This window comes from Chlamydotis macqueenii, chromosome 2 (assembly GCF_036417535.1).
Source record: "Chlamydotis macqueenii isolate bChlMac1 chromosome 2, bChlMac1.mat, whole genome shotgun sequence".
In the NCBI taxonomy this organism is placed as follows: domain Eukaryota; kingdom Metazoa; phylum Chordata; class Aves; order Otidiformes; family Otididae; genus Chlamydotis; species Chlamydotis macqueenii.
This window is the reverse complement of record NC_141557.1, coordinates 32,566,446-32,638,534: the sequence shown is the minus strand read 5'-3', so window position 1 is coordinate 32,638,534 and position 72,089 is coordinate 32,566,446. Positions and strand designations below refer to the sequence as shown.

General features: G+C 39.5%; 1 protein-coding gene and 1 pseudogene across 6 annotated transcripts; both read left to right on the top strand.

The window, feature by feature from the left end:
* Positions 1-27,557: 27,557 nt before the first annotated feature.
* Positions 27,558-28,163, top strand: LOC147601617 (uncharacterized; annotated as a pseudogene).
* A 22,362-nt stretch (positions 28,164-50,525) lies between these two features.
* On the top strand, positions 50,526-69,656 carry TMEM196 (transmembrane protein 196). 6 transcript variants are annotated; one of them, XM_086741739.1, is made up of 5 exons: positions 50,526-50,847; positions 62,380-62,436; positions 64,261-64,515; positions 66,398-66,471; positions 68,785-69,656. In XM_086741739.1, exons 1-5 carry the CDS (start codon positions 50,701-50,703, stop codon positions 68,789-68,791), a joined length of 540 nt encoding a protein of 179 aa, XP_086597865.1. In that variant the 5' UTR covers positions 50,526-50,700; the 3' UTR covers positions 68,792-69,656. The 6 variants fall into 6 exon arrangements, with proteins under 6 accessions (XP_086597865.1, XP_010115333.2, XP_086597864.1 ...); XM_010117031.2 differs by having other exon boundaries at positions 50,526-50,859; XM_086741738.1 differs by having other exon boundaries at positions 50,526-50,865.
* Positions 69,657-72,089: the final 2,433 nt, after the last annotated feature.

Below are 72,089 nucleotides of genomic sequence, written 5' to 3'. Positions count from 1 at the left end.
ACTATGCTTAAAATGTGTTGTTTTCCAAAAAGAAAACAAGATTTTTAATTAATATTCTCGAGTATTAGAAAGTGCTAGTTCAATATAAGATACACAATACTCCAGTTTTTGAGATCATCACCCTGGTATGGATGGAATCCCATTTAATTTGGTAGTTACCAGCATTCACTTTCAAAATCACAAAACTGTCTAATGTAAAATAAATAAATAAATAAATAAATAAATATATTTTTGTAGTCTCAATAGATAACACAGTTACCAAACTTAGAAACAGATAAATTATAAAGGATTACTACCTCTTTTTAACCTCGTGAGTTCTGGATACTGCTCACAGCTAAATTGATTCGGATCTGGAGACTGACTTCTCTTTGGATATTCATGTTTTCCTTCAGATTGCATTACATTCACATCTCCTCTGCAAGATCTCTCATCATTGAAAACTTAATGATGAAGTATCACTGCACATAAGAAATGCTAGTGTCCCTTGGGTATGGCTAGCTGGAGCCATCTCCTGTTCAGTCAGTAAACAGACTGTGTTAACTACCATCCTTGTTAACTTAAACTTGCATTTTATTTACTGCTTTGGAGTTGTTATCTTCTAACTTTACAGGTGGGGATCTAAACCTTTGTGCATAGTCTTTTCTGCATGAAACCTATAATTGCAATGAGTGTATGTCCTGGTTAACAAACTTCATACAAGCTTTGGTCTTTATAGATCAATCTTGCAAATAAATACAGTTTTAAAGCATAAATAACCAATTTCTGTATTCTTCAGATTTAATAAAAGGAGAATTAAAAAAAGGAGCATTTTTGAAACATCAGATTTCTCCATCAGCATTAAATTACCTTGATTGAAGTAGTTAGTTGTCTGTGCAGTTTAATTTGCAACTGTTCTTTGTTCCTTGTGGGAGAAAAAGATATGGTCTGATGCAGATGTTTAGGGTGAACACTGAATACTTTGTATTTGATATCCAATAGAAAGTGTATTGTATTTCATTTATGGACAAGGGCTGTTACTAAATCGGTGAATAAGACCTTTTTTTACACTTATGATCACAGTGAAGGAATATTTCAGAAATCTAAGATAAGTAAATGTTTAGTTAAAGAAAGTGACAGAGAGAACAAGTGTAGATGTTGTCATGAAATATTGATGCAGAAAATGGACTTCAGGTTCATTACTTTGTCATGGAGAATAAGAAAATTCCCTCATGTCCAGAATCCTTGTCCTTCTGGCCTGTTTCTTAACCAAATAACCTTACGCTGGAGTGCAAAGGGGGCTTTTATTGCTTATAAGTGACCACATTTCTTAGGTAGATAAGAAGTGCATGCAAGTCAGAAAATGCACAGTGTACATGAAAATGCAGCAAACCACATATTTTCACAAAGGTGGAGGTAAAATGACTAGAAAGAAAATAGGATGAGCTCACATAGAAAGAAACCTTGACCTTGACAGGCTGGAGAGGTGGGCCCGTGCCAACCTCATGAAGTTCAACCAGGCCAAGTGCAAGGTCCTGCACCTGGGTCATGGCAATCCCAGGCACAAATACAGGCTGGGCGGAGAATGGATTGAGAGCAGCCCTGCGGAGAAGGACTTGGGAATGCTGGTGGATGGGAAGCTTAACATGAGCAGGCAATGCACCCTTGCGGCCCAGAAGGCCAACCACATCCTGGGCTGCATCAAGAGAAGCGTGGCCAGCAGGTCGAGGGAGGTGATTCTCCCCCTCTACTCTGCCCTGGTGAGACCCCACCTGGAGTACTGTGTCCAGTTCTGGAGCCCCCAACACAAGAAGGACATGGACCAGTTGGAGAAGGTCCAGAGGAGGGCCACGAAGATGATAAAAGGGCTGGAGCACCTCTCTTATGAGGACAGGCTGAGGGAGCTGGGGCTGTTCAGCCTGGAGAAGAGGAGGCTGCGGGGAGACCTGATAGCGGTCTTCCAGTACCTCAAGGGGGCCTACAAGAAAGATGGGGAAAGGCTGTTTAGTAGGGCCTGTTGCGATAGGACGAGAGGTAATGGTTTTAAAATAGAGGGGGGTAGATTTAGATTAGAAATTAGGAAAAAAATTTTTACGATGCGAGTTATAGAACACTGGAACAGGTTGCCCAGAAAGGTGGTGGAGGCCCCATCTCTGGAAACGTTCAAGGCCAGGCTGGATGAGGCTCTGAGCAACCTGATCTAGTCAGGGATGTCCCTGCTTCTTGCAGGGGGGTTGGACTAGATGACCTTTGAAGGTCCCTTCCAACCCTAACCATTCTATGATTCTATGATTCTATGATTCTATGAAACCGTAGAATGGGTGCACATTTCCTGTGATTACTGTCTGGAGTTCAGACACAAAGACACAGTCACCACAATTGTACTTTCTTTGACTTATATATCAGGAAATCTTGAAATAATTTGAAAGCTAACTTTATATAGCATTGGTTTAGGTGACTTCAGCTGTATTTTAGGGATCCATTCTGTCATACATCAAATCAGTCTCTAACCCCAGGGAATGGTTTTATGGAATTAGAAGATTTTTATGTTGGCTTTGAATTGCTTATGTTTACCAGACAACAATACAGTGGATATAATGGCAATGCAAAATGTAAGTATGATGGATCTGAGCCTCTTTAAATAATAAAATTTGTAGCAGAAATGTCACATCATCATTCTGACTTAAGACTCAGTAGGAAGCAGTGGTCTTACACTGCACACAGCTAGGGACAACTGAAGGAATACACAAGAATCCTTCTGATTAAATTATTTTTCAGTTGTGCTTATGAATGAATCTTCAACATGGATCAAGACAACTGGAGTTCAGAATTTTAATTTAATAAATTTGCAGTTCTGACTTCCATCCCTTAATGCAAAGAACTTTAAAATTCACATTTTCATCTCCCTCCTTTCATCTCCCTTCTGAGAATTAAGTAATTGTGACTCCACTAGTATATACAGGGAGGCTGTAGTTGACATTTGAGAGGAAAACTACTGTTTAAGGACCAGCCACCTATGAACATCAGGAGTTTCTTATCAGCAGTGGCTCTGTTTGCAGTCTTATAGATCAGTTGCAAAACTCAATTGGTATTTGGAAAAGTCTGCTGAGATTGTTGGGTTCAAGATTATTTAGAAGTACAAAGGAAACCCTGCACATGGAAGATTCTTTTTTTTTTTTTAATTTTGTTTAAATGGTCAGATATCCATTGAAATTTTCATTTAAAAATCCCATTTGGGGGCTGAGCCCACAGGTGTAGTTTAAGATACCAAATATGTTTTTGTTCGTAACGAAATGTGATTAAAATCTGGCACCTCTATAAAGCATCTACTGTCAGAAATAATACATGTGCACATATTTAAAAAATTCACTGCTAGTAATTGACAAAAAAAACTACATGAATTTGTGAGATCATGGGAAAAATTAGTAAACCATTCTTACTATAGATGAAGTGAAGTGTGCCACGTCTGTATCTCTTTCTTGCACTTTTAATATGAGGGAGGTTGAAATTTAGAATGTCTAACTGGGTCAATAGGCTGTGCTTAGATAGGAAATAAGCAGTGCTCCTAACTGATGGGTACAAATGCTGCTCATCAGATGTACCCTCCTGAAATAAATGCCTGGCTGCCTCCCTGGCAGTAGCAAAACCAGGTGCTCCTGGAGGCCCTTGTAGTAGCTCTGTCCATACTGCTGCAGGGATCCAAAATTAGCTATGCAGGATCTCTTTCTGGAAAATTTCTGTCATGTGGACCACTTAAGGAATTTTTCTGCTAATATTCAGGGAACTGGTTCACTAAATGCCTGAAACACCAGATGCCAGTTGGATTTCATCCCAAAATCTTTGTAGAACCTGGTGAGGCTGCATCAAAGCAGCCCAAGCCTTCCACTTCATGATCGGCATTTGAAACACTTTCTCATTTACTCCTTGTATTCCTGTCCTCTCCTTGCATTGTGTAGCATATTTTTTGCTCTGCTTTTAAAAGGCATTATTGATACTGATTTTCATTGTCTCCTCAAGGTGGCTGCAAAATACATGGGTCCATCTGAGGAAAGCGCTCCTGGGTTGAAATGTTGCAAGTTTTATTATTATCCTTTTTGATGAGCACTAGCTTTTTTTTCAAGAGGAGACAAGTAGAGATGAAGATAACATAGAATTTTGTAAACAAGATCCCGTGTCTGGGTTAACTTCTGTTTGGGGGCTGTTGGTGAAAGCATCCCAAGCACTACCTTGCTAACAACTCTGTATTGAAAGCCTGTGCTCAGTGAGGAGAGGAAAAGGAAAATAAATTAAAATAAATTATGTTTAGTATTTCCACAGTATTTTCACAGGAACGTTGCAAGGGAGCACAGCAGCCATGTTGATGCTCTCACAAGGCCAACCCTGCATCTGCTCAGCGATATATTTGCTAGAAAATGAAGTGCAATTAAGAGACTATGGGTGCTTTACAACTATTCTGTGTTGCTCATAGGTTTATGCATTGTTAATTTGGAAACAAAGCTATTATACTTCAGATGGTGTTATGGGTTTGATAAAGGAAGCAGCATGATAGATTAAAATACCCTTCTTTCAGGAGCTGCAAATTGCCAAAGCAGTTGTAGCTAGGCTCAGTGGGTCATTCATCTTCAAACTACACAGCTGACTCGGCACTTGGGTGGGTTGAGAAGTAAGCAGTTTTGACATTTAGCAGCCCAAGGCTTCTTTTCTCCTTGAGAGACTTGCATGTCAGCTCTGTTAGGTTTTGTGTGTTGCTACTCTTTTGAAGCAGATGGTAAAACTTCACCTCAGCTGGGTGGTTGGGACCCTTGCAGCATTTAGCAAGGCTAACCAACTGAATTACAACCAATTGTGCCTGTGGGTATCCAGTAGCATATGATTTATGATTACGGTGCTTTAAATATAGTCTGTGGAAGGTACCAGAACGTAGCACTGAATATATTTTGAAAAATCCAGGGGAAAAACCAATCACTCACAGTACACCAAACAGAATAGTTTAGAATGAGATAAGCTCTCCTCTGTTACAAACAGCTCCATCATAAGCATTTTGTCTCCTGTAGATGTGCTCCTGCATATATTTAGTCTGCATGTTTGGTCTTCATTATGTCTTGAAATTATTTAAACATAAGATTCACGCAGATCGTAGCTCTTTGCTGTAGTACGTGTGGTTTAGGAACTACAGATTTCAAAGCTGGAGTCTGTATAGATGCTGAAGTGATAAGCCTGAAATAGCAAAGTATGTTCAATGAGGTTATTGCATCGGCATCTCAGCAAGCACTTCTGTTCAGTTAAGCATAAAGCCTGAGGGTAAAGTAATGACCATTGCGGGATCAGCAGTTCTATTTTTAGACAGCTCTTTTCCAAACCTCATCCTCATCCAAACCTCATTCCAACAACACAATATTTGCTAAATTGGATATAATACATCCCAAACAATCTGAGTAACTAGAGATCATGAGTATTCATGCTGCAACATAACAGCAATATATATGCATCTTTCTAAAAAGAACATCCCTTAAAATGAAGTGAAAAAGTGTTTATTCAAAATGAATGTCTCCAGATCAATCCCTAGCAAGGAATATCTTATTTGCAGCTGTTTAGTAATCCTGTTTAATTATGCCCCTGCTGAAACTGCGAAAGGTTGTAGAGAAAAGTGATTAGGAGAAATTGAGCATTTGCTGCAAGGTAGTGTTGTGAATACAATAAAAAAGCTGCCAGTCCCTCAATAAAGACTGTTTAGTAATATACAAAATCTAATCCAGGGTGTACCATGCAAACGACATTTTTAGTTGCCTGTTCTACATTTCTTTGCATTGGCAGAAGACAGCTGAGGTGTGCAACCTTACAAGAATATAGTGAATGTTTTACTGAAAATAACATAGAGGACAAGGGTAGCCATTTTTAGTTCACAAATCGTCAGTGAATGTGTTGAAATATGTGTTCAGGTTTTCCGAGCACCCTGATGAAATGTGCTTGTTAGGTAGTGAGCTGCTCAGGAGGGGAGCATGCTGTGTGTGGTTGCATAGCATACGATGGGCATTCACAGAAGAGAAAAATTTGTCTGCAATCCAGTACTACAGTTACTATATGTTATTCATGAGCATTCACTATTGCCACCATGGGTTTAATCATGGATGCTATCTTCTTATTGTTTCTGTTTCCTGCTGGGATAACTGAAGCTTCATAAATCTGAAACTTTTAAGAATGTTTTGGGAACACACAGTTCTCTAACTGCATTTTGTGAAGTTTGCTGTCAGTTCAGATTTATTTGGGAATATTTGCTCACATTTACATTTGTGAGCAAGCATTCAACCAAGTGGTAAGAAAACTGTATGGTTTGCAGGTGTAAGCAAAGCAAACTGAATAAAATGTCAACAGTATTTTTCGCAATACTCTCCCTCATATCCTACATGAATTCTGCTTTGACAACCTGCTCAAATGTGTTTTGTTTTCCTGAGGGTAAAGAAAGTAGGCAAATGCACATACCTTGCTTAGCATGCTGTTCACACTCTCTGAACGCATATACATACCTTATGGGGGCACTTATATTTCTATTCTTGGAACAGGCAGCAAAATTCTCACTTTTGAAAATGAGGTCTCAAAAATTGTAATGTACCACAAGTGGAGCAGAGCAGAGGAGAGAATAGAAAGGCAGCGTTTCCTCCCCCGCCAGCCTCCCCCCAAAATTCGCTGTTAGTCTGACCAGGCAAAAACTCCTTCCTGACCATAGCTTAGCACCCAGTTTGACCCTGAACGTATGAGGAACGTGCTCCACCAGGCAGCTGGTTTCCTGCTACCAGAAGAAGCATAGGTGCCTCTGGCCAAATCCTCATCTGTAGTTACATCCCGCCTGCAATGCTTTGCAGCAGGAGCTGACCTGAGACGCATATACAAAGCTGAAGTTCTCATAACGATGATTGCAGGTCAGTTTTTGGTTTTGATCTTCCAGGAATATTAGAAAAAACTCAGTCAGAAACATTCCCAAAGAATGTGCTGCACTACAGCATCTTGCTAGCTGTGCTAAAGCTTAAATCACATTGTATAAACAGAAGCCAGCTATTTAGAGTGATCAAAGAAACACATTTTGTGGTTGCATCTAACCAAATGTTTTCTCTAAAAGGCACACAATTTGCCTGTTAAAAGACATGAGCAGAGATTGTTTAAATGAAACAGAGCATACTTCATTTTCTTTCTAGAGCAAGAAGCAGCCCTTCCTGTGAAGTGTGAAGTGCCATTTGAGAACTGAGATACTGAACTGTTCTTATTATTCCTCCAAGGTGTTGGTTTCAGAGGAACATTACAAATGCCATTAGAAAGGATAATTAAAAAAAAAATTAGAAATCATGAGGCAGCTCTGCATCAGTATTTTAGAGAAACTGAAATACCACTGAAGCTCAGAAGTTATCTGAATTTTCACTAAGCAGGGACATACAAGACTTCAGAGGTCCTTTTCTAGCATCCAATAGTGACATATCTTTCAAGGGAATAACAGAATATTCTGAATTTAAGAAAGGGTGTTAAAGAGCTTGATTTATACAGGTAACAAATCATGGGTGTTATGGGCCTCTGGGGGACAGAGAATTTGTTATGATGTGCCACTATAGATAACACTATGGATAGAGCTTTTGGGGTTGGTTTTTTTTTTTTTTGGCAGCAATTTAAGGAACTATATATACACACATATACATAAAAAGCTCATTGAGCCATAGATCTTTTCATTCCTTCCTGATTAGTTTCAAGGGATAAACAGCACCATAGTAAAATAATTTTTCCATTTCCTCCAGAAAGTTAAATTTTCATTACCACTTGTTGGCATTCCTGTTTTTGGAGTTTTTGCTTTTTTACTCAATTCAGTAAAGCTGGATCTAGTACAAGCTTCCACAGATAAGAAAAAAACTCTACCCTGAAGGCACAGAGTCTATAGGTACACTGCCCTTGGTAGGGTCTTGTTTGTGATATCAAACTTTCAAGGTTTTTGAGATAGATAACTCATGTTATTCCTGGAGGTGGTGGTACAGGTGGGTGTTGTATGGTATGTCCAATGTCCCATAATTATCTGCACCTTGACCCACAACTATACTATACCCTGCATGCATTCTTTCTGCCTCTCTGGTAACAGGTACCTACCTCAGCGTGCTTTAAGGTCCAAGCCTGAGCTAAGCCCTCTTTGCTGCTCATGGCTGCCCTCGTGCTGCTCATGGCTCTGAGGCAGATTAGATCAAATAAACTCTCTCATGGCCATCATCACCCCACGGGATGGAGCAAGGCTGGGTAGAGCTTGAGCTCTACATCACCCTCAGGAATGGAGAGGGAGGGGATGTCCTGTTGTGACCTGCTGCTTTTAACCTCTTACAAATATAACTGTGAAAATTTGACTCATTCCAGTCTCCACTGAACTGTGGTTTTGGCAGTGTGAGAAAAATACCTACTGCATCCATGGAGAGCAAAGTAGGGTGGCTGTGACACATAGGAGATGTTCAGAAAGGATAATGGACAATGATTGACACCGCTTCTAGTGCTAGATGAGGATCCAGATCCACAGAAAAAAAAAAAAACAAACAACAACGAAAACCTCCTATTCATTTCAGCAGGGAGAGAAACATGTCTCAAGTTAACAGGGAAAATGGTTCTTACAAGCAGAATTTGATCATTGAAACTAAAATCAGACTAATTTTATATTAATCCGACCACTTAGGAAATGATTCCTGCTAACTGTTCTTTCTTATATATGTTACCCCAGAGTACAGTCTACAAGAAAGAAATAACACTGTTATTAATTGCAAGAAATTCTGCAAGCAGACAGTGCATTACGTAATAGTTACAATGTTAAATGCTAAAGCACATAATTTCTTATGGCTTCTATAAATCATCAAGAGATTTACTTTTTTTTTCCTCCTTCAGCTCCTAAAAAAAAACCATTTTAAATTTTCAGTTAAACTATCTTGTTCTGTACCTCTTTCTTTTGTCTTGCTCTCTTCCATCATGTTTTATTTTTCTATATTTTACTGGTGTGTGTTCATGCTATTTACCACTGCTGCTTCAATGCTTGGTTTGACAACACAGACTTGCTTAAGTGTAAGTTAAAGGACTTGATTTGGCTCTGTAAAGTCTTCTGGAGGATACTGTGAGCAAAGCGTCTATTTTAGTATGACAACTGAGTAATAGCAATATTTGTATTTTAATTGAAACATACATTTCTCATTTAAAGAACATGAACAGATAGATGTGAACATCCTTAAGAACAGAAGTGCATCAGAGTTATTTTGCTAGTGAAGGTACAAATGTTGTCCCTTTAAAGTATTTCAAAATTTGAGTCTTACTGGTATCTAATTGATGCAAAGCATAGCCTCAAAATCAAGGTGCAGTGAAAAAATATCAGAACCATGTTGTGCTTGATACTTAAAAAGAAACCAGCTGGATCATTCAGACCTGGAGCCTGTCTGGGACACAGCTCTGTTCACTGCAGGCATCCAGAGATGGTCTGCTTCTCAGCCTCGTGGGCGAAACAGATTTATGTTTAGCTATAGTAGTTCTCTCTGGTATTACCTGATTCTGCCATTTAGATATAAATCACAGAAAACAAAGTTAAGAGGGACAATGAGACCTCCTCTTAATGAGTTAGACAGTGTCTGTTGTTTTCCTGCACAGACTCTTGCCACTTTTTCCCTCCCTCAGAAAAAGAGAGACAACAGCATCATCTCAAGGACCTGTTTTAGTAATTACTTATTCAAACCATGTAAAAGTTTTCTTAGTGTCTAACCTAAATCTTCCTTGCTGCACTTGAATCCAGGGCTTTCTTTTTTTTTTTTTTTTAATTTATTTGTAGCTTATTCCTCTTCTTTTTACAGCTGCCTTTTATTCTTTTGAAAACTGTTGCCTTGCTAACAGAGCCGTGGCAGATAAGGAAGGTACTGTAAGGTATTCACACGCAGACAGGATGACAAAGGAAGAGAGAGAAAGGACAAGCAGATAACAAGGGGGAGCTCCTGTGATACATGTAGCCAGTTTATATCTTTAAATCTTTTTGTGACAGAAGTGGTATGTGCTAGTACATGACAGGTGCTGTAGGTTGGCACTGGGGTTATCTGAAGGGTCTGGACAGGTACTGCTAGGAGCTGGCAGATTACACTTAGTATTCTGCTTGAAGGAATTGTTGGTTAAAAGCAAGCCTCTTCTCTGTTCTTGAGTTTGATGGTAGGGAACAAACACCATAAACATTCATCAGTAGGTCTAGACTTAGGGTTTGGCTTGAAATGCAAGGAAAGATGAACTGCAGTTACTGCTGGGTTTCCATTAGTTTGCTTCTCTAACATTACAGCTGGTTCTGCAATGGGAAAGGCAAACGAGACAGGATTTTTTTGGGCAAGAGCAAGAGCTCTCAATGGTTGGAAATAAAGGGAGAGTTGAACTGTAGTGTAGTGAGGTTTGCTAACCTGTCTTAAAGGACCTAAAAGTTGATGGATTTTATTTATTTATCTAGAATTAAGTCCAATACTATCATTATAATCCTAGACTGGGATATAAAATTCCAGAATACTGCTTTGGAAGTTAATGATGCATGTAGCAGTTTTTTTTTCTCTAAAGTTAATTATTTCCAGTTAAGGCTAAAATAAAGGTACAAAAATCAAGGGGGTCCTGAGCTGCAATTATTGTTCTGTTTGGAAAGTCTTGGAAGGTAGTGACACTCTTTGGCCACTTTTATTTCCAAAAATAAAGCCTGTCTGTGAACATGGCTTCACATGAGAAAAGTCCACTACCAGAGACCACAACATGGTATGTTCCCCAATGTCCAAAGCTTAATTATAATCTCTGGGTTTGCCTCCTTAGGGTTATGGATTGTTCACATAGGATCTTGAGAGTATATGAAGATTCACAGTCCAAAACAGCGGACTTCTACAGTAGAAAATCTAACATAATGTAACATATTTCCAAGGTCCTAATCAGAGAGTTTGTAACACCAGGTTGGCCAGAATTTCCCAAGTTTCTATACTCTAAACTTAACATAAGCTGAAACTCTAAGGCATCAGCCTGTTAGAGACCAAAGTCAATATGTTCATTTAAGCCTCAGTGGAACCATATACAAAGTCAGGTTGCCATAGTCCTTTTATTGCCCACAACTCCTAACTCCCTTTATTTCTAAGCCCCCACCTTAGTCTTAGTTTGCACTTTAGAGAATATGGCATTGTTGGCTAAAACTCAGCATTTTCCCTTAGTTCTCTAAGGAATTATCTCTGACTCTAGACTGGCAAATGTACTTAAAGTTAGTTCCTTTGTTACCTCTAGTTCACAAGCCTGTTTTGTAATTCAAACCTTAACCTTCATATTAACCCCAGCCCAAATCCTATATTTAACTGCAAGGCACTGGCCAAAACTCAGCAGGTTCCTTCAATCCTGTCATAAATTTAGGTCAGTTAACTTTCCCCATATCACTATTAAGCATGAATCACGAGGCTCCTAACTCTAACAATATTTCCAACCCTATCTTCCACTATAGACGCTAGCCAGGAATCTTTCTTTTCTGAAAATGTTAGTTTCAGAACCCAAAAATAAATGCTATGTATTAAACCCTTGTTCTGTTTCCAGTCCTATACAAATGCTCTTCACACCCTTCATGATCAAGATATTCCTCTGGACCCTTGAAAAGCTAGTCTGCACTTTGTGGATCGCTATTTGAACTTGTGCCTATTTGCTGATGATCCCAAGCACCCTTGCAGATCTGAAGTAATTATGTTCCCCATTAAGCAGAGAGGAGGAGCAGCAGTCCCAGCGAGAGCTGCAGAGCTACATACCCTTTGACTGCACGCGATGCTTCAGGTATGCTGCATTGGCCAGTAGTCAAAGTGGACAAAGACGTCAGATTGACATCTTTATTTCTGCTAGTAAATTTGCACCTGAGGGCTTACCCTTAATTGTATGGAGCATTTCTGCATGCATAGCAGGAGAGATAATAATAAGTCTGTGCTAGAAAATAGGGGCATTTTTTATTAACAGGGAGTCCCTTTGAGAATTCTTTCCCTTAATGCTCAAAACAGACCAAGTTCCTCACGCAAAAGACAGTAAGAGATTAAAACATGGTATGGTTGTCTATTCACAACACAATTATCAAACCAGTAAATAAAGAAGGCTTTTTTTTTTTTTACAAAGCAATACTGATTTATCTCTGCTTCTCAAAAAAAAAGTGTAACCTGTAAGTGTATTGGCCAAGATGGAGTTGATTTTCTTCATAGCAACCATGATCGTGTTGTGTTTTGGATTTGTCACTAAAACACTGTTGATAACACAGCAATATTTTGTCTGCTGCTAAACATTTCTTGCACAGCATCAAGGCTTTCTCTTTTTACTACTCTACATTCCTTCTCCTCAGGCAACTAGGCTGGGGGTGGGCAAGAGCCTGAGAGGGCACATAGTGAGGACAGCTTAACCAAATTGGCAAAAGGAATAATCCACGAAGAGCAATAAAACTTAGGTAGAGGAAGAAAGAAGGCAGTTGCCTTCCAACATGGCCATTGCAAATGGCTGGGCATCAGTCTGACTGCAGAAGGTAGTGAGTGATTGCTTTTGCAGACCTCTTTTTTTTTTTTTTTTCCCCTCTCTTTCCTTCACCCATTGAACATTCTTTACCTTGACCCACAAGTTTTTTCACTTTTTGTTTTCCTATTCTCTCCCCTGTCCTGCTGGAGATGGGAGGAGTGAACAAGCAGCTGTGCACGTACTTGGCTGATGGCTGGACCCAACCCACCACAGTATGGTAAGGGGAGGCTGACAATGTGATCAGCTGAGCATTAAATAGTGCCTCTTATATTAGTAAATTGAAAGTATTTTCATTTCAGATTACCCTGGTAGACCTACACTGTGGTTTGCCTATATTTAATAAATCTCTCAATAAATTCATGGGTAGCCTGCCTCTAGCATTATCTTTTGCAAAATATATCTCAGCATGAGTATTTCTATTAAAAGTTATCTGGCAGCTGGATAATTCTTGTGGTCCAGGAGGCTAAGCCATGAAAAGCATAAAGTATAATTGGTTTTCTTAGTAAAACTTGGTATGGATTCTTACTCACTGGGTCTGTTTTTCATATGTATTTAATTATATATGCTTATTTTATGGCTACACATAAAGTTCTACTGGATTAACCTGCAGGGCTATGCAAAAAATAAATGTGTGAATATTATATATGCATCTAGCTCAGGATCTCAGCTGGAAAAATTTAAAATTAGACTAATTCCACAATGTTTCAATGACATTTGTTCCTAATGACAGTGAAACTAAGAAAGAGAAACTGGTTGATAGCAACCATAAGAACAAAAAATATTACTAATACTTTATTATTTTTCATTTCAACATTCAGTGTTTTATCACTAAGCCTCCTTCTTTTCTTCCTTCCTCACTCCACTTAGGTCTATTCGATAAAAAACAAGAAGGAATTTTAGTCGCATCTACCTTGTCTTATTATTCCAGTCAAACTTTGTTTTCTGTTAAGTCATTGAGTCATATGATTGTTTTCATACCTTCTCATAAGAGAAAAATCATAATAACCTAAGAATGATTTTGTAACAAACTCTAGAAAATGAGTTAGTACATTGATGACTCAATCTTGACATTTAACATTATTACTTCTTAAAGAATGAATACTATTGGATAGGTTTTCTAATTTCTCAGGAATAGGTAGATGGCTGGGCTATGTTATAATCTCACACTGAGTTTTATGAAAGTGTTCTGCAATTGTGTTCAAACGATTGTGGCTCTGAAGTCACTTTCTGAATGGTAGTGAATGCTCCATAAAATTTGCAAAATTGCCAAGCTTGTAATTATGAACCTTTCAGCACAGAAACAAAACAAAAGGTAGCATTTACAGATAACCTTACTGCATCACTGAAATGTGCAGGTGGAGTTCCAGCTCTAAAAGCTTTTATTTTACCTTTAAGTTCAACTAATTCATTAAATTATGCCTCCAGGAAAGCAAGTTTGCAAACTGTCAAAGACAGAATAACATCATCATAGATACAATAAGACATAGGTAGTGAGAGGACAGTGCTGTTCCTGAAAATATTAATATTTGCTAATGAAGAGCCTGTTGCATGATTTCAAGCTTGCTAGAAGTAGTGAAAAATTAACTTGCCCTCATATTTAAAGGACTGTGATCATGAAAGTACTGTAGGTGTATCTTTGTATTGTCATTTGCCAGGGTAAACCAACAGATCCTTCCCTGAGTTTTGTCTGGGTAGAACATATTCCTGTGCTGTGACATTGCTATCAATGTCACGACTAAGGACCTGCTACAGTTTTAAGCGTGCAGTCACCATTGAGACATGCTTTTATGTCCCGCTCTTTCCACCTGCATAGTTAGATTGCTTAGATGAGCACTTGCACAAACTAGAAATCGATGTCCTCATTGCTATAAAAGACTTCCCTCATATGTAGCAAAGCATCAACATGCTTTGATTTGAAATACCACTTAGGGAAGGGCCAATTCTGCTCAAAACATAGATTACCAGCAGATTAAATAAAATAAGGTGTGATAACCACAAACAAAGACTTGGTTTGGTGCTGGGTCACTGCCCCAGATACCTACCACACCTGATGTCAGTAAGATGAACAACACAGTTCAAAACGAAGCTGAAGCAGATGCTGTTTCTTTGTGGGTAGTAGCGACCATGACCCTCATCTTCTTGACAGCTCTGTATAGCACATGAGCATGGGCGGGTAACACGTATACAGAATGTATCAACACCTATTTGGCCAAGAGTACAAAAATAGTTCCAGGAACACTGAAGCTAGCACCAAATGTCTGGCTTCCAATCTTCATCACACCATCATCTCTGCTTAGAAAAGCTGCAATGTTGTGAAAATACAACCATGTGGTAATTTCTTGCATGCATCAAGACTTCCAAAATGTGCATACAGCCCAACTCTGAGGCAATACTTTGAACGATTTAGGGAGAGCATGCTAGCTTGAAACATCGTCACAGCCCTGACAAAATAAACCTTGAAAAATTAAGCCACTGTGGTTTACGAATTGCCCTAAATTGCATCAAACCATAGCAGAGGCACTTCAGTCACCTACTATGCAAATGGAACATGAAAGACAAGTTCAAGACAACACTGATGCAAAGGACTGTGTAAGTAAATCAAAGCTCCTAAAACCAGCTATGCTTAATTCTGTCAAACAGTAAACTGCAAAACTGCTTGCTTGCTTGCTGTATTTCTCTTAATAAGCATATTCTTTAATTTGCATTTTCCTTCTACTGTTAGCTCATCTATTAAATGAGGATTAGGAAGAAAATTACAATGTTTCATAGCACTACTGACTCTGTGCTCTCTTCTAGTTCATCTATTCATGCCTGCCTATAAAAGAAAGCAAAACAACAGACAGGTATTAACAAGACCAGAAAAAGGACTCGATAGCTCTTCAAACGTTTGTAAAGAGAAGTTACATGCATGGTAACTTGATGGCTATCTCTTCTAAAAAAGGAAGTGAATTCTGTATTTACAGAAGTGAAAGGCATCCTTTGAAAGGGTGGCTTTGAACTCAATCCAGAGAAAGTGAGTAATGTGTGGGATTCTGTAGGCCTATTGGTGCTGACACCTGCTCTCTAATCTTTTATTTCTGACCTTATCTCATGGAGAAATAATGATCCATGCCAGAATGTCTTATTTCGCAAGTTGCATGCACAGGAACAGGAACACTACCAGCACCTTGCAAGTTTAAAATTTGAAATAGACTTTACAGAATAGGGTGGAAAGTGTACCCAAAGTTGTGACATGCAGGCCATCATGCAAGTTCAAAGCAATTGACTGTGAAGTTTTCTGATATTTTTGCATAGATTAGTGAATTTTTCTGCAGCGTTTTGCTGCAAGTGCATAATTTCTTGGAGGAGAACCTGTTCCAGTCACTCTCAGAAATCTCTATCACCTCTTTCAGCCAATTTACTTATATTTGCCTCTTTTTCTGAGGCAGGCCCATGAGCTTAATGAATTACATGGAGAAGTAACCTCTGCTAATGTTCTTACAGAATGCTAGCAAAAATTTCTAGGAAAGGTTTGTTTTGACGTATGGAAAGAGCTCTTAATTACGTATCTATCATTAATGATCTTCTCTCTTTGTGTGAAACTTCTTGCTCAGCTTAAAGCAAGTATAGATTCAAAACATGTCTGTTGCACTGACTTAATTATTCTGTCTTCTGTAGTAAAGTTCAAGTCCCCAAGATGTGTAGCTTGCTTTTAAATTTTAACAAATGCTTTTTTTATTTGCTTCTTTTTTCCCCTAGCTTTATAGACTTTTGTCACTTTTCTGATACAACTGGCAAATCAAATAAATCATGAAGTTCCTATATTTTTTTAGAAGTCAAACCACTTAGAAAAGCTATGAAGCAAAAATACACTTAAATTTGAATCCTGGCTTCACAAGTGCGACTAGTGAAACTGATACAAACCCAAAACCAGAGGTATTCAAAAATTTTTTTTTTTTCTTTCTGGATCATAGCATTGTAGATGGAATAATTCACAGTGATAGTGTTCCTGTCAGAGCTGTAACCAGTTTGCTAATCCTTATAGTTATGCTGGGCTCATTGTGATGAAATGTCAAACAAATCTCAATGATAGTTCTCACAATGGAGAAACGTCTCTCACCCAAGCTTTTAGGCAAATACTCTTTCAGTCTTTCCTGAATCTTCATTGCTTAAAAGCCTGTGTCATTCCGAAGCTTGCTCTGCAATATGTCAGTTTGTTTTAAGAATTTATTATTTGAATTCTGCATTGGGTGAAAATTTGCTTGCATCTGTGGAAATGTAAAACCAAAGTAACCAACTAACCAACCTTTTTTTTTTCACACAGTTTTCACTGAACTTAATTGGAAAATGCTGTCATTTGCTTAATTGGAAATGGTAAAGTAAAATTTACAAAGGCAATCCAAAGGAATTAAGCACAAAATCACCATATTAAAATGCTAGCTTGTAGGTATATTGCTAGCTGCCCTACTACCATGGAAATTAATGTAGAAGTCATTTTAGATTAAAATAGGGGGAAAATTTAAATTACACAGCACACACTTAATAGGTCAACATTTAGTTCTGTGTTAGTCCCTAAATATCATGCCACAAACATCTTGTTTAAAATTTAGAATATCTTCCACTCTTTTCTCTTTTCCTCCTTTCATGTCCTCTCCATCACTCAGCACAGTGATACATGTTTACCTTTTCTGTGTCTCTCTTCTGAAAGAAGTTCTTTTTCACCACATGCTTCTCACATGACTCTCTTTCCAAACTTAAATTTGCAAATTGCTTCACCAGCCCTCAAAGTCCGTTCAATTTGATTGAATCCAGCATTAGGAGAAAAAAATGAAATACAAAAGGGAAAAGGACTTTCAAAATTTTCAATGTCAGATGCCAACTTGTGCTGCTTCAGAAGTATTTTTTCTGAATGACTAACAGGGATTCTAGTGGAACTGCAGATTAACTTTTGAAGTATTACATCTTTTTTTTTTTTCCCCAACTTCTGTTTTCATAATTTTTATGAAATGCTTGATAGAACTCCTTGAAAGCTAGTTCTTTTGCCACTTGTCTGAAAACCTAGCCATATGTTTTAGTAACTAGTAGTATTTCAATCACAACATGAGACTAATATTAAACCCCATCCTGCATAATTCATATTGTCCTAGGTACATGAAGCAAAAGGTTTTTGGCCAATAATACAGGTGTTGATAGAAAGATTTTGGTTTCCATCCTTTTATATAGAGAGAGAAACAAATTCCACTGGAGTTCATTAGTGAACCATGAATGTAAATGCTTACACAGAGTAACAGAAGAAAAATCTGCTCCTTATTGAACAGAAAGACTAGCACCATCCTAGATAGGAGAGCCAAGTATGCAATTATTTACCACCTCAGTAAGTACATTTGTGAAGAAAATAACAATATAAAATTACTTTTTTTTTTTTTGTGCTATAATGAAGGCCTGGATTACTCACAAATCCTTGCTCAGCAGAAGGTCCTTCTCTAGAGGCCCATATCTGTTGGCTGCAGACAGCAAGATGGCTGCCTCCAAAATTCTGGTAATCTCATATAAAAACATTCAAAGAAACTGTACATTTTGGTTTTTAAATAATTAGAGCCAGGCAGATATCTCAGGATGAAGGTATTAGATGAACAGAAGAAAAATGGGCACATCTACATGACATTGTATACCAAACAACATATTTTTTTTTGTAATTGTCTAACTACAATGCTAGCCAGACCCAAAAGCACAATAGCAAGAGAATATTAGCTGTAGACTATAATTTAACGCAGAAGCTCAGTAATTTTCCAGAAACATTCCACAAATCAGAAGCTGGATTAGATGTTTGTTTACATCATTATAGGACAGTTGCATTTATTTCAAGGATACATTTTTTGATGTAAGAAAGAATGAAATCTAGCCTAATTTCCTTTAATGGTCCAAAGCACTGAGAAATCAAATATTTCCAATGGCAGTCTGAAAATGAAAGTTCCCCATAAGTCTGAAATAATGAATGAGACGATACTGTAATTAGACAATGAGGAGTCTGGAGTAAGGGAACCAGATTACAGTAATCCACATGGCTGATTCTACTGCAGATCTAAAAGATGTAGTGATATTTAAGATATTTAAGAAGAAATACAATGAATTATTCTACTTAAAGGTCTGTTTATCCATAAATACTCATTTCTGTAGCTATTTGTCCCCATGAAGAGGGATTGTCAAATAGAACTTGCAATGACAGAGAACGGCAGATGTTAGTTTAATAATATTTTATACTTACTGTGTATAGGAAACATACATTTACTGACAATTCAGTGCAGTTGCTCTGAAGATCTCTGTCCAAAAAATCAAGACATTATGATGGCAAATTTTTTTTGAGTTTTTGCAGGATTTTATTTCTGACTTTCCCTAGTAAAGGCTGGGGACTGGGTTTTCATTCTGCTTCAGGAGTGAACAAGAAAGTAGAACTCAACTTTTGTCTTAAAATGATTCCCTGCTTTCCTAAGAAGCCAAAACAATTAGGCTCTTTTGAACTGCTTGTCATATTGATTCAGTTATCACTTCCTGGGCCGTGCTGTGGGCTGAGCAATGGAGCTACACAGCTTTGATTTTCACCAGCTCAGCTGGTTGAATGTTTTCAATGATTTTAGCACAGTGATGAACCCAGGTAAACCCCCAGGTAAATGGAAGTGTTGTTCTAGCTCTCCTAGGAATGATCTTCTACCCAGAACTATTGAAGTATGTTGTGCAAAAGCTTTGTCCTTTCTTGTGCCATCTGGGGATTCCCAAATGCTGAGTAAACTGGCAGCTGCCTACATACAGCAGATGTAAAATATTTCCATACCAATCCAGCAGGAAAAGATAATTTAACTGGAAGGAAGAATGTTATGGCTTTTATTTCTTTTTTTCTTGTAAATATTGACTGGATGGTTCAGCTCAGGTGGTGCTTTGGAAAAACAAACCAAACTTCCTGGGTTATATTCAGGTCACATTTGTACTTCAGATTTTTTGAATTGGTGTTTTTCTGTTCCTTGGGGCAGATTATCTGACCACTTTCCAACAAAATAGCCTGGCTGGCTCTGTTGATATGAAGATAAGCCCAGAAAAGTTGTTTGTTTTCTTTCCTCTGGCTGGGTACAACTGGATAAACTATATTTATACCTGATAAAGATGAGAAGCAGAAGGGAGTCTAATATACTATGTTAGGGTAATTAAGAAATCATTCTAAATTAGGGCTATATTCAGGCCAGCTTTAAGCAGCAAACTAAACTACATGCAATATAGCCACAGCACTTCAAGCTCTTTATCTTTTGTATCTTTAATGTCTGACTTTTATACTGAATTGCTGCAATGTCTGTGGGTTGGATTTCCTCACTGATAGATCTGATTCTGTAGTCAAATATTTTGCCCTCATTTCACTACTTTTAAAAATTAAAAACTCTGTTGCTCTTAATTTGTGTACAGTAATCAGCTTCTAAACAGCCCAACCACGCTACAAAAATCTGCTGAGAAACTGGCATCTGGATCAAATGTTAATGAAGATGTAAAATTATCAGATGAGAACTCTGGTAGTAACCATGCTGACCTGCCTCTAACCAACTCGTCCTCTGATCTTTCCCTATATTTTTATTTACTTACTAAACTCATTATGCCACTTCTGCTATATTTCAACTGTCTCCTCTCCACCTCTCTTTTTTTATTCTATAGTTGGAACATCTGTTTTCATGTTTCATGTATTTTCAAATTGTCTTTGGTGTCTTGAGTGTAATGGCAAACAGGTTACTTGCAGGAGGAAAACCCCCAAACCCTGGAACTTACACAACTGTGCACTGCATTTAGGAAAGAACGACTTTGACATTGGTAGTTTAGGCTAACTGAAGCTTTATATTTGGTATGTGAATTTTTTACAACTGTAGCCTTAAATTTCCACTTTGCAATATTCATTGCAATGGATTGCTCTCTTCCATATGAAATTCTCTGGAGTAGCCCTTCACATTTTCAAGTTGTACTTAAATTATACTACTTTGAAATTAGTAATACTTTTATTTCCCTGTAGTAACAGTTTCTAGATATTCAATAACCTCAAAAGGAAATTATGATAGGAAAATTACATAAGCATATAACCTTGAGAGCTTAAAATGATTGGGATTATTAGAATGCAAAGAAAGACCATATAAGAAACGTGCAAAGAATAGCTGATACTGATTAGGGTTTTCTATGTAATTTATTTTAATTGAATCTTATCCACAGATTTCTTTAACAGTTAACATAATTAAAAGACTAAGCCATTCATCATGAGTTTTGTGTTTATTTTTCTTCTGGTTTTATATATATATATGTGATAATAAGGCAAATAAAAGCACCCTACTACTATATTTGTCCTCATTGTTCACTCCTTGTCTGTTCCATGACTTTCTGAGACAGAAAAGCAACGAGCTTTGACTCTTGCCATGTGTACAAGTTAGTAGTCATTGAACAAGAGCTAAAACTTCTGAAATCAGAAATCCTAAATGTGAACATTCTGAGGGACTTTAAGAAACCTTCCAACAACAGTGTTTACATTTGTGTTGCTTTTTTTGCAAATGTTCTGATAAATGAATATAGTTGCAGGAAAATTTACCAGAACAGTGACTTCTAAGGGAGAATTGCAAAACATTTTTTGTAAAGGGAAGTTTATCCTTCATAACAGTAAATATTCATGCTTGACTAAGATTAATATACTCATGCAGGAAAGGAGCAGAATCATACCACGTGATCTATGTGCTGAATCATCTCAGATTTGACTATTCCCTGGTGAATATTTGTATAATTACATAAAATACTGACTCGGGTCTGTTTAAAATACTACATGAATCATTTCTAATGCAATTTGAGGAACCCATGCAGTTTACTTGAGTTTGTTAGTTTTATTACTAAAGTTTGCTTCCTGCATGGCAGTACTTTCTTTAGAAAAAAACATACCAGGATAGACCAGGGACCTTTGTGTTGATAAGCAAGAGTCTGGAATAAGAAATATTTGTCTACTCATATACTCATGAATACATAGTGAATGCTGTCCTAGAATCATAGGGTAATACAAGTGGGAAGAGATGGGAAGAGACTTCAGGAGGTCTCCTGCCCAACCTCCTGCTCAGAGGTGGGCCAGCTGGGAGATCAGATCACGTTGTTCCAGGGCTTTGTCCAGCCTCGTACTGAAAACATCCAGGGGGTTTAGACAGCAATCTCTCTAGGCATTCTGTTCGACTGCTAAATGGTTTTCATGATCAATCTATTTTTTGTGTGTCTGATATCCAGCCTAAATAGCTCTCTGAAGTCTCTTGTCTTATGACCATTGCCTCTCGGCCTCCCACTACATGCAATTGTACGCATAAGTGTGAAGAGCCTGACTCTGTCTTCTCCATGACTTCCCCATAGGTCCCATCAGTCTGCTGCCAGGCCCCCTGGAGCCATCTCTTCTCCAAGTTGTAGAAGACCAGTTCTGTCAGCCTCTCCTTACAGGGAAAATGCTGCATCCCGCAAGCATCTTAGTAAGCTCACTCCAATTTACCAACATCTTTCTTGTAGTGAGGATCCCAACACTGGATGCAATATCTAAATGTGATTTAGCGAATGCCAAGTAAACAGGAATAATGACTTCCCTCCGTCCACTGACTCTGCTCCTGTTAACATAGCCCAGGATGCTGCTGACCTTCTTTGTTGCCAAGGGAACACTTCTGGCTCATGTTCACTGTTTACCAATATCCCCAGAGTTGCTGTGCAGCTGGGCAGTCCCCATCCACAATTGGTGCAAGGGGTTAGTCCAACCCAATGCAAGACTTTGGCATTTGTCCTTGTTGAATTTCATTATATTCATGTTGGCCCATTCCTCCAGCCCATCTAGGTGCCTCTGGATGGCAGTCCTGCCCTCCAGCATGTCAACTGCACCCCCCAACTTGGTCTCACCTGCAAACTTGATGAGCATAGCACTATATCACCTTCTCCAGTTAACTAATAAGGATGCTAAACTGGACTAGTCCGACTACTATGGTTGAAATATTCCACTTGTTACCAGCCTCCAGGCAGTGCGTGGCTCATTAACCACTGCTCTTGGAGCCCAGCTGCCCAACCAGTTTTTCACTTAGTTTCCATTCATCTGTACTGTAGTGTCCCAATTTGGATACAATATTCTTGTGTCCAAGAGACAACATTCTTGTATGGAGAGACAGTGCCAAATGCCTTGCTAAAGTTGAGGTAAGAGAGATCCACTACTCTTCCTTTATCCACAAATACAGTCTTATCTCCTCGAACATGTACATTTCATTGCAGTTCAGTGACATGCCTTAAGAAAGACCAGAGTAGAATCAATCTTATACACTTAACTTAGGAATAAATCTGTTTATATATTGTTGGGCATCAGTGATAAAAATGCAGGTCCTTATGTGGTGTAAATCGATATTTATGCCAGCTCAAGCATGCATTCAAAATATTTAGCATTCCATTGTTAGCTATAAACATTAATAGGCTATTGGTTGCATTGTCCTCTCTCTATTAGTCTTTCAATTAGATACACACAGGTTTAACATATCTGCACATTTGTTTCTTAAGCTCTCAGTGAATTAGACATTGTGTTATATTAATCTCTGCTGTAACTGAATTAAGATAAATATCACAAAGTGCTATGATTTCATAGACAATAATGGAGTTATAGTAACTGTGAATTCGATGCATGTTTTTCTCTCACTTCATTTTACTATGTTAAATATAATTCCTTGTCAATATTTTTATGTGTGTTACATATAAAAGACTTGCTGTGCACTAATATATGTATGTGCATGTACACAGGAGGAACACCTCTCCAGACTCAAGCTATATTATAAAACTCCATCTGGAGTTCAGCCTCGACTCAGATGAAGCTACTACATATACAAGACTGCACTAAAATGTATATGATGGTTTTGGGTTGTGACTTTTGGAGAGATGATACCAGCAATGCTTTCTGAAGTGCGCTCAACTGTAGCTCAGGACTGATGCATTTAAATATTTTATTAGATAGTATTTTATTGGGACACTTGTTCTCCTGTTCAGGCTTTTGCATTCATCAGTAAACTTTGCTACCAGGATTTCTCTTACTGTAGACTACAATATCCTTCTTTTTCCCCACTCTCTTAAAATTAGGAGCCTTCCATCGTTTCATTTTTCTTCTCCAAAATGTAAAATCCTGGGTTTTGTAGCTTTGTTGACAGATTTACTGAGCTGGAGGACATCCTTGGTGATCAAAGTAATTCTGCAAGTTTTTAACTTCAACAATTATTTTGCAGTTTTGGAAAGCATAGCACAGCTCATACTGTACACCCAGGTTATCTATTGATTCTTTTGTAGTACCAAACAAATTAAAAATGAAGATGATATTGAGTGCTCTAGGCTGAACACTTATGTGTTTTATTCACCTTGAAAAGGAGAAATTTCTTGAGTTTCTTTTCTTCTTACATATATTCCTCCTTCTTTTTGAGAGATTATGCTACTAACAAATATTTTGTCCCACATATTTTTTAAACACAATTAGGACTTCTCAAGAGACCTTTAAAAACTGAGGCTGGTGTGTTGCACAACTTGGTCAGTATGGCCTTGTTCACATCATACACAGAATCTTCCTAGTCAGGATGTGTTTGAGAGAGAAGATTTGAGGAGAGTCCCATCAGTCAGCAGTTTATTCTCTCTTCATCAGCAACAAAATGTGCTGACTTTAAAAGATCATTCAAAATCCATCTTTTTGTAAGTTTGTTGTGGTGGATGGAATTGCTTGTCTGGACTGATGTGATAGGATAGTAGGAAAGTAAGTTGAAATATTTTCTTAAGGATTAGATTTTAGGAGGAACTTAATATTAATTTCGGGGAGCTGATGTGACTATTAGAGTTACTTCTTCTGTATAGACAGTGATTAATTTGCAGTGCTACTTGGGCTCATAATACATGACCACTAGTTTGGCCTCTGATTTATTATGACCTCACCGAGGATTTTTGGCAAATCTCACAGTAGATTCTCATTGTGTTTTGCTTAAGCCACACTTCTGCTTTATGTAGTCACTCTCAGGATAATGATAAATACCCTGATGACCCACAGAGAGAGAAGGAGCTAGTGGGGAAGTTCTAAAAAAGTAGCTTTATTTCTCCAGCATTCAAGAGAGCTATCTGCTTCAGAATAAGCAAAGGCTTATGTCGTAGTTCAGCCTCGATCGGGACCAGACTACGCAGTCTCTCTCTCGCTCCCCCCACCCTCCGAGAGAATAGGAGGAGATGATATAAGGAAAAAGGCTCGAGGTTTGAGATAAGGACAGGGAGAAATCCTTAAAGTTACCGTTACGGACAAAACAGACTCGCCTTGGGGAAAGCTATTCATTTATTTCTAAAATTAGCAGGAAAATGAGACAGGGAACAAGATAACCTCCCCCCACCCCTCCCTCTTCCCGGGCTTAACATTACCTATACTACCTCCCCTCCCGAGCGGCACGGGGGGGAAGAGGGAATGGGGGTCACGGTTAGTTCATCACGTGTTGTTTTACGCCGCTATGTCATCGTTGGGGGAAGAGCTCCTCGCATTCCTCCTCTGCTCCAGCGTAGGGTCCCTCCCACGGGCCACAGTCCTTCGTGAAACTGCTCCGGCGTGGGTCATCTCTTCCACGGGGTGCAGTCCCTCTAGAACAGCTGTCCCAGCGGGCCCTCCACGGGCCACAGCCTCCTTCAGGCCTCCACCTGCTCTGGCGTGGGGTCCCCCACAGGCTGCAGGTGGATCTCTGCTCCTCCGTGGACCTCCACAGGCTGCAGGGGGACAACCCACTCCACCATGGTCTTCACCACGAGTTGCAGAGGAGTGTTTGCCAGGAGCCGCGTTACTCCTCCCGCTCCTTCTGAACTGACCTTGGCGTCTGCAGCCGTTCCTCACAACAGGCTGGCAGACGCCTCTTAGGATCCTTTTTACATCTTGTTCACTTCTCATCTCCTCTCCACTTCTTGCAGCCAGGCTGGGCCGAGTTGGGCCCAGTCGGCTGCTTGGCGGGAGGCCAGAGGGTGAGGCCTGCAAGGCCCACGAGGCTCGCGCCTCCCCCTCTCTGCCCCCCGCTCAGCTGCTTCACATCTCTCCTTTTTTTTCCTGTTTTCCGCTACTTAAATACGTTATCGCAGAGGCGTTATCACGGGACATTCTGCTACCAATTGGCTTGGCCTCGGCCAGCAGCGGGTCCGCCCTAGGCCTGGCCGAGTCCACTAAACAAAGGGGAGCGACTTCTAGCAGTTACCTACAGAAGCTACCACCTTAGGCCCCCCCTCACTAACAAAACCAGAACAGCTTATGGAATACATTTTGTTATCTTGCTGTGAACCACACAGATTGTTTCTCAGTCCAGCCTACAATAACCAATCCCTCTGGCTTGTCTCCAGTACTATCTAGAAAGATTTCTTCCTCAAGCAAGAAGACTTCCCAATGTGATTTACAGCCCAATCTGGCTATCCGGACAGATATTCAGTCTCCTGAGTAATACAGAAAATACTCCTTTATTCAACCTAACCTCTTTTTTTTTTTTGCAGAGGGAACTTTTGTAGGATTGCTATTAGGCTCTGTGTAAAACTTTTTATGGCTTCTTCAGCTGGGGATGCCAGATCACTCACCATTGATCAAACAGTTCTCCCACCAAGGCCAACAGGATCGCAGTGAACCTCTAAAGGAAGAGCTCCTGGAAAATCATATATCCTGTTAGCCCTCTGAGAGCTCTGGGCTATAACAGCAGGTACCGTAGACAGCTACCAATGTTTATTATTTGTATTCTGATAGCATTCAAAACACGTCCTGCTGTGTCCACATCCTCATAAAGTCAGGTTGAAGAACTTCTTTCCCATTTTGGCATTATCTTAGCACCATCACAATTTCACACTAAGTGAGTCCTTGACTCAAAGCATTTACTTATGCTACAACAGTGAAGATTTGCCTGTGCTTAGTATGTATGAATAGCCTATCTTGGGTTGACATCTTGTATTGTGAATTTTACTTGTCTTTTTTTAATAATTATTTTATATGCTGACAACGTTGCTAAAGCTCTATTGTTTGTGAATTGTAATGAATGAAAAACTGAAAGTCTGGCAACAAACCTCCATCATCATTAGGATGTAGAGAAATTATCTACCCCCACAACCACATAAGATTAATACTGTGAATGTTTTTCTTCTTGTATAAATGTAAACAGAAGAAAGGTCTACAAAATTATGTGGCCAGACAAACAAAGAAGTGATTTACTGTGTTTGTTCATGCTGATTTCATTAATTTTTAATGTGCATTTTGTAGAAAATGCTCCATGAACAGTTCCAAACTAGAAACGAGAAGGATGATAAAAAATGTGATTAGTTAAGTGGGCTGGTATTTAAATTTAAAATTGACCATAAGAAAATACAGTTTCCTTCTTGTTCTGTCACCTGGCAGAAAAATGAATTGCACCATTGATATGGTTAACTAATCTAGAAAAAATAAGTAGAAAATGGGATGTCAGTGTTTAGCATTTTCATCAAAATAAATAGTGAGAAGATAGTCAAGGTGATTTGCAAGGCTAAGGAAATGTCCAGAGAAGATACGTGCAAAACATTTGACACTGTCTTGCATTACACCCTTGTCTCTAAACTAGAGAGATGTGGATTTGACAGATGGACCACTCAGTGGAGAAGGAATTGGCTGGATGGCTGCACTCAAAGGGTTCTGGTCAACAGCTCAATGTCCAAGTGGAGACTGGTGACGAGTGGCATTCCTCAGGGGTTGGTATTGGGACTGGCCCTGTTTAACATCTTTGTTGACAACATGGACAGTGGGATGGAGTGCACCCTCAGCAAGTTTACCAGTGACACCAAGCTGTGTGCTGCGATCAGCATGCTGGAGGGAAGGTAAAGGTATGCCATCCCGAGACAGGCTGGAGAGGTGGGCCCATGAGAACCTCATGAAGTTCAACAAGGCCAAGTACAAGGTCCTGCACCTGGGTTGGGGCAATCCCAATCACAAATACAGGTTAGGCAGAGAATGGATTGAGAGCAGCCCTGAAGGGAAGGACTTGGGAGTATTGGTGGACGAGAAGTTCAACATGAGCCGGCAATGCACACTTGCAGCCCAGAAATCCAACCGCATCTTGGGCTGCGTCAAAAGAAGTGTGGCCAATAAGTTGAGAGAGGTAATTCTGCCCCTCTAGTCCACTCTCATGAGACCCCACCTGGACTACTGTGTCCAGTTCTGAAGTCCCCAACATAAGAAGTTTGTGGACCTGTTGGAGCAGGTCCAGAGGAGGGCTACAAAAATGATGAGAGGGCTGGAGCACTTCTCCTATGAGGACAGGCTGAAAGAGTTGGGGCTGTTCAGCCTGGAGAAGAGAAGGCTCTGGGGAGATCTTATAGCATCCTTTCATTACATAAAGGGCGCTTATAGGAAAGACGTGGAGAAACTCTTCAGCAGGGCCTGTTAAGATAGGACAAGATGTAATGTTTTTAAAATAGAGGGAGGTAGATTCAGACCAGACATAGGAAAAAAATTGTACAATGAGGGTGATGGAACATTGGAACAGATTGCCTGGAGAGGTGGTAGATGCCCCATCCCTGGAAACACTCAGGGCCAAGTTGGACAGGACCCTGAGCAACCAGATCTCATTGAAGGCGTCCCTGCTCCTTGCAGGGGGATTGGACTAGATGACCTTTAAAGGTCCCTTACAACCCAAACTATTCTATGATTCTAAGAACAGAAGATGAGCTTTACTGGAGAGGAGAGCACGAAAGTGTTCATATCTCAGCATAGCACCAAGTAATCACTATTATTTGACCAGATCAAGACTGAGCATGTTGCACTCTATCTGAATCAGCAGCAATCATCCCACCTTTTCTTCCTGTGCATACTTTGGATGCTTTCAGCTTAGCCACCCTGCCCTAATATACTGAGGAGAAAAACATTATTGGAGTACTCATTCTTGGTGTGCTTAAAACCGCTTTTAACCTTATGAAGTGTATATAGCTTCTAATTCACTTGGAGTTTATTTAAGGTTTTCCAAAAATAACATTGCGAAATATCAGTGGAGGATGTTTCATTACACATATAGCAAACTACTTGCTCATCATCATCATCGCAAGATGCCTAAAGCCCATGTGTACTGAGACATTTAATTACAGAAAGAAAGAACTAGTTACTAACAGAAACAAACAAAAAAGTTTAAGCTCTTCATATACTTTTCCCTTTTTAACAAAAGTAAGGCAAAGTCAGTTCTTACTCCTTTTGTCATGTGCTTTGTAACTTTACCACTCTTTTCAGGAGAGATTTTTACAGTGGGATGCCTCTTCCCTCTTTAGATTTGACACCCACCAGCTCATCTGTATGGGTTCTTGCTTATGTGGAGCATTCTCTGAAATATAGATAGGGCTTTATTTTTAAAGATAATTCTTTGTACTTCAAAACATCTGCACAACAATGTCTCCAGTTGGACAATCGCTCATGGAAGACTCATATTCTAGAGCTCACTCTTGAAAAAAAAGTGAAAATTGAAAACAGAACTGAGTCTTCTCAAACAAGTTGTACACCACATGATGTTTTCAAAGTCTAATAGTAAGTTCCATTATTTTTGCTCAGTACTCCTCTGGTTAGACTTTCTTTTTAGGGAGGTCAGTAACTATTAGAATTGTATTTAGCAAAACATTGTATTCAATAAAAAAAATATTGCCATTATTACCTTCAGAGCACCTCTCCTTAAATAATAAAGATGCTATGAAAAAGTAATTGTCAGAATAAGCAAGGTGGAATTAAAGAGTGAAATAACTAAAAAATGAGGGTAAATAGAGGTAGAGGGCACACTAGAGAGAAAAGAAAAAAAAATAATTCTAATCATAGTTGAAATGGGACAAAGAGGTAGAAAAATATAGAAGCTGTTCTGGATAATTGAACAAATGAGCTGCAGCAGATTTGCCTATACTGAATTTTGCCTGAGCTGAAATAGAAAGAGGCTACCTACTGCATGTACTTGGGCATATGCAGTGCTTAGATAAAAAAAAAAATGAGCAAGATGTCACAACTTGTGGTTGGAGGAATTCAGTTGTTATTTCTTTACAGATAAGAGGAAGGGATGGACACATTTTGAGATGGATTGAAACGTCAATATTTGACCCCCTGGCTTCCTGCATGTAGCCATGTCTAGTCATGTAGTCTTTTTCAAAGAATTAATTTCTGTACACTTAGAAGAAACCAACTCCAGTAGGTAACTTTGAAATGAAATTAAAATTATACGTAACCTGTAAAACCTTAAATATATGAAAACAAACAAATACACATGTGACCACTGGTATTAGGGAAATAATACTTATGCTTCTGTCAATAACCCACATCCATATGGATGTACTTTTAAGTGGTTAGATTTTCTCTTAGAGTTTAAGGACCCCAAATAGGCGTTCTTAGCTTGCATGATGCCTGTCAGTAAGTCCACTCATACACCTGGTGGTATTTAGAGTTAACAAACTATTTTTCCTCTCCCTGTCTTCAGCATTAATTGCTGTCAAGTCTACGTTCTTGTATTTTAAAAGAAACTAAAGTATACACAAAGTATAAGAAATATTTAGGAAAAAAATCATCTTTTGAAGAAATGAGCATTATGGTAGGTTGTCCCTGACTAGCAGCCAAGCACCCACACAGCCACTTGCTCACTCCCTGCCTTCTGTGGAACAGGGGAGAAAATACGAAGAACAAGAGAAAACTCATGGGTCAAAATAAAGACAGAGAAATCACTCAGTAGTTACTGTCATGGGCAAAACAGACTCGCCTTGGGGAATTTAACTTAATTTACAACATTTAATTACTGATTCATGTATTTGCAAACAAAGGTGATAAGCACTTAAATATTAGGGGCTGCAGTCCCTTTGGGGGTGCATCTGCTCGTGACAGACTGTGTCGAATGTTTGTCTCAACATTGTCGAAGCGTCAAACCATCACCTAAACAATGGTACATCAGTCAAACCATAGGTCTGGAGTCTTCCTGTTTTCCTGAAAGATGATTCCCTTATTTTGCAAGCCAGTCAAGCCACAGGACTGGAAGCTTCCTTTTTTTTCCTCCTATTTTCCTACGAACCTGAATGCAGAGCTGATTCTGCAAAATTTAGCCTTACCCCTATGTATGCGCCCAGACCCAGGCCAGAAAAACAGGGGGGCCCAGAGACGGTATTGGACATGCATATCACCGCCAGGTGAGGGGTGCGGCCAAGCAAACCCGCTCTTGGAATATGTGACGTGAATAAGAGGAATGATAAAAGGACAGAAATGACCAACATTGGATGGAACGTTTCCCCCACCGAATCAACTGGACTGTCGGGGAGCTGCAGCTCTGTGGCAGTAGCTATTGCAACTGAAACTCTTTTCCCTCTTTCCTTTCTTTCTCTCCTTTCTCTTGCATTTGCGAACTTCTTGTGGGGTTAATAAAGTTACCTGGCGCTTGACTCCATTTTGAGTCTTAATTCTGTTCCTGAGAATATGAGAAAAACCACGCTCCAGTGTGTGAGAGGTTGGTCTAGCCTCCCCTAGCCTCCCAGACTTGTCTGAGGTCAGCTAGAACACAAGGGGGCCTTTCTCTCATCTGAAATCGGAGCGTGACACTGCTCTGGTGTGGTCTCATCCATTAGCTGGAGGTGTCCCTGCTCCTGCATGGAGTACCTCCTATTCTTCTGGCCTTGTTGTTCCTTTTCTCTAGGCCTTTACTGCCCTTTCTGAAATCTATTTTCACCTCTGACTGGTTCAGAGGTGACGCAAACTATACTGTTGGGCTCAGCTGTGTCCTGCAGTGAGTCCAGGATGTGTCTGGCATAGGACAGTCCCTGACCTCCTCACATAGAAGTCAGCCGTTAGGGTCTCCCCTCTCTGCCCCAACCTTGCCATTTATACCCACACATTGCTAACATTATTGCAGAACATAAATTCAGCTACTGTGAAGTTACGCTTTTGGAAACCTTGTGAAAAGTGCATGGCAGTGGTTTTCTGACTGATGTTCTCCTCATGAATAGAGGACAAACCTACATGGCACAGCTTGCCGGAATGTGAGTCCTGGCTGATTTGGTATGTAACACGGCCTTATGTAGAGTACTAAACTTTAACATTGGCCATGTAGTCCATGAGGGCCTGAATGTGAGCAGAGGAGTTGGGTCTTAATGCAACTGGAGACATAAGATGCTCTGCAGCGCTCAGGAGCCGACTTGACTGCCAGACAGACCCTGTTAGCCTGGCCGGCACCAGCAGTAGATGGCTTTTGTTTCCCTCTGGTATTAAGACAATGTATCTGCCATTGATCTGAAGTTTGCAAAGTCCAGTGCCCAAGCTGCTAGTGGAGCTTGATGAGTATTACTGGCAGGAGAAACTGGTGTAACTAGTCTCATTAGGGTGTGCATATGCATATTTATACAAATGAACTGTGGTTTTGTAACAGTTATGCTATCAAAACTGCCCTAATACCAGCTCATGAGCAGGTACTCATTAATGCTCTGCAAACACAAAGTACCTCCCATTGGCTAAAATGAGTCCCAGTGCAAAAACAGAGTACAAGACCAAGATGTGTTTTTCCATGAAGCTGAGAGACCAGTCTCCACAAGAATAATTAGCAGCTGAAATAATTAGCAGCGTTAGCTTTTTTAGATCACTCAGGCTTCGAGGATCCACTGAGTCAGAGCAGGCAGAGCAGACTGTGTAATAAGCAGTGCATGGGGAATTGGATCAGCTGCCTCTTACTCCTGGACTCAAAAGGATCAGGTGGAGTAATGGTGGACAGTGTTTTTGTATGGGTTCAGACCCATGTGTGCCACTGACAGACACTTTTGCTGCTCTGTCCCCACAGGTTAATGCAAAAAAGACTAAAAAGAAGCTACTTGGAAAATTATCTCCAGAGTAGCTAAATTTAGGGAAAATAATTTCATGCAAGTGATGGGAAGGAAACAACTTGCTGCTTTTTCTTTTCTTTCTTTTTTCATAATAGGTTTCTTTCTCGAGTCACAGCCACTCAACTCATTGGAGAAGATGAGGTCTCACCGTAATAGTCAGTGGTGTGTGGAGCAGCAAAGTGCTGCTGAACTCAGAGGCTTCCATGAGCCAAGGCAGACTGGAGTGACCTTTGTGCATTGCTGTGATGAAGAACAGAACTGGTGTCTGCACTTCCTTTCCTTTTCCAAAAGATGCTTTGTATTCTAAGAGATAAAAAAGAAACCACAGCCAGCAAGAGATCTCCCAGCATCAGGTAGCCCTGTGGTGGCAAAAAAAAAAAAAAAAAAAAAAAAAAGTTAATGTTGAATTAAAGGAACCTTGTTCATGAAAGATTCTTCTTTCCAAAGGCTTATTAAAAATAAGGATTGAAAAGTTGAATTCCATCAAAATATGTATTTATAAGCAGCTGTATGTTTAGGAACTTCACTTTCTGTGAAGCTTTAGATCAAAGGATTCTCCACCTAAAACTTTCCCCTCAAAATAAATAAAACACCTCCTGTACTTTATATATCAACATAAAACATTTTTTTAAAGGGAGGTGGCATGTTGATAAATGTATATGAGTCAAATTCTGCACATACTTAACTGAAGTTTTTCTTAATAAACACTTTTCTATAGAATGGAAACCTTTAGACAAAGACTAACCAGGAAAAGCATGGAATAAAAATTTATTATATTGGTCTAAATCATTTATTACAGTGAGGGAAAACTTGGCTTAAGATTTAGAGGATCAAATACACCTTTATCTTGCCAGTGAAAAGAATAAAAATAAATTAAGGATAACAATACCATGTATCAGAAAGCAGAATTTAGTCCACAGCTCCCCTGCCTGTTACCTTGTTCTGTCCATGACACATATTCTTGAGATGCGATGACTTTATTCCAATTTTGTGACATTTTAGAGTCACTTCATACTTGCTCTGAGCATGAGCTTGGTGGGTGCAAAGCAGAAAAGAATGAGCTCAAAGACCTCTCCTCTGCTGCCAGGCATGAGACTTTACAAGAGACACCAGACTTGGGAATGTCAGATGCCTGTCTAGATAATTGACAACTACAACAAAGTGAGGGCAAAAGTCATTCCCAATCAGACTATATTTAAAGCTGCTAACCTGAATAGTCTTCATATTCTAGGAAAAGTGTCTGAGATTCATCTTAAAAACGCTGCTGGGTGTTTCCAAGTTCAGTCATCAGCTCCAGCACATTTTTAAATGAGAGATTTACTGAGCCAGTAGTAACTGTAGGGAACTGTAGGGAACTGTAGGGAAAGTTACATTGTACTGATGAAAACAAAATATTCCACATTTCATTATAGCAAAGCTAACTTGCAAATCATCTGCTGTCACAAAACTTCCACCTGGGCTTATTCATTGAAAATAATTAGTTTCATTTATGGTCTGAGGTTGTACTTTCCTCAGAGACCTACCAAAAGCTAGATTAGCTGTGGATGTAATGTTAAATTCCAGTCAATGCATGGCCAGAAGGAACAACAGCACTAAACAGCACTATCCCAAGGGTCTGGTAGTTGTGTGCCAAACCATTGTGTGGGCACCAAGCTCAGGGGCCAAATTCGTCACTGCGTGAATATGTCCTGCTCCTGCCCAAGTCAATGGGAGCAGCCTGCCTACACTGCAAGGCAGAGTGTTTAATAAAGAAACAAAGATCTATTTCTGCAGAGAAATCTTTCTGTGTTCTTTACAAGTATTGTTTGTGAGTTTTTTACAAGCTTGCAAAGCTATGGGATATTGAGAAAATAGATATTGGATTAAATCCTGGTTCTAGTCAAATCATTGGAAAAATTCCTATTGACTTCCCCAGGGTCAGCTTCCATCTACAGTACAGTCTCTTGTGTATTCTTTCTTGGTGACACCCAAATAAAATGTGCTTTGCTTACAAATCAAAACATGAGTTTTTTTAAGCTGCTAGCTCTTTCAGCTCAGCATGGTAGCTGAAATACAAGCTGTGCTCTTCTCTGCATATCCTATTATTACCTGTCATAAAGAATCCACAATTAGAGTTTAGTTGGCAGTTTTGTTGCTGATACATGAGGCAGACAAAAATCCAGATTGTTCTTCCAAATCTGTTTTAGCTGTATGTTGCCGATATAATAGCTTTCGTAAGGTGGTGTTGGAATAGTACGCAGATACTTCCATCCACCTTGCCAGATCAGAAGCCCAATAAAATCAGTGGAATGGACTTCCACCTATTAGAAAATTAACATATCCACAATGTTGCTATCATTTAATTTCCACAATCCTGTAGTTGGGTTTACCACAGCAGCTATTCCAGTGTACCTGACCTCTGCAGGAGTTTTTAAATTATTTCAGTGACAGTAGGACCAAGCCTTTAATAGTTGAGAAGAGTAGCTGTAGACACACAGGAAGAAGCTGATAGTTTAAAATATTTTTCAAGCAAATGTGACTCTAAAGAACCCAAAGTAGAAGAGAAATATTCACAGATATTCTAGAGCATTTCTACAATATCAAAGTAATCTGGGGAGAGGCTTCTGTTTTACCTGCTGAGGAGTAAGAAATAGAACACGAGAGAGGATGAGTAGGGAACAAGGTAGGGTGTTCAGAGTATGAAGAGGAACTATTTTTCTTTTACAGATTGACCAGTGGAGCAGGAAATGTCTTGTACCTGGATTAGGAGTTTAAGTCAGGTAACTTCTTTACACATGGAAAACATCAGTTTTCAAGTTGTATGCAGGGCAGACAAACTAGTTGGCCTCTACCTTAATCTCTATAGCTGTTGAAGATGACCAGCACGATAACTTGCAGAGGGTGTTAGAAACCTTATATTTCTTCCTGTGAGAAATGCTTCTAACTTGATTTCTGTCCTGTTGGAACAAAATCAAGTTAAAATATTTCCTTTTGCCACAGAATGTCAACATCAAGTTAATAGTTATTATTATATATAGAATAATTTCACATAAATCCACAAAAATGGAAAACAAAATGACTAAGAGGAAATAAAGCAAATCTTTCACATTTTTTTAATTAAAAATGTTATTGAAATCAAGTTATTCCCATGTAATTTATATTTTCTCAAAAGAACGGTTCTCTTAAAATTGTTTGACCCTATCTATTTATAAATAATGTTTGTTCTGCTCTTCATATTTGTTTCTTTTTGCATTACTGCTCAAAGAATTTCAAATTGTGATTTATGTTTATACGGCAACACAAAGGCCTGAAACCAGTGACATCTATTAAAATAGCCACTGTCAGAGATTGTGCTGTATTTTTCTCATCCTGAGGCATTTTCCTATGATCTCTTTGAATTACTTGTGGTGGAATTGTTGTTGTGAAGTTAAAGTACACTGAATAATAGTCAGTTGTTTTGGAAACTGAATACCAAGAAATAACTTCAAATATTTTTGTCAAGCTACTAATTGTTTTGTTTATTTAAATTAAGAAAACTGTATGCCTACATACATTCATGTTATGAATTCTCAAGACTACACAGCATTCTCTCTGCTCAGTAGCAAAGATTAAAAAAAAATAAAAATCTGTAATTGATGCTTCATTTCACATACATTTGTAGAAGAGTAGAAAAAAAAATAAACCAAAAAACACTTATTTGTTTCAAAAAAAAAAAAAAAAGGAAGCCTGGTTTAGTGGCTTTTCAGCTAATTGGAGGCCTTTATCCTGCCTGAAACAAGAGTGGAAGTCAGGGACACGGTCTGTCCTCAATAGCCAGGGTGGTTAATATGAACTGTCTCACAAGAAAACCTTGAACAGCTGGGGACCTTCCTTTTAACGAGGATACACTCTTGCTGACAGGCTCTGGATCGGACTGTTATGTCTGTCCAAAAACCAGAGAATACTGTGCCTTGAGCATCACAGCATCACAGCAAAACCCTGCTGGTTCAGACCTGGATTGACAACGCTTTCTGCGTCCTTCTACATGAGCAAACGGCACTGGAGCAGGCACAATGCTGGTGTCTAACAAGAACCAGCCTCTGAGAAGGGCATGCTCCAAATGTAATCAGACAAAAAGGAAAGTGCAAGGATTATTCTAGCTTACAAATGGGAAATACAGAAAGCAAAGAAGAGCCTTGTGATATGGCTCACATGATCTCAATGTGCATAAATACCTGAAGGGAGGGTACAAAGAGGACAGAGCCAGGCTTTTGTCAGAGGAGCCCAGTGGCAAGACAAGAGGCAATGGGCACAAACTGAAACACAGGAGGCTCTGTCTGAACATTAGGAAACACTTTTTTATGTTGAGAGTGACTGAGCACTGGCACAGCTTGCCCAGGGAGGTTGTAGACTCTCCATTTTTGGAGATATTCAAAACCTTTTTGGACATAGTCCTGGGCAACTGTCTGTAGGTGCCTCTGCTTGAGCAGGGGGGTTGAACCAGATGACCTCCAGAGGTACCTTCCAACCTGAACCATCCTGTCAAGTGACCCTACCACTACTCACCCTCGATCCAATGGCACAGGAAGCCACCTACTCTGTGCCTCTGAGCTTAAGTTATTTGTGGAATAGTATATTCACTCATTTTTATGTTATTTTCAGGGAACAACAGGTTCTTAATTAACAGACTCCATGACTTAATGAGAAGCAAATACTCTGATTCTTATACATACTTAGATCTCTTTATGCTGCTCTGAAAATTCAGGGGTTGTACATGAGCATGTGGTGTAGAAATGACTTACTGTGTCACAGAAGTGTTTCTTTTTCAGATCTGCTGATGGCACTCTAGTTTCAGTCATGTAAGGGAATACAAAGTATATCTGGATGGGGCTTTTTTAAATTTAACTTTAAGTGTGACTATGAATTTGGCTTAGTATATTTGTGGCATATTTCAGTAGCCTTGCAGATTTTACTCTGGTGACTGGGTTTTTTTCAAGGTGTAATGCCCTATTTTCTTCTTTATCAATATTATATAGATAGGGCCATATACAAATAGCTTATCTGTCTTTGCATGCTAGGAAGATTTTGGAAAACGCTTTATTTAGATCCTAAAGAAGAACATCTTTTGGTTGATATATTTAAACTATTTGAATGTGTAACCGGGGCAATCACATTCTTTTCTGAAAGTGCAAATATTCCTTCTAAATCAGTAACCAGAAGGAGGAACATTAAATAATTTGAAGCAGTGCTAAGCCAGATATAATATAAAAAGACAGTTTCCTGTAAACAACGTGTTTTTTTCTCTATTCTTCAAATTTAATATCTTGGTGTGTAATCTATATCTACAGTGAGATATAGAGGAATATGAACATAAATGGATTATGAACAATAAGACAATCTTCCGGGGTGATGGTTTTCTCTGAGGTACTACAGCTCTGAGAAATAGCTGACGAATAAAAAGGTGTATGTGATATGGCAGGAGTAGGCAAAGTCAAAAACCGTAATTATTCTGTAGTTAAATATGGGTGCAGGAGGCTTTTATTCATATCCATTCCCACAGGGTAGATTCTTGGGTGATAATTTGTTGGTTCAGCTCCACCAGATTTAAAATAGACTCATGCACTCAATGCTTAATTTTAAGTCTATTTAAATCTGTAAATGACTGAAATTTATCTGTTTGATCTATGTTGAGTTGCATTTGGCCACATTAGCTAGGAACCAATTAAAATATGCTTATTTCAATGATATTTTATCTTCCAATTTCCAAATATCATGGAAGATCAAGCAGAAATCTATGCTGTTATTTCTAGAGTGCTATTGAAGGGAGATGAGTTACCATGGCCAGAGGGAAGATATATTTTCTGTTTATTATATTTAAGTAACCTCTCTTTTTTATTATTTTTTTTTTGTAAAAGCATCTATTTCTGAACTGTCACCATTTTTCATGTAGGCATCTTGCAGGCATGACACAATTTACACTATATTTTAATTTCATTTTTAAAATAACATTACAATATTCTTTTTTAAATTATGTGTACATTTAGCATTTCATTTTCAAGAAGAAAATACTGTTTGGGGGGCATTTCATTTAGATTAAAAGTTAATTTTTGAGAAAAATATACAGTTCAACTCATTAGAAATTATTCTTAATACACTTCGGAGAAAAGGCTCGTATTGAATGCACAAAAAGGGAAACATCCTGAAATGGCTGGCAAGTCATAAAAATAGTTTCTGTGGTTTTTTTTTCATGGTAGTGTTAAAGCAGTCAAAAGATGCAAAGTGTAATCAGTGACTCCTATGTGTATGGTTTAAACTGAGCGAGTTTGGAACAACAGTGAGGGAAATCATGCTTTCACAAGAGACAGTCTGTTCAGGCCCAGTGAAATAAGAAATGTGAAAAGCAAATGGGAATGAAGTTTCCTAGAGATGGCTGAGATGGCCTAAGGCAGTGCTCTTCCTCCCCTACCAAAGGTCCAATGGAGGCTCACACTCTCTCTCTCAGAGTAGCACAGTCCCAACTCTGAAAGAAAATGACAGCCCCATGAAGATAACCTGCTCTGTTCCATCAGAGGCTGTAGAGCTCACAGATGCATTTTAAGGAAGGTGTGAGAGAGTCTGTGAAGTTTTTTAAAATACACATTTCTTAGACTACTATTGTTTTATTTTAAGATGCTTTGATTTCTCTCTACATACACACACAAAACCCCCTCAAAAATAATTATGAAGTTATAAGCAGGTTTTAAAGTAGTTTGATGTAGTTATCATATGGAGATACAACACACCCTGTCAAAAATGTATCAGGAACACATGTTGGGGAAGGAGCTTTGAATTAGAAACCAAAACACAGCTCTGTGATCACCTTTTCAAGATGAAGAGCACTAAGCAGAAGTGAAACACTATTCCAATATTAGTGTCAGAAATTATTACAAAATCAGTCTTTACTATTAGCTAGTACTCACTGTTCTGCTAGTTGGGAAGGTATGCTTTTTTTTCTGGATTGCTCAACTACAGTAATTGCTGCCATATGGATGCAATTTTAAGATCATTATTTGTAATCCTTCCTGTGCCCTCAGTGTTTTATCTTGAAACAATTGCAATTAAGATGTTCCTCAGCAGTTTTTTGCTGAGATACATTATTTTCTTGCTCACCTAGGTTAAAACAGTACTAAATTAATCATTGTACAGTTTAGCTAAGGAATATAGCTTTGTTGACGCACTGTTATTTTTAACATTTAATTAGAAGAAGTCAGAGAGCTGATTAGCAGTGCAGTACGATAGCACAGTCGTTAAGACTTAGAGGCAAACCTAAGCGCGCTATCTTGTCTCACCACGTGCAGGTGGCAACTTCCTGAGCAAGCACAGCTCTCCTGGCATGAAGCACGGCAGTACCTAAGCAAGGGGAGATTCTGACGACGGAACCTGGTTTCTTTGTCAGACATGCGTGAACTGATCTGACTGAAACCTGTGGGAACCAAATGCAACCAAAGCAGTCAAGAGGACTCAAGGTGTGCCCCTAGGGATGGTTGTTTCAGATACGCTTGGTTTTCAGAGCTGTAAGGCCAGAATTCTAACTTATAATATTACATCTATAGCATATAGTCATATAAAGCCCAGATATGGTTTTATTAGGTGAATGAAAGAGACAGGGTGCCTCTGGCCTCATCCCACTGTTAACATCGGCCATTTCTTCATCAACTCCCTAATCCCAAGACAATGATGTGACTGGACAACCTTCCCAGCCAGACAGCAGATCTAGCTGCTGCTGCTAAACTGTCATCAATATACAGACATCATTGACCAAAAATGTCTGAGTTTTATAGACAGATGTAGTAGGATTTTAGCCTAGCAATTATCCTGTGTTGTTTCAGCTGTAAAAACTATTTGTACATGTTGACCAACAAATAGCCATTATACAGCAATACCCAATTCAACTTACATTTCATTGAGTAGTAAGATTTCTACCAACTAGACAAGGAATTGGATCAGACTATAGATCTTTAATAAAATCATGTATTACGGAAACTAACAATTTGCTGGATATAGTCCAAGAAAAAATATGATTTCCAGGCATGTTGACAAATCACTCTTTCAACTCTGGGCCTTCTGAGCTTACCATTTTAGGCTCCTTTTTCACTTTTTCTATGCAGTGTGTTTCTTTTAAAAATGGTGATTTCAGTTTGGCAGTGAAAAAGGGTTGATGGATGCATGTATAGTTGAAGGAAAACCTTTCTGTTAACCATTAATTCCTAATTTTGCCTAACACTGAAAGAATGGGAATAATTAAACATTAGTCCCTAAATGCTTTCATTTATGTTTTGGATTTTTAATTTTTTTTTTCTGCACTCTGCCTTGTGCACAAAAATTTAACAATTGTTTTGTAAAAGTTTAACGCAACAAAAGAAAACCTAGTTCCAAATCTTCTCAAGTAACAGCTGAGATGCCCCATGCTGAAGGGCTTTGCTCGACACAATGCATCTCATCAGTGGAAAAAATTACTCAGTGGGAGATAGATTCTGATCTAATTAAAAGAGCTTGTAAAGGGGAAATAACCACGCTCCTTATTCATCTGCAACACTATCCTAACAGGCTTCAGGTTAAGGCTCTTAACAGGATTTGTCCCAGGTGTTATCTCTTTCATGACTCATCCAAAGAATATGAGCAGGCAACAGCTGGAGCCTGGACTCTGTCTTTTTCTACAGTGTATTGGATGCCAAAAATGGGAGCAGATACTGGTCCTGAGGTTCTTGAGTGCTACTTTTTGGGTTGGCACTATTCCTAGTTACTGCAGCAGCACAAATCCCTATCATGCCTGCGTTATACAGTCTCTCAGGCCACTTAACATGTGCAGGTTTGTTCAAGTCCTTGTTCAGGCCGTGCTCCCATTTAGGCAAATGTGAGCTTTGTGAATCTACATGATGGAGGCTGTAATGATTCTGATTCAGCAAAGCCCTTAAGTGCATATTTAGCTGTACATGTGTTAGGTTCATCCTCATTCAGGAGAGTGTTATTCATAAAGTGAATTTTGAATGCACACTTGAGTGCTGTACTCTATGAAGGCTGATATTACTAAAGCACCTTCTAACCTTTATTACTTGAATGCGCTGCAGGATTCTAAAAAATGATGGTAGATCTATAATGTACTGAGGTTCTAGTTAGACGCTTACTTAATGGCATTTTAGGTTTCAGAATGCTTTATTGCAGCCTGCAATGTAAGAAAATATTTTGACTGCATTCAGATTGGAATTTAATGGACTTCTGTGGAATATGAAACCTACCCCACAAAGTGAAGGCCAGAGACTGAAAGATGGCAGAATGTCAGACAGGTTATGTAAGTCATGCAATTCAGAGAGCACATTAATTTACTATCCTGCAGAGACTGTTTATACATTCTGTTTTTATAGCAAGACAGTAATGATGTTATCTCACTTTTGCTTTGTTTTGAACATCCAAGGTTAATGTATTAAAACAAAAAAAAAAAGGTGACTAAGTCAGGATTTTTCCTGGGCATTGCATCAAGTGAATTATTTGGAATAAAGATTTATCTTCCTTTTTTATTTCAGATCAGTATGCTTAGTGTTCATCCCAACCAGCAGAGTAAATTGGTGGAGATTTCTTGCAAGCAGCGACAATATGAATATCATTTGAAAACTGCTCAGTTTAATGCAGAGGACAAGATGAAAATGAGATGTGTTCAGGTGTCAGTGAGATCTTTGTAGCATAGCTGGTGCTAGGAACCATATCTGGTAACTTCTGTGTGCTCACACCTAGTATGGTAGTGCATTACTTCCGAGTGCAATAGCTTCAAGACTGTAGGCAGGTTTCAGAAATGGTCTAAACAAAATCCTCACTGTCTCAGTAGATTAAATGATTACTGAATAGAGTGTAAGCAATGGCTTTTTTTTCTTTTTTTTCTTTTCTGTATGCATGCTATATACCTCTCTAACACCTCTCCATAGCTTCACAGCTTCAAGAGTGGACTACAAGATGTACTATAGAGCTGTGGAATAAATTCTCTAGTGGTTCAAAGTAAAAGTGAGAAATTGAAAGTGCCTCTAGCTACTGTCCTAGTGCAGATCATCTTCTATGCAATCATCTAGGCAAAGGTCTTAAACAGAACCTTTCTTTCCAACTTAGATCCAGAGGTGATGTAAAAATCCTTCTCTCCTGTCCCCATTTTTTCAGAGCATCCTTTCCTACTAAGAAACCTTAAGAAATGCTAAGATATGGATTGTAATATACACGTCAGAGAGAAGCTAGAGAGTTCAACAAGGACTTATTCCTTCACTATAAGACCCTGTTTCTGCCTCAGTTTCTGATAAACAACATACTTAATAGCTTAAATCGTTAGGTTGCTGGGGCGAGCAGATTATTTGATCAGATATATGTCAGATGAAACAGGGACTTAATGGATCTACATGGATCTCTGTTACTGCTGATACACAGGTTAGAGTGTAGGAGCTAGTCTCTGCCCTAACACTTTTTATCTCACAACCCCTTGGCATCAAATCAAAAAGTCCTCAGTAAGGTTCTTCTGAGTTTTCCATCCCACACTGTTTCTTCTTTTCCCTTCTTGTGGAAAGAATGGCATTATGTGGCCCTTCTTTTCCCCTCACATATTCAGAATATTTACGTATAAGGGCTTGGATTTGTAGCAAGTCCATGAATACTGGCAAGGAAAGCAAGAGACAAGAAGACCCTGCATTACTTTGCAAACAATCTCACTTCCCATTTTCTTCGTGCCCCTACTGAACTATGCTATTCTCCCTCACAGCCCCAGCCTACCAAAATAACCTCTGATTCCTCCTGAACTCCTTTATCCCCATGAGCACTGCTGAGACTTCCCAGCCCTGTCAGCCTCCAGCAATCCCTCTCTGATCTTCTCCTCACCCTTTTCCAACAAGCTATGCTGTCATCATCACAAAACTGCATTTGCTCTCTCCAAAAGTGGGTAGAAAAATCTAATGCTTGTCTACACCATTAAGAAGACTAGTATTGGCTTTATTTACCTTTCCCATGGAAACAAACACAACAGGTTCCATTAAAGTGTTCTCCCCATCTGGCTATTAGCATAAAATGCTGTCTCAGCTCAGAATAATAAGTTGCTGACCTCCAGTCTTGTCAGTCCCCAACTCTCTTTGCTCCTGTCCCGCAAAAGATAGCTCCAAGCCTTTCTTCTCTATGGTAGGGATAAATTTTCTTTGTTCTTCTTTAATCCTGAATCTCATGGAAATCCCATGCCAAGATCATTTTTCCTTACATCTAGATCTTACTCAGCAGGGTACAATCTTAGATGACAGATGCTAACTCCAGAAAACTTTCCCTTAACAGCTTAAATGACTTACTCCTCCTAAGCAGAAAGAGCTCCTTCTCAAAGGAAACTGCACTGACAGGCCACCACTGGCCCAAATCACCTTGGAAAGTGGGTACCACTGAACTCTGCTATGCCCCTAGTAAAGAGCCTGTCCATCCTGTGAAAGAACGTAAATATTTTAATGATTGTTTGGTAAACACAAAATTAGTTCATTCACACAGTGTTTGACCATGCCATTTGTTCTGGTTTTGTTTAGTAGGGGGGGCCTAAGGTGGTAGCTTCTGTAGGAAACTGCTAGAAGTCGCTCCCCTTTGTTCAGGGGACTTGGCCAGGCCTAGGGCGGACCCACTGCTGGCCAAGGCCGAGCCGATTGGTAGCAGAATGTCTCGTGATGACGCCTCTGCGATAACGTATTTAAGAATGGGAAAACAGAAAAAAAAGAGAGAGAAGAGAAGATGTGAAGAAGCTGAGCGGGGGCAGAGGCGCAGAGGGGGAGGCGCAGGCCTCATGGGCCTTGCAGGTCTCACCCTCTGGCCTCTCGCCAGGCAGCCGACTGGGCCCGACTCGGTCCAGCCTGGCTGCAAGAAGTGGAGAGGAGATGAGAAGTGAATGAGATGTAAAAAAGATCCTGAGAGACACCTACCAGCCTGTTGTGAGGAACGGCTGCAGACACCAAGGTCAGTTCAGAAGGAGGGGGAGGAGTAATGCGGCTCCTGGCCAAGATTCCCCTGCAGCCTGTGGTGACGACCATGGTGGAGCAGGTTGTCCCCCTGCAGCCCATGGAGGTCCACGGAGGAGCAGAGATCCACTTGGAGCCCGTGAAGGACCCCGCACCGGGGGAGGTGGATGCCTGAAGGCAGCTGTGGCCCGTGGAGGGCCCGCTGGGACAGCTGTTCTGGAGAGACTGCACCCGTGGAAGAGATGACCCACGCCGGAGCAGTTCCACAAAGGACTGTGGCCCGTGGGAGGGACCCCACGCTGGAGCAGGGGAGGAATGTGAGGAGTTCTTCCCCCAACCATGAAGCAGCGGCGTAAAACAACATATGATGAACTGACTGCAACCCCCATTCCCTCTTTCCCCCTGTGCCGCTCCGGGGAGGGAAGGTAGTAGAGATAATGTTAAGCTTGGGAAGAGGGAGGGGTGGATGGAGGTTATCTTGTTCTCTGTCTCATTATCCTGCTGTTTGTAGTAATAAATGAATAGTTTTCCCCAAGTCGAGTCTGTTTTGCCCGTGACGGTAACTTTAAGGATTTCTCCCTGTCCTTATCTCAAACCTCGAGTCGTTTTTCCTTATATTTTCTCTCCCTGTTCTCTCGGAAGGTGGGGGGAGTGAGAGAGAGACTGCGTAGTCTGGTCCAATCGGGGCTGAACTACGACACCATTCAAACCAGTTCTAGAGCAACCAGTTTTCCATTCTGCTCTGGATTCCCCAGTGGGTGACATCTCCTTTTAGTGGATCGGTGGTGGTGGGTTTATAAAGCTCATCTCTCTGGGTTACCCAATGTCATTTAATCTGATTTATTTTCCCCAGATCTCTAGAAGAGGCTATTTAGCATGGCACTACTGCACCAAGAAATGGACAGGAACTGTTTTACAAGTATTAAAATCACATTAGTAACAGAGGAGTACTTATTTTAATTAGGCATTTCAGTGTTGTGTATTATACTCATGAACAGAGCTGCTGGGTCTGCAAATGTGTCCAAGGGTCTTCACTGGCAGGGAATTATCTGCTGCAGAGCCAGGGAATCACAGTTCCTGTGAAAATGTAGTTTTTCCTGATGATTATCCTTTCTTGCAACTTCCACAGAAACCATATTAATGTAGAAAGAGTGTTTATTTATCAGGACATTGTTGTTGAATGAAAGAGACCTTCTCGGCTCAGCTACAGGTTTTATGTACATTGTTAGTCAAGTCACTTTAAAGATCCTGTGACTCATATCCTTGTATGTAACATGAGGGCAAGTAACTTCACATGCACTCTTAATTAATGTTTTGACGAGTAGCCGGAGACTTTGTGCACAGATTTCTGATCTCTTCTACTGCAGGAGGATCCTTCTCCCATTTAATTAAGCTAGTAAAAGGTGCCTTGAGGGGAACAGACTTTCTCACAGTTGCAGACAAAAGATGGTAGTTTAGAATAAATCCAAGAAAAAGTAATTTATACTCATTTTTAACTTGGGCTATATAGAGTCCATCCACTTTTCACTACCCAACCCAAAGGTGAAAACACATGACATTTTTCATCCAACATCAATGACTCTCACAAATCCTCTAACTTCCCTTGGATGAAAAAACATGTGCCAAGTAGTTTTAGAATATATCATCAGATTTTTTCGTGTGTTATAAACCAATACCTTAATGACTTGATCCAAAAAAAAACCAATTGTGACCTAACAACCTTAACAGCCACATAAGTGCCACAGATCCTAGCTTTGCTGGGGCTGAGCTACTTATGCAGCAGAAAGTTTTTCTGAGTGTTGAATTTTAAACAGACAAAATCAATGACAGTTCCTTATCTTCTCCCATATAAGATTCCAATGGGGTTTGCTTCCCGTTTTAGAATATCAGTACATCCTAATTTAGACTATGAACAAACTAAGGAGAAAAACTACTAAGAGTTGATTTTGCACAAAAAAAAAAAAAAAAAAAAAAAAAAAAGAATGTTCTAAAGGCCATTTTCTACATCTTTCTAGATAGGATGCAATTGATACAGCTGGTTTTAGAACGAAATCAATAGGCATCTCTTTGCAGAACTCATGGCACTGCATCACCCCAAACATTTAAAAGGCATTTGTTAGAGTGCTGCTTTCCATTGCTTTTGCTTCAGTCAGCCTTAACTGAAGGGATCCAGGTGACAAAACAGTGTAAAGAGACGGAATGTGCAAAGTATGGTGAAAGCAGATGGTGGCTGTGAAGAGGATTCGCAAGCTGCCCTTGAGCCTGAATTTTTCCATTTCCTAAAGAATGTCCTGGTAGAAGTAATTCAGTCTATGTCAATTATTCCAAGATAGCTCAACTGATATTCCTTGGGACTGGCTAGAAAATAAATCCATAAAGTAAAAGAGTAATCCAGCTTCCAAGATGACTCAAATTTCTGTTTACTTGCCCAAGACTGCTACCTTATACCTGCATATTAGTAACACCAATGTCTAGGGAGCGAGTACCTCCCCTCTTGGAACTGCACCGACTTACTTCTCACCTTCTAAGCAGCCATAGGATGGCTGTACAGTTTCAATTTTATTCACAATTTACTTAGGCTGAGTTGAATTCAATGGCCTGAATTATGAATTAATGCTATGGGCCCAGTTCTCATTCACCATAACGATCTTTACAGTATTGTTTTAGAGTCACATGGAACTAGGGAACAAATACATTCAACCATTTTAACAGGATGTATTCAGCTGTGAATATATGCTTGAAAGGGTTACATAAAACTGGTCATTTCCAATGGAGAGACCTTCCCAGTGTCTCTCCTTTTGGTCATCAGAGCTGTATAAAAGGGACTTGGTATAAATGAATCTTTGTACTCTGACTTCTATCTCTTCATCACTGGTACGATGTCATTCAATTACCCTTCATCCCACTGTGTGACTAGAATTTTTTTGTCATGAACCATTTTTAAAGTCTCCGATGATAAAAAAGAGAAAAAAGTGTTCTTTCAAAGAAGTCAAGAAGAATAAGATTGATGAGTTTTGTTCATGAATCCAACGGTTTAAATTAAAAAATCCAAAGCCCTCATGGCTCTAATTAATTGTACTTCGGAGATAGGTTTTCAGTATTTAACTTTCTGCAGTCATTATGAAAACTTGCCTGCACACTGAACGATTTTTAATTTTTTTTCCCCTAGTATTTCAGCATAATCTTTTTGTTATGAGAATCACAAATACAGGAAACATTTCAAAACCAGTGAGTTGAGACAGCAAGCAGTCAGATAACTCTGGAAAAGAGTGCCTTAATGCTGCAAAGATGTAAGCATGTGCTGAAATGTATGCATGAATAGTCCCATGTGTAAAGTTAATCGCATAGATCAGCACATAATGATGATGCAGCACCATAGCACAAATAAACTAAAGTGATTACATGGACAAAAACTGTATCTCTCCATTTTCAAAAGATAATTATTAGAATATTACATTTCCTTCCTGTCTTTATTTGAAAGGGTGCAAAACAGAGATAACTCACGCAGCTCATCCTGAGCAGTCTTATTAACTTTGACTGAGGTCTTGCTTAGCTTCTCACCTCTCTGCAGCCTGCAGATTAGAAAGAGAGCACTCAGAGCACTTCCTCTTCTGCCATTGGACCCCAGCTTTACATCCCTATTTCAACAACTGTCGCATGGAGTGATCTCCATCTAGGACACACTTTTCACAAGGTCTCTTTCCCCCCATCTTTCTGACAGCTTATTATGACTGAAGTGGAAATGTTACATAAAACAAGCTGTTTATGGAAATCTTATTTCTATCACATGAGCTCTGTCCTGATGTGACAGCACTCTATCTGGCTGCAATTATTAAATATATTAATTATGTCTGTCATTATGCAATTCTCCTCTTACCACCACTGGTTTTTATAGTTCTGATAAAACATACTCTGAGCAGTAAAATCATTGCACCTTAGCACACTTTAACGTTTATAACAATCTGACATAATAAGGATACTGTCATTGCAGAAACACCTTCCTACACCCATGTGGGTACTTGAAAATCTGTGCTTTCTCCATCCTCCTACATAAATATACTAGCTTAAGAACTTTTATGCTGTGCCTTGATTTTCAATGATAAGAGATGTCAGGTACCATTTAAAACGTAAGAGATGAAAAGGGGACAATTCAGCTTTCACTATAATGCAGCTTTCCTTTAGTCACTTGTTCTGCTTCTGTGAGCCAGGAAAAGTGTGGGAAAATACAACACAGCTAAAGTTTTAAACTGGAAAGCATTAAGATCCTACCTTAGGACCCCTTTCTGTCATTATCGGATACCTAAATAACATAAACAGCCCAAGGTGACAGACTTTGGTGTCAGTCTAACTCCACTCACAGCAATTAAGTATGCAAGATTTCTACCCATGAGAACTGAACTCTGGCCTGTAATGGTGGATCTAATCTTCTCAAGTGTTTATAGTACCAATGTATAGCTTGCTCTCCTGCATTTTAGCAAGTGCTCATGACAGTGGTTCAAAGGCTATCTGCTCAGGACACAGGACACAGGTTTTAGAAACCAAAGAAATAAGTTAAATCAGGACCTTGTTAATCTTATGCTCTTGCCTCCAAATTGCACCATCAAATTAATGGATAAGTCTTGACTACCCTTCTGGATTCTGGCACCTGAGTGTAGGATTTCTGTACAGGTTAGGAATTCTAGATTTTTGAATGCAAGGAAAAATTCCATATTCATAGGAAAGGGCTGGAGCACCTCTCCTATGAAAACAGGCTTGAGAGAATTGGGGCTGTTCAGCCTGGAGAAGAGAAGGCTCTATGGAGACATTACAGCAGCCTTCCAATACCTAAAGGGGGCCTACAGGAAAAACAGGGAGAAACTCTTCAGTCGGGCCTGTTGTGACAGGATGAGGGGTAATGGTTTTAAAACAGAGGGAGGTAGATTCAGATTAGACATTAGGAAAAATTTTTTTACAATGAGGGTGGTAAAACGCTGCAACAGGCTGCCGAGAGAGGTGGTTGATGACCCATCCCTGGAAACATTCAAGGCCAGGTTGGATGAGGCTCTAGTTGAAGACATCCCTGCTCCTTGCAATGGGGTTGGACTAGATAACCTTTAATGGGCCCTTCCAACCCAAACCATATGATTCTATGATTCTATACATTCTGTTTAGAATTAAGAAATAGCATGTATATAGAGAAGATCAGCTAAATCCTGCAGGATGCTGATGTTTTTGAATCATGATCTAGATTTTGGGGACATAATTGTTTAAGTAGCGCTGTTGCCCTGTTGTTAAGGTGAATGTTCATCAGTTGGTGATCCATATTGAGGAGAGCCAAGGTGTTTATGTATTACCCTGTTGTGCAGCTCATCTGGACTGTAAAACTGTCATCAGAGTGGCGAAGCACTCCCTGTATCTGAGCCACAGGAGTAAAGACAGGTACCAAGCAATCCAGTACAGCTCAAGTAGAAGCTCTGGATCTCTCATTATGTCTTTGCTTTGTTGTTCATTCGTTTTAGGACTGACACAGTTCTGGCTGTTGTCAGAGTGACAAGAATGGCTACAGCAGTTGCCTGTTTTGGCAACAGGGTTTGGGAGGAGACCAGAGAGTTTTGCAGTGGTCAAGACATGACAGACTCCAGCCCTCTTAGTAATGCAAGAGGAAGGTGGGCTGAATTCCTCCTCAATTTTGACAGCAGCACCTGGGAGGAAAGAGGCCTGCGCGCACCCCACCAAGGGGGCTCAGGGACGGGTTGCAGGGCGGCAGCCGGCTCCCCGCGCCCCGCCAGCCCCATCGCCCGCGGGACGGCGGGGGGGTGAGGGGAGGACCGGAGAAAGGTGCCGAGCCTTGCGGCCCCGGGGCGGGGCTGCCGTAGCGCCTCGCCTGTGCATTGGGTCTGGATTCATGCATAAATATAGCCGGGCTGGGCTCGCCACGCTCCTCTCCCCCCAACCCAGGAAGAGACGCGGGGTGTGGAAAGGGGGAAGAGAAATAAGGAAAAAAAAAAAAAAAAAAAAAGATGCCAGTGAGGTCATTTCAATGAGAGCGCAGGAGGCGATCAGACAAGGTCGGCTTCTCCGGCGGAGGCGCAGCCCCTGAGGCGCACGGTGCCGCTGCGCACCCCCCGCTGCCAGCGCCGCCCCCTCCCCGCCGCCGCCGCTGCCGCCGCCGGGCCGGCACCTTGGAGAGCTCCGCGGCGCCGGGGCCGCCCTCGCTGCCGGCGCGGGGCTGCGCGGCGCTGCCCGGGGCCCGGCGGCGCCCGGCGGCGGCGGATGAGCCGCTCCGCTCCGCCCCGGCTGCTGGCGGAGGAAGAAAAGTTTTGGGGGCGACTTAAGGCCGCGGGAGCGCCGGCGGAGGAGAAGGAGGATGCGCGGTTTCCCCGGCTGATCGGGAAGGAAGGATGACCGAGGGAGGATGTGCACCAGCAGCCAGATCATCGGGAGCCTCCTGGTGCTCTCCGTGCTGGAGATAGGGTTAGGGGTGTCCAGCGTGGCCGTGGGGGCGGTCAGTTTCAGCCTGGTCCTCACAGAGCATAAACCTCAGCTGGGAGACTCTTCTCCGGTATGGAGCGGGGTGTGTGTACGTTAGCCATTTCACTCTCTCTTTAACTCTATGGTGATGATCAGACCGTGCGAAGGCATCCCTCTCCCCTCCTCTCCCCTCCCTTCCTTCCCCTTCCCCTCCGCGTGTGCATGCTGCGCCGAGAGCCTCGCCGGGTCCATTTCCGACGTGCATGGGGTACAGTCTGCACACTCCTGGGGCAGGGAGGTGGGGCACAGGGGGGAGACGGAGTGGGTGTGTGTGTGTTGAGGGTGGGGGGGAGACCCCTTCTTTCGTTTTCATTTTTCAATTTTGCTGTGAACAACTGAACTTTCTGTGAACCCGTTCTCATACCCGGGAAAGCCCGATGCCTCGCGTGGAACACGGGCCATAGCTTGCAATCTTTAGATTGACTCTGAGTTTTGCTTTTTTAAAAAAAAAAAAAAAAAGAACAGCTCCGTCCCTTAGAACGAGACTGTCAAAAGGTCTTTTAAAATAATGTCAAGGGTATGTCAGCTGAGTTTGGAGCTTTTGGAGGAAAAAGAGAAAGAGGAAATGGGAAGGAAAAGGAAAGAGATGTTCTCATGATCTGGGTACCCTGAGCTTCTTGTAAAATGAACAAAAAAAAAAAATCAAACACCAATAATGGGTTAATGGAAGCAGCCTGTTCATGTCACAGAGCATTTCTCACTTTTTAGAAATGTTTCCTTTTTTTTTTTTTTTTCAGTTAGGTATATGCATGTTTCTAGGAAGAATTTTCCTCAGAATGGTTATTTATATTTATGAAACAAAGAGTAGGAAATATTGAATATTCAGCCTAAACATGAGTGGGCATTTTTGAACTCCAAAGCTGGTTTTGGCCAGCTTGGATTGTACAGCAGTATTTCTAAAAGGATTGTTTGCTTTGCTTGAGATAAGATGATAAATGTGAGACACTCTTGGTTATTAATCAGCATAACCTCCTGTAATTTATAGATTCATTCTGACAAAGTGCTTCTTGTAATATTCTCACTGTCAATAATTATTAATTATTGACAACAGTCATAAATATTTTTGGCAGTATATAAACACATACATAATTCTGCACTGCAGAACAGATAGGTGAGAAATGAGAATGAAAAGCAGGTAAGACAGTGGCCAACAGGTAATGATATTATCAAAATCCCTTCAAAGAGGGAGTTTTCTGATCATTGCTAGTGAAGAAAAAGACTACTCAAAAACATGTCTTTGTGAAGATTTAATGATAGAGGGCAATATCCTGGGTTTCACTGGAGTCAAAGAGTTTTGAACAGTCAGATCACTATTTTATGCAGTGATTGCATTTTGTGACAGTGCTATCACAGCTGATACCATTTCATGACGATGCACATTTCCTGCACGACTGCCTTGTTCATTTTCATGGTTTCTGTTAGCCCAGAGTTTGTACTAGCCATAGATTAAGATCCCATTACATTAGACATTGGCTCCAAGGACCTTATAATCAAAGCAAGAAACAGATGTAGGATAAAAGGATGTCAGGGAGTAGAAAGAAACAACGAACCCAAATTGATTGGTATAACAGGTGGTTGCATTTACACACCAGCAGTCTGGCTGATTACAAGCTGTCTGTAGGTAGAGTTTTGAAGAGGAATAAGGCAGAAGACAATGAAGTGATTTTGCAGATATTTATAGGAAATTCTCCCCATATGTGAGTGCAGAGGCATGGAAGGGAACCCAAAGGGACTTGTTTTGAAAATGTAACAAGTGGGTGAAGGATGGCCACAACCAGAGCCAGCAGAGGCAGGCATCAACTGCTAGGAACTGAGCAAACAACTGCAGGCTGGGTAGGCAGAGAGAAGCTGCAAAGAAACTGTAAAGGGAAAGCAAGCAGCTTAAGTAGAGGAAACGAGAAATCCCAGCAGTATGCAGAGTGGGGTGACCTGGTTATAAAGGCTTGCTTACTTTGCCTTCAACTAAAGATCTTTGGTCTAAATTGTCACTGTTATGGCACCCTCTTTGTACCACTCCAGCAGTTCTCAGGTAGAATCCTCTCACTCCATCACTTATCTGTTACGTGGTGTTCTTCTGGCTAGAGGACTAGCAGATGAGACAGGACAAGAAAGGGACCAGAGATCTACCATTCTCCAGAGATGCTTAGGGTGATGGGTAACTAGGACCAAATTAAAACAACTGGAGAAAGGTTTGTTTCCACAATCCTCGGAATTGTCCCATTGCACAAATGGCATAAGGTGCCTTTCTGCTCACTGGATCTTACACTGAGCTCATATTGCCTGTATTAAAGAATATGTCTTGCATAAAATATGGGGTTTTTTTTTCCCCAATTTATGCTCTTGAATCAAGGTTTTCATCTGAGAAATTAAAAATAAGGAAAAGAAAGGGGTATTAAAGGAAAAACTAATATTTTTACATGTTAGGATGAAAAACACTGGAGTTAAGTTGAATTGTGTCATGTCTCTTGTTGTAATTTATCTGGAAATATTGTGAAAACTTTTGACCCTGTTATATCCTTTCCTTATGTGGGTGGAACTCAACAGAAGCCCAGGTTCATAAGGAAGCAGATGAAGATAGCATCACCATGGAAACCTTAACCTGAAATCCTAAAATTTGGGCATCTTAAAATCATGTACATTCTATCTCTTCTACTTGCCTCTCTATGATGCTTTGCATTTGACACACATTATCTTTCTTCTTAAAAGAGTTGTTCTTATAGGTCACTGTCTCTATTCATCCAGAGAATTTACTAACGGATCTATCTTTAAGCACGCGAATCCTACCCACAGGATTAGAGACACCAGTGAAATTAAGCATGGGCTGAAGTGCTCTGGTCATTGCATGCCCTGTGTTATGTATAAGCACGCCAGAGCAAGTGGAGTAGGCAAGAACGAAGAAATGGAAAGACTAGACAATGTCTACATCAAAATGCATGGAAACGGGAAAACAGTTTCCAAATTTGTTCTCATTGGAGCTGAGCTGAATTAAGATAGTAAGAGTTTTTTTAAAAGTAGTCAACAACTGAAGGTGTGACTGACTTCTCAAATTATCTGGAGCATGTGGAGACGACTATCCAATCTACTTGACATCATATCCAATCTGTTCTTTTAAAAATAGGCCACGGCTGCTAAATTGAAAAACAAAAGTACAGTCCCATAAAATCAAAGGTGTACGTGTTGTTGATTGCTGGATGTTCATTCTGTTTGTTATTATTACATTGGTGCAATCTACTCCACAGGCTGTACTCAGTGTCTCCCAAATTTCTTTTTTCCAGAAATTTAGGTTTCTTTCTGAAATCCACCATTCCAAGTCCGTTACACGAGGTACCGTAGAAATGATCCAGCCAATGAGCATGCTGAACCACTAACACTAACATAGAAAGAATGACAGCATTCATAGCAAAGGCTTTTGCACAAACAAATAAATCAGAAGAAAATATTTCAAAAAGTATTCACAGATATTTTTACATGGTCACATACTTTCCCATCTATATTTAGAACAGAATGGTTGCATCACTATCACTATGATTAGTGACTTTATATTCACACATGCACGTATCTATATGGCTCTAATTCTCATCTATTCTGCAGTGGTGAATAAATTCTTGCTATATATGAGATTGTCTCACAGGAAGAGAGAGAAAGAGAGACAAAAGGCACATCTTTACTCAAACGAGAGACAAAAGCCACATCTTTAGTCAAACATGCCATCTATCTTCATATGCAAGAGAGAGATCTAATGATTCACTTCTGGATATGCCCCTCAAGAGTAATAGTTTCTTTCCTTACAAAGAAAAATATCTAACTGTATTTGAGAGATATGCATTCTCTGGATGTTGGTTGGTCTGTCTGTCTGTCTTGCCTATAGGGGCAGAGTTACTGTTTCTATGATTTGTGATTATAGCACAGTGGAAGTCTGCATGCCCATTAAAAATCTGCATTTATAGTTTGGCTGCAGACATTGGCTCCAAGTTGGCACCTGAAATATTTTATTTCAGTGACTTTTTCTTTACCCAGGAATTGAAAGAAAGAAAAAGATTCAGTTCATATGGAACTCTCCCAGAGCAAGAACATAATTTTAGATTGTTAGATCAATGTTGGTGGCCTAAAATTTTAAATTGCATCTAGTTTTTAACTACTGCCAAGTTTCCTTTGGAAAGAACCGTCCAACTTTGTTTTTTTTTTTTTTCAAAAGAACATTAAAATATTCACATTATTGTTTAGCATGCAGACAAAACGCAGATGTGATCCTACTTTATTTTAACATGTGCATTGCATTTTCATCAAATTGACCATATTTCTCACTGGCTCCTGCTCCTGATGAAATGAATCGCAGCACTGTCAGTGAGCTCAGTGGAAGCTGGAGAGAGTTCTGTATCTATAGATGAGGGAGGATGTACCAAGCTTGAGAGCTTCTTGCCTTACGTGGAACCAGAACAATTCACTCCAGCTGAGAAGTCTTTCAGTAGGTTTTCCTTATCATTCAGAGACTCAGAAGCATAAACCAATCTGGTTTGTCCAAGGGGACTTGTAGCTCCTGTGTGGTACTTGAGAGGATCTGTTGAATATAGACCGACTTAAGCATAGGCTTAAATGTTTTGCTGAGATGAGACTTTAGTTGCAGGGAATAGTCTTTACTTTATTACTTTTTGAGACAAAAGCAGCCATACTCTAAACTAAATATTGGATCCAAAACCCAACAAAAAGCATTATTTACTATTTGATATTTTGATAGGCCCTAAACAAGTAAATAAATATTATTATTTTCTGCTGAGAATTTTAAAGTTTTTTCCAGATAACCAGAGGTTTTTTGAATCACTGATGGCAGGCAGACATTCAGGTCCACTTCTAAATTTCCTTGATTGTTTCTAAAAAACATTTCCCATTTTAAAAGCATCTCTGCAGGCCTTAAACTGGATGAAAGGAAACACTAATCGCCCTGAGCTGGGGTGGAATTTAAACTGCCTTAATCTGGCAAATCAGTGGGAACTGTAGCACCACTTGATATGCTGATATGACCAAACAGCACACTGCCAGGTCAAGGCATTAGCTCAGCTTGGACATGTTTTAGCACTATGTCTCACTTCAAACTTTGGGAGTCCCCCTCTCAGCATGACAGATTCAATGAGACACAGGGTTGGGTTGTGGCAATTCTGTTGCTGCTGGATCTGGATGGCTTGTGGCCACCTTAGACATTCCTGTCCCCAGAACAGGGTGGGAGTGAGCCTTTTGCCCATTGCCATTTTTCTCTAGTTTGACACCTTTGTTTTCATGAGTGGATTCCGTGCCCTTTATGCCCGCACTAAGAAAATGTAATCCTTTTTCTAAAATACTGCTTTGAAGAAGAGTTACAATTAGAGATACTTTCTCTGCTCAGTTCCTTCATTCGGGATTTCAGCTTTTTTCTCATTTGTATGGAGTTGAAGCAACAAGATAATTAAATAGAATGGTCCTTTCTAGACATTACTAATTTCAAATTTCTGGGTATTCTCACAGAAGTCACATGTTTGTAGAGTTTTGGTGTAAAACGCAGATTTTCTGGTTTACCACCTGACAAGACCAGATAGAAGCGAAGCTGTTTATTCTGTCTTGATGGTTTATTCTTCCAAGTAGAGGATTATTTGAATTGGTATGATATGCTTACATTTTCACTGTGTTATATTCAAATTTGGAATAATCCCCCTTTCTCTATTTCATCAGATACATATGGATGACCCATAAAGCTGCAGGGCTTTCCACAGAGTGTATGTAGTTTGGGCTTCTTCTTTGTCATGAACAATAACTAGGGATCAGGCAGTCTTTATATTCAACAGATTTTCTCTACTATTTTCTTCAGCCTCTCTCCAGAAAGATTTTCCATAGACAGTTTTGATTTTCTCAAGAGAATTACACTCACCATTGCTTTTGCCACCTCAAAACAGAAGAAAGAAAGGTTTCTTAGCTTCAATATATCAAATAAAAATAGTTCCTTTTCTTCTGCATGATGGAAACCAACAAATCTTTGGCTCTCTGCAGATATAACTAAAACAGAATCTTTTTTTTCAGACTACCAGTAAGAAAGCCCTGTTTTTCCAGGAGAAGGTGAAAGAGGCCAAGTCTTTTCTTCCAGAAAATATTAAATAGGGATGGATCCAAACCACAGAACTTGAATCTAAATTGAGATTTCAGCCCCCTTACTGAAATTTCTGTGTTTGGATATAAGGTTTTCTTTCAAGCCCATATTTAATATAAATTAAATTAAAGCAGGCTCAAAATAAACACTCTCCTTTTCTGGGAGGTCTTTTGTTCTTTATTCCAAAGTTCAACAGACCAAAAGAGAGATTTTCAAATATGCATGTTGAACATAAGCTGGCACAGCTGCAGTGTGAATAGCAAAGACTCCACAGACAAATAGACATGACTGCATCACCTTGCAATCACACTACTGCTATCAGAGGCACTCTGGCTCTGCTAGGTCCCTGGCAAATCTTCACTGAAAGGGGTACTGAGGCACTCAGCCCACTGAGTAAGTAGCTTTTATGGTTTGTAGTATCTTTCTTTGGATTTTTTACCAATCACCCAAGAGTGGTTCTGCCCCTGTCTATTACTGAATGATACATTCAATCCCCCCTGCCTCCTCTGCTAGTCTTGACATGAAACATCATGTATCATAGGAGGTATGAGTAAGTCTGCAACCAAAAGAAACCCCAGAAGCAATGGGAATTGTTTGCAAATAGTGATCTATGTAGGTTTTTAAGTGAGATTTTGGATCTTTTATCCTTTTATGATTTTTTCTGATGAATAATAATTAAAAAAGAAAGTCCAACAGTGTAACACCTGTTTCAACAATTCCCAGCTGAAGGTTCCTCTCTGGCTCCCAGGGAATTTTGAACGGCTTATTAATTTAGCTTATACATCATGAAATGTTTTAGCCTTATTTTCGACATGAATTGTGAACTCATCCACCATTGATCATTCCTTATAAGGAGCTTATCTTTACTGATCTATTTCTTTTCCACTCCTGATTTACTGTATTTTCAGCATAAGTGTGTTTGCTTTAACTTCCTTACAGTTTGACATGGTTAGAAAATGTAACTACATTTAAAGAGCGCAAAAGGTTGGTAAAAGTTGACTGAGGATAATCAATGATCAAGTAGAAAGGAGCAAGTCCTCACCATGACAGTATTAGTTAGTCATGGGTAAATTGTAGTCCAGAGTAGCTCAACAGTTACAAGCTAAGTTTAACTGGTATGACATATTGATATGAAGTCTTTCAGGATAGCCAAGAACAGACAGCAAATGTCAAGACAACAGAGCCCCTGGTGGCTGTGTTCCAGTTGGCAGTATTATAAAATAGAAGAGTTCAAAATTAAAAGATAAACAAGAACAAACATAGGAAATTCCTTTTGAGTCTGATTTGTACTCGCATCCTTTTTCTAATAAAAACAGCTAGTGTAGTTTCTTGCATTTGCTTTTCACACTGAGACATTAAAAATTTTACAGGAAATTACTATAGCACTAACAAAAAAATCCCAAGTTCCTCGCTATTCTCTCCAAAAGCAATGATCAGAGTCAATCACATCACGTCCCACTGACTTCCTAGCCTTTCTAGAGGGCTCTACATTGAGAAGCTTGGCTAAAGCAACTCTGCATGAGCAGTGTTTCTGAGCCCCCGGTATTGCTAATGTTCTCTCTGTAAAGCAGGTTTACACTGCTTCCAGTGAATTAGAATCCTCTGCTGCCTCAGTGTTAACCTTGGCTTATCATTTTCAGTGCTTTGCAAGAGGCTTAATTGCCTGACATTGTGGCTCAAATTCATCCATTGGTTTTAATAGCAAAATGCCTGCTGTCATAAATAAATAACCATATTGGGTTTTGGGTAAGCCCTTTCTCTGTGACTGTAACACAGTGTCATCTAAAAAAAACCCCAGATAATATTAATCCTTTGCTACTGCCCAAGTGTTTGTCTTCCAAGGTTTTTAACATGTTCAGGCATGCTAGTGCGTTCAGTTTCACAACTTGCTTGTCTTGTAGTCATATGCCATGACCTTCTCAAGCTCACACAGAAGAATGTAGAAGAACCAGGAATACCCAACTCTGAGACAGAATAGAACAGAACATATCAGAATAGAATAGAATAGAATAATTTAAGTTAGTTCTCTGTTGAGTTCTTTAACTACAGGACACTTTATTCCTTGTGTATATATATAAATATTGTAGACGTACAGAGAGAGAAAATACATACAGATTATATATACAGACCCTGACACAACAAAATATTATCATAGAATCATAAAATATCTTGAGTTGGAAGGGATCCATAAGGTTTAATGCGTCCAACTCCCTGCTCCATGCAGGACTACTTAAAACTCAATCATATGACTAAGAGTGTCATCCAGATGCTCCTTGAACTGACAGGCTTTGTGCTATGACCACTGTCCTGGGGAGCCTGTCCCAGTGACCGATCACCCTCTCAGTGAAGAACCTTTTCCTAATGTCCAACCTGAATTTCCCTGATGCAGCTTCATACCATTTTCATCTGTCCCGTTGCTGGTCACCAGAGAGAGGAGATCAGCACCTCCTCCTCCACTGCCCTTCTTGAAGTTGTAGACTTCAGTGAAGCTACCCCTCAGCCTTCTCTTCTCCAAGCTGAACAAGCCAAGTGACCTCAGACACTCCCTGTAAGTCTTGCCCTCGAGACCTTTCACCATCTTGGTCCCCCTCCTCTTGGACACACTAATAGTTTGATGTCCTTCTTATACTGGGGCTCCCAAAACTGCACTCAAGGTGTGGCCGCCCAGTGTAGAGTGGGATAAGCACCTCCCTCAGCTGGCCAGCTATGCTGTACTTCATGCAGCCCAGGACACCATTGGCCCTTTTGGCTGCCAGGGCACACTGTTGACTCATATTCAACTTGCCACCAACCCAAACCCCCAGATCTCTTTCCACAGGGCTGCTTTCCAGCCTCTTGTCCTCAAATATTTATGTATAACCAGGATTATCCTGTCCTAGGTGCAGAATGCAGCACTTGCTCTTGTTAAATTTCATATGGTTGGTGATTGCCCAGCTATCCAGATCTCTCTGTAAGGCCTATCTACCCTTGGGGAAGTCCACAGCTCCTCCTAGCTTATTATCATTGGCAAACTTACTTAATGTACACTCAACTCCTACATCCAGATCTTTACTCCAGGTAGTCCCTCAGATACTTTAACAACTATGGAATACAGTAATAGAGGCTTTTTGAGAAGCCATTACCTAAGGGCTTGCAGATTGACTCATTCACTATTCCTTGGATTTCAACTGGGAAATAATTGAGGAAATACATATGTATACGGCACTACATAAAGGTGGTTTGGAATGATGTGTGGTCTGTCCTTCAAAAACAGCCAAGAATAGCAGAGCTGCCCAAGCTGGTGGGTTCTAATGCTGAGCGAATCTGTAATTTGCTTGTTGCTCCTTTGGTCAAATGCAAGGCTAATATAACTTGTTTATTGCATTCCCTGCTGGCTAGCAAAGACTGTACAACAGAAATAGAGTAACTCTATTAGAAGCAGAATGGGAGCATTCTTGAAAGAATGGGTGATCTACTCTCAGCTTTCAAGGTAAATTATCTAACTCCTAGCTTTTTAAACTAGTTAACCTACTCTTGTAAAAAGCTGAAACTATCTTTGATGGTATCTTCTGGATGCTTTCTGTAAGCTTTACAGAACTCATGAATTTTTCTTTATACAAAATTTTCCTTTTCAGTTACTACTGAGAGAAATTATATTATTTATCCTGACTGAATAGAACAGTGATGTCTTCAACTAATTTTTTTTTTTTTAGTTTTCTGCATTAGTGTTGAGAAATACAAAACACTGCATGTGAAAATCTGAAGCATGCCATCAGTTGAAGTCAATCTGCAATGACAGGGCTGGGAGTGAAACTTCAAAACTTCACAGAAAGTTTGAGTGAAAACTTACAAGGAAGGTGTGACAGTTCTCAGCTGAAATCTCCTCTGCCTGTGGGAAAGGAGCAGAGGGAGCCCAACCATTGTTTTTGGTTTTTTTTTTATTGTTATTCCAGTGGGTGAGCTCTAGTAGCAATTACTAGTGTATGTCCTGGTATGTCCTGAGCCATTCAGCATCATGGTCTACATGACACAGCCCTCTCCATAATCAGATTGCTATTAAGTCCACATCCCATGCTTAAAGTAGAGGTAAATAATATACAAAATTTAACCAGATTCATTGTGGGGAACTGATTCAGTGGGTGTAACTTAGAGTAAAAATAAATCTCAAGGCTTATGCTTAGCTATATGCATGAATTACTTTAGTCGGACGAAGATAAATTATGTCTTACAGCACCTCCTCAACTGAGATACTGAAGTTACAAAATTCTGGAGGGTAAATGGGATATACATGCAATATATTACATGGATCCTGAATGCTGTATAGAAACTGCTCCATTTTTTTTTATTTCTTATGTAACAGCCAGATCCGTTCTGTGATTTAATCCTAAATGAAGGTCAAGCAGAGCCTTTTGCTAGAAATGCCATCTCAGTGCAAAAATGATGTGGAAAAATCCAGCTTTAAAACTATAAAATTACTTCCCAGTAGGAGTGTAGGGTTAGCTTTACTGAAAATAAGTAGCACAGATTTCTTAATAAAGGAGTTTACGAGGTATTGAAGAAATATTTTGACAGTATTACAAACATCTGGAGAAGGCCTTATTGCTTTCATGCAACTACGGTAGTTCTTACCGTGACTGCTCCCTCAGGGACTATTCGCTGTTTCACTCATTAAACTTTTTTGTAGGAAGAAAAAGAGGCATCAGAGAACATCATTGGTCTTTGATGCAGGTCACTAAAAAGCATTAACATCTATTCATATCAGCTGGTGGGTGGTTTTTCTGGTTTTGTTAATTAGTTTTTGCCTGATGCTCGATGTGACAATTAGCAGATCACTCTGCGAAAGGGAACTGCATGAAAAAAGTATAGATACCTTCATGCTATCTCTTGCAAAGTGGGCTATCTAGAATCTGACACAGATTCTCCTGCACGGTATGGCCCCACCAACAGATGTACTCATATTTACACCTGCACTGGAGGTCACTGAATTGCATTCTTGCCCAAAGTTCTACTGTCTTGAGGACAACAACTCATGTATGATGAGTGGTTCAGACGGTAGGATCAGGGCATTAAGTACGTCAGCTATGCTTGAAAGTTAAATGATTTAGACCACTGACTACTACCTTGTTAAACTTCTGAGGAAAAATAAAAGAGTAAAAAGGCATCTTTTGCTTGCAACATTGGGGTTTGTTTTTCATGTTTTGTTTACCCAAGCAGCTTAAAATTAGGTGGTTTTTTTTTTCTTTTTTATGAATTATCATCCTCCGTCTGACTTTTCATTCCAGTTTCTTCTTCTCAGATAACTGTGTTTATGGTTGAGTTATAACTTCCTGAAACATAAGGCTTGTGGTAAAAATGCTGACTGTAATCATTGCCTAACCTACTGTTCTGGTCACCACTACAGCAACACAGCAGGATTTAAACTTGAGACCTTAAATGATGAAATAATTGTTTTGTTTTTTTTTTGCTTTGCAGTTTCTGCTTTGTGGCATATGTGGAATATTGTGCGCCAAAAAAAAATCTGGACTTGTTGTAAGTTTTTCTACTGCATATATAACACCTAAGTATTTGAAAGGCATACTTAACTAACTTGAACTCCTTACTGGAGGTTTTCTATGTTCAAATGTTTCTGATAAAAAGACAGTAAAAATTGCAAGTCAGCAGTCCAAAAAAGCAATCAGCATTTTGAGTTAATCAAGGAAAACAAGGCAGTTCTGAAATGGTCTATTTAGGTCATCCCTATTGAAGCCACGCATCCCTATTTATCCCTGTTTGGATAAATATGGATGGAAAACCTGTTGACACAAATTTACACCAAGTCAATAAAAAATTCCCCAATAACTTCACTGAATTGTAAATTCTGTCTTCAAAAACTCATTTCTGTGAAGCGTAGCACGACTGGGTTGCCACCTCAGTGAGGCTGCTGACTAAGTTTGATGCTAGATACTGTAGCTGTTCATGTTTTAGTAAGTTCTTTTTGGAATCAGAGTAATGAATAAGCTAGTTTTGAAGTTATGGTGGATGCTTTCTGTATTTTCCAAGAAACGGAAGTACAGTAATTTTTCTGACTGCAGCAAAATGGTGTAGTTACTACACAAGTCAGAGCAGAACTTTATGTTAAAGACACAATCCTATTGTCAGTTATAATGCCTGACTTAATTTTCTGTCAGCTTGATTATTTTGCCATATACAGATGGAAGTCATGTAAAATCAGCATAAGAGTGAAGGGCATCCAGATCTCTCTCAGGTTATTTTTTAATATCAATGAGTTAAACCCTGTTACAATGATAGTCTCATTTCTTAAAGCATGTGGACCACAACTAGTTTCTAAAAGCTGTCTGTTCTGGTGGTCTCATGGAATAGTCACTTCCCAGTGGACTGCAACATACTGCCTGAATGCCCAATTTGTGATGAAATTCTCATCCCAGTTGTGTACAGGAGTGGTCTGTAAAGCTCCATAAATTGTTCCTGCCACAGTAGATAAGTATGTATACAAAGCCATATTGAGTAACATCAAAAGCCCATCTAGATCAACATCTGACAAGCCAGCAGTATCAAGGCAAGTGAATAAGACAATAATTTAGCAGTGTCTCCATAATAAGGTCTTTGCCTGTGAGTCATTTGTGCCTTAAGGACATCCTGAACCAGGGTGGCATCTTTGTAATTAAAGTGATAGGAGGTCTTTAAACATGTCTCATTAATTGCAGCCCATTTCACATCCTTCTAAAGTTCCCAGAAACATTTTAACTAAGTTAAAAGCAAACAAACAAACACCTACTCACCACACTGACCTTCTGTAGAGCTGCAACACAGATTTCTTCATTGTTTCTGTTGCTCCTTTGTCCAGTACATTCACCTTGAACACTTTTGAAGTTCCCACAACAGCTATAGGAAGCCTTCAGACTGCTCTCTGACTGAAGAAATTAGAATTGAACAAGAGGCAGAGTCAGATGGCACACAAAGCACGAGAGATTCACTGTGAATACATGAGGCAGTGATGGAAACTGCACAATAGAAAAAGTATGACACATTCTGACCGTTTTGAATGAAATGCTGGAAATCAGAAGAGTTGTGTCCTAGTAGTCCTTCCGTTGACTAGCTTTTAACATGAGCAACTAGTTCTACTCAACTTTATCTTACACCCAACATCAATCTTAACTCTTATATACCAGAAGGTATTGTATTCCCTTGGAGGTCTGTGGGAGCAGAGGGAGTTAAACATGAGTGTCTGTGAAGTGTTTTGCAATCCATGATGCTACTGAAGCATTGAGTTATGGTTAGTCTCATTTTTTATATGAATGAATCTGTCTCTGAAAAATGTTACTGTGACATAACCTCTCTTGTCTTTCCTGACAGATGATACTTTTTTCTGCCTGTTGCATCTGTGGACTAATTGGAGGAATCTTAAATTTTCAATTTCTTCGTGCTCTGACAAAGAAGTCGTCTGCTCTCTATTCTTTGCACCTTGCCTCCATGTCTCTTGCATGCATTGGAATTGGTGGTTGCACCCTTTCTTCATGGCTCACTTGTCGGCTAGCCAGCTATGAACAAAGGCGAATGTTCTCAGAAAGAGAACATTCATTGCATCACTCCCATGAAATGGCAGAAAAAGTGAGTTGTGTGTCCTCCCTTATTTGTTCTGCTTCTCCTAAAATGCTACTGTATGTGTTAATGTTTACAATTGGCAAGAGATATATTCAGTTTTCAGATTTATATGAGAAAGAGCTTCTGGGAAATGAAACGCTGCCATTCTGTGTAAGCTTTATTATGTTGCATTATATGGAGCTATTTTTAGGTACTGTACATTTGCAGTACATCCATTTCAATGAAGTACATCCATTTTCAACATAATTCCATTGTATAGCTATTCAAGGGCTTAGCTGCTAAATATAGCACTTCATAAATAATTGGAAGCCCTATTAATATGGATTATCATGTATTGTACTGTGAAAAAGCACAGAATGCTTTCTGTAACCACATCATTGCATGCTTCCAGGATTTAATCAATTTCTTCCTCTCCCAAGTACTCAGCTTATAAAGTAGGTTATTTAAACACGAAAGCCACAGTTCACAAACCTAGATGACAAAACCTAAGCACCTAAGGGCATATTTAGATACCTAAATGAAACTGGTTGGATTTGCAGCTGCACTGAGCATTTATTGCATTTCTCTGTGAAAAGGAAGCTTACCAAGGTGTCTAGGTCTATGTTTAGATGCTGAAACTTAAGCTCCCAAAGTTGAGTACGTAGGGCCAAAAGAAATAATTGAATAGAATTCTTGAAATCAGCTCCTTGGATTTACAGATCTGGTTAATATTTAAGGAGTAAAATGTTCACTGACACCCTGTGCTTTATGTTTGGACCTCGTATCCTCTTTCATTTGAGAGAGAATTTCTCTTACATTGAGAAATCAGTAGAGAAGGGAACAAAAGTCAAGGCCCACCTAAACCTCCACATGCAAGTTTGTATTACAGTTAAGTTTAATGGTCTGTATCATATCTACAGAGAATTCCGAACAGCAGAACGAAGATTAATTCATTCAGACTGCAGAATGTTTTCAGATTTCCTGAAAAAATCTGATGTAGCAGTTAATTGTCAATTAAGTAAAAATGCCTTCTTGTCACTATTCTTTGGTTTCTTAACTGAGATGAGACTCCAAGTAGAAATATAGACTGAATTCACCTTAGAAGATGTCTGAAACATGTTTTTAAAAGTTAAATAGTACAGAGTACAACACTAACAGAAAACGGGGTGATAAAATCAAGGGAAGAGATACATTTCTCCCTTTCATTTTAAAATGAAGCAGAATTCTGATGAGCTAGCTATGCAGGCAAGTATGATCATGGTCTTGCAGATGGTAGGCTAGATCTTGCCTTACAAATGTTCTTGCCTCAACAAGGACAAAGATAAGAGAGCAAAAGAGAAGTGGGGAAAAAAAAAAAGGCCTGGGAAGAAAAACCTTTCAAAATACAAACACCTGCCAACCCTATCAGTTTGTGCTGACGCTGACCATGTATAGCAGTAGTTCACTGCCTTCTTTGTTGGCCTGTTGACCTATTGAGCTTGTAGACACTTAGCAGTGAGGACTGCTAGGTGCCCACTTATCTTGGGTGAAGGGCCACGATGCATGTGCAGAACAACCCTATTGCACATGCTCAGCCAATATGGGATGCACCACACCTATGGTGGACTCCCTGCATGTATATTGTAGAATCAACTATGCATGCGTAGATGGCTTGATCTGGAACTTGTTAGACCTATAGCCTGTAGACTGCCTGCTGCTGGCAGGTTTAGCTCAAGGCATGCCCCTAAAAAATAATGAAGGCTACTTAAAAACTTACATTAAATAAGGCCCTGATTTAGAAAATAGTTTTAAAGTGTTTTTTATATAAGACTATTTTGTATATTTATACTGATATACAGTAATATAGACATGTACTGCATGCGCATTTGTTTATGCTATATTTATTGTATAATTGTTATATTTATATTAGAGATTGAGGGGTATTGAAATAACCGACCTGCCCAGCTGCCCGGTGGTCCCCCCGACACCAGAGTTACCTCCAAGGTACGCTGAACACTAGGGAGCTACCATGTTGTTATGTCACTTCAGGAAGGGCCACCTCTAAGAGGAAGTCATAGTTTCAGCTAATCAAAGTTGGCTGATGCTGTGATGTCACTCTGAGTCAGGAATGGTGCTTCCAGGTGGTGACATAATTCTACGTGGTGAACGCTGCAGTCTGGAAGTAAGTTGAGTATTTAAAATATTCACCCTAGTTCTAGACATCCAAATGCTCCTATTTGGATGTTGCCACCATTGACTCACTCTGCTTCTAATCTGTGTGCTCCTTTTTTTCTTGAGTTTAGTAATATTTTTAAATTTATTAATACTTTTATTTTTGAAAATAGAAATATTGGGGAAAATACATGATTTTCAATATTGTTTGAAATGATGATATTCTAACAGCTGATGTCTGCAGAGGATTCAAGTGATAAAGCTGAAAAAAGGAAACTTACACTCACTCATGAGTAGTCTTCTGCCAGATTACTAACAAACTGTGGCTGACTGATAGTTAATATTAAAAGGCTTTGATATTCTTGATCCCTTTCCCAGGTAACCAGTATCTTCAGTGTAGATCTAACACTGAGTTTAGGCACCTACAAACAGGCAACCATAGTGCCTTGTTTCAGAGCAGGCAGCCCCCGACCAGGATCCTGAGTTCAGAGTTAGGTATGCATGTTTCTTTTCAGTATAGGAGGAGAATAAGGCACCATACAAAAATATCCAACATCATCACCCACCAAATCGAGAAATGCTCAAAATTCAGTAAATTTGCACATCTTCTTTTCTCTGAAGATTACACTTGATTCAAGAGTAGTAATTGGCAAATCTACGTGGTTTGATGGCCCAAAGTTTACTTTGTAGAGAGGAACAGCACCTCCCTTCTTTCAAAAACTGTGCAGGCAATGAATAAGTCTTGCGATCTACTTCAAAATGTAGCTGCTAACACCTGAGAGAGAAGGCACCAGTGCTTCCACTTTATGTAAAATTTTAAGATCTGGTCTCTGCCTCCCAACTTATTTATAAATCAAGCATTGTGGATTAAAAGAAGAGAGAGAAAGAGTCAGACCAGGAGTAAAGACCAGATCACAGAATTTTCTTCTCTTTATAGTATAGAGTCAGAGTCACTCTTTCTGTCTTTCTCTTTCTCTTTCTCTCTGTTTAGCCCAATGAATCTTGCTTTACTTTTTTTTCATAGAAACTTCCACAAGAAGGGGAACAAAAAAATCCCTTTTCTTCCACATTTTCTTCAACTGTACTGAGGAGTTGGAAGAGGTGAATTTAATCTTTCCATGCAGAGATGAGCCTCTGGTTCTCATGCAAATATTTTAGAACTAGCCCAACGGTGGCACCTCCATCTCATCTGCCTGAATTTTAAAAAGAATAGCCCAGACTGGATTTTTATGTGTGCCCATTCCTCTTGGATGTTCTCTGGGATCTGTCATTTGATATAAGCCGCAGATCACTTCATTTCTGCATCCTGATTCAATTTGTTATGAAATAGTCCTAGGACTGCTCAGAATAAGGCAGTTCTGAGCATAAACTCCACATGGCTTTGCAGCCTTGAAGGTCAGAGAAGTGCTTAATTAATGTACCCATTTCCAGGCTTAGACAGCTGCTAAGTAGATGTTGTTTGATTTGGAATTTGAGAATTAGAAAATCTATCTCCAAACAAATCTTGGTTGAGGTGCTTTAGGATTCTGACTCATGATCGGGTCAGCTTACTCTGGGATGACTCATCTACCACTTGAGCAGCGATTGCTGAACTGGTAAAAGTTGTAGTCTGGCATATTAAGTGGAAATCAAAATCAGTGCCACCCCAAGGCAAGTAGTCAAAACCCTTAGATCCTGTTTGAATCTAGAGTCACTTGCCAAATATCTACCCCAGCTAGCATCAGATAGCATCTGTTTGTAGCATGTCAGCACAGAAAAGGGTTTGAATGGAAACAAAGACTTGATTACCATGTTGTTCCTTTGTAGATTACCACACAAGCTTGAGTTGCTGCACTTTAAAAGAACAATGTCACAAAACTTGCACGGATGCCATCAGTTCTGTGTATGTGGTCTGCGAGTAATGTTCAACTCAACCAGTATCAATGTCTATCATCTTTCAAATGTACTTAATTTATGTAGGAAGAAATGTGATTTCTTTTTTTTTTTCACAGTGAGATTTATCAAGACAAATAAAAATATAAAGTTTTTCTGAATGTTTGAAATTCTCAATTTGTTAATTTTTTTTTCTTACAACCTTACCTAACTAAATTTCAAACACCATAAAATAATTGTAATTTTAATCAATGTGTTCTATTCTTGTTGCAGGAAATGACAGACAACCTAAGCAATGGTGGCCCACATCTGATTTATAATGGAAGTGTATATTAAAGAGATTTTTAAAAGTTCCCTGGAAAAAGTGGTTTTAGAATTTTCTTCAGAAAAAAAAAACAGACTCCAAGAAATTCAGAAAATGGAACTATCTTACCTTTAAGGCTCAAATGTCACAACTGCAGAACAGCACAGTTGCATTTCCCTTTTAGAAACATGTTCAAAATTTGTCTCCTAAACATTTTGCGGATATACAATATTTATTCACTTCCTGGCTACTCTCTTTTGGGTTTGTTTTTTTTTTTTTTGTCTGAATAACTTTTCAGAATTGTGATAGTATTTGAAATAGACTTCTCAAGATTCTTCTTCTCATGAAGAAACAAAACCCAGAAAAAAATAATTAAACTGGACCACATTTAGCCCAGTCACAGGATTCCTAAAGAGAAGAGAAGAGGGCAGAGGAAGGATGGCTCAGGGGAATTTTTTTTTCTTCTCCCCACTTAACAGCATCTGGTGTAATATGATGGCTTCAGATCACGTGGTATGGTGCCAGCAACGCATCTGCACAGTCCCCTTCCCCACACTGCAAATGCATCCAGCCTCAGTTTTCCCAGTAGATTGTATCAAAAGAGAGCGCAAACTACTTTTCCAAAAGGCTTCCATTTCACATTCTGAGTGTAAATGAACAGTGTGCTGAAAACACGACCAATGTCTTTGTTTTGAAAGACAGAACGCTCTAAGAATGCCATAAATCAAAACCTCAACAATGCCTTGTTGTAAAGAAATTGTAAATATTTCCAGTTTGTGAATGAAGTATATTTCGTAATTTGTTCATAAAAGATGACAAATAAAATGAAATCTAAACCAGAGATTTTAGAGAGATCTTTTGGTTTTTTTTCTTGTTAGAAAGGTCTTGCAAAGCTGAGCCATGATGCTTGCAGTTTTGCACAACACATTGAAAGGTTCCTAAAGCGGTGAAGCACGCTCACAGAGGAGAAAAACAAAGGCTGAACAGAGGCATGGTCAAGGTGAGAACACACTGGTAGTTCTGGGCACCCACAATAGCGTTTCGAGTTTGTTAAAGCACTGTTGGTGGTAAAGCAGCAGCTTTAACTGACCTCAAACTTTATTGTAGGACCTGCTGGCTCATATAGCCATGAAAAATGGAAGATGTATTCTGTAACAGAACATATGTAGCATAATGTTCATATAAAATACTCATATAAAATCACTCATATATTACATAGTGAATCCATGGCTGTGCTGTAAAGCCCAACACTTCAACATGAGTTTGAGATGTGAGCATTATTGACGACTGGCAACATCTGGTGATTTATACCCATGTTCCCAGAGAAGTGTGAATAGAATCTTATTATGCCATGCCATAAAAACCTCTAGAAACTAAGTTGTTTTGAGAATCTATATGCCTTAAAATAATCTTTAATTCTGTTATCTTATGATTTTCTCAGTCTTTAAGGGAGTTTCCCATCTAACTACAACATAGGAAACATCTTCACTATGATTTAAGGCTCTCATTTAAACTTCATACAAATTAGTTGGATGGCTAATCTTGTGAGTCAAAAACTGGTCCACCTTACAAGGCTTCCCTTTACTTATCTACTGTCTCTAAGGGCTTTTGAATCTTCTCAGATATACTAATATGTATTGCATATATTAGTAATTGCTAATGAGACTGTTCAAGTTCATAAAGAATATATGTACTGTCACAGCAAAAGGATTGGATGTTAAGGCATATCTGCTCAAGGAAAGTGCTCCCCTTCCTAGGCCCTACCAGCCTTTACACAGTCTCTACTACATTCCACCCTATCTGGACTCTTTAAAGGTGCCATTGATGCTCCTCTTCCTCAGCAGCAGGAAACATGGGATATATCTATCCTCAATATGTGCACTTTTGCTGCAGCTCTGGACAACCTGTCCAGGCAGGACTACTGCCTAAATGGGCTGTAGAGTTTCATATAGGTTGAAGAAATCCATGCTGGACATAGAACCAGAGGAAATGGTTCTGCAAGATTCCCTTCCTCATTGCATTAGTACAAAGAGTGTAAAAGGGTCTTATCAAAGGAAAGTAAGAATAAAATAAAAGATGACTCAGAAATCTACCCCAGAGATATCTGGCTAAGGTTCATCACTAGCTCTGCAGGACAACTGTAAAATCACAGTTCGTATAGAGGTACCTTGTGACACCTCAGGACTAGGAATGGTAGCTTCAGATCCTAGAGAGTGGTTTGGAATTGCAGTTCAGAATCTGCTCAGGAATGACATGAAAGAAGAGACCATAACACCACCCATTCACTTATCACACTTTGTTTCCCAGCATGGTAGTAAGAGTATGGGATGGGGCAGGGGAATAGGTGATTCTTCTACATCCAACACAGTAGTCCAGTGCAACAGCCACTTTCTCATGTTTTGGAGAGGAAAGGAGGATATATTCTCCAAGTTTACAATGTTTGAAGCCTTACTGTAACTTATGAATTACAACCACACTACTTCTGTTGCTTTTCAGGGGGTGTTGGAAGGAGAAAGATGAGATCTGGGCCCCAGAGAACAGAAGATTCCATTGTTTGGGGTTTTTTTTCCTTCTTTTGCTGCCAAGTCTGTAGAATGCAGAAAAACTGGCTGATCTCTGCATTAATAAAAGCCTTGAAAATGCAAAGCTGGAATTCAAAGGATTTAGGAACCAATGTGACAAAGACGACTGCTCCTACCTGAGATATACAAAGAAGATAAGAAGTCATAAATTCAAAGTAAATTAACATAATGTATGGATATGGTATGGGGATTCTAGGAAATTTTTCACTTTGTTTAATGAAGTTTTGTTCCATAACTGCATACAGAGTTAAACCGTAATGGAAATATTTTCTGTACATTTTCATTACTGGTACAGTTGAAAGGACACTCATTCCACTTATCCAACTGTATGAAAAACAAAAGGTTCAGTTTTCAGAATGTGACCAGCCAATATATCTACACCAATAGCTTGAAGGCTGGGCACCAAAATCCATTTTAATCTAAATAAGATGAAGCATGTATTGTCCTTGATGCAGTTATTTCCGATTCATGCTGCTGTAGAAGCAGATCCTGGCTCAGATTCTCTCAGAGATATTTGGCTGTTATTTACCAGGTCAAGCAACACTCTTCCTGAAGGGAGTAACTTATTGAACTTTGTGCATAGGACTTAGCTGGTAAGCCCTTAATGTATGTTTTAATATTTTAGGCTATATTTTAGGCTATGCTTGGCATTTCATAGAACCTGAGTCTATGAGAAATCCATACATGTTTTG

Bases quoted from the DNA above. Each gene is read 5' to 3' on its own strand.
- TMEM196 (XM_086741737.1), top strand. From the start codon at position 50,701: ATGTGCACCAGCAGCCAGATCATCGGGAGCCTCCTGGTGCTCTCCGTG. The intron at 50,866-62,379 runs GTACGTTAGCCA...TTTGCTTTGCAG, and splicing joins CGGTATGGAGCGGGGTGTGT to TTTCTGCTTTGTGGCATATG. The intron at 64,516-66,397 runs GTGAGTTGTGTG...TATTTATATTAG, and splicing joins CCCATGAAATGGCAGAAAAA to AGATTGAGGGGTATTGAAAT.